General features: G+C 41.4%; 4 protein-coding genes across 5 annotated transcripts; 2 read left to right on the top strand and 2 right to left on the bottom strand.

The window, feature by feature from the left end:
* The first annotated feature begins 18703 nt into the window (after nucleotides 1–18703).
* On the top strand, nucleotides 18704–31696 carry atp2b4 (ATPase plasma membrane Ca2+ transporting 4). Its single transcript, XM_041979892.1, has 7 exons — nucleotides 18704–18905; nucleotides 25106–25303; nucleotides 25674–25907; nucleotides 26513–26638; nucleotides 26935–27078; nucleotides 28495–28514; nucleotides 31529–31696. The coding sequence occupies exons 1-7, from the start codon at nucleotides 18704–18706 to the stop codon at nucleotides 31694–31696; spliced, it is 1092 nt and encodes a 363-aa protein (XP_041835826.1).
* A 1041-nt stretch (nucleotides 31697–32737) lies between these two features.
* On the bottom strand, nucleotides 32738–38007 carry LOC121637205. 2 transcript variants are annotated; one of them, XM_041981207.1, is made up of 6 exons: nucleotides 37597–38007; nucleotides 35706–35834; nucleotides 34827–35020; nucleotides 34192–34339; nucleotides 33850–34054; nucleotides 32738–33201 (listed from the first exon to the last, which is right to left on the bottom strand). In XM_041981207.1, exons 2-6 carry the CDS (start codon nucleotides 35805–35807, stop codon nucleotides 32894–32896), a joined length of 957 nt encoding a protein of 318 aa, XP_041837141.1. In that variant the 5' UTR covers nucleotides 35808–35834; nucleotides 37597–38007; the 3' UTR covers nucleotides 32738–32893. The 2 variants fall into 2 exon arrangements, with proteins under 2 accessions (XP_041837141.1, XP_041837142.1); XM_041981208.1 differs by having other exon boundaries at nucleotides 33063–33197.
* On the top strand, nucleotides 36965–42877 carry LOC121636387. Its single transcript, XM_041979869.1, has 8 exons — nucleotides 36965–37152; nucleotides 38002–38137; nucleotides 39753–39855; nucleotides 40007–40148; nucleotides 40228–40300; nucleotides 40767–40860; nucleotides 41158–41345; nucleotides 42545–42877. Exons 1-8 carry the CDS (start codon nucleotides 37051–37053, stop codon nucleotides 42733–42735), a joined length of 1029 nt encoding a protein of 342 aa, XP_041835803.1. The 5' UTR covers nucleotides 36965–37050; the 3' UTR covers nucleotides 42736–42877.
* A 10878-nt stretch (nucleotides 42878–53755) lies between these two features.
* On the bottom strand, nucleotides 53756–55486 carry LOC121636386 (plasma membrane calcium-transporting ATPase 1-like). Its single transcript, XM_041979868.1, has 3 exons — nucleotides 55453–55486; nucleotides 53924–54186; nucleotides 53756–53836 (listed from the first exon to the last, which is right to left on the bottom strand). Exons 1-3 carry the CDS (start codon nucleotides 55484–55486, stop codon nucleotides 53756–53758), a joined length of 378 nt encoding a protein of 125 aa, XP_041835802.1.
* Nucleotides 55487–55926: the final 440 nt, after the last annotated feature.

Here is a 55926-nt window from a genome sequence, read left to right as displayed (position 1 = left end):
TCACAAGTTGGCAAGGAAATTGCTGTACGGCTTTAGTACTCACCTGCTTTTAACCATTTCTCCTTATCCTCTGACACACAGGGGACATGGGCACACTTCAGATACAAGGGGTCACTATGGGTATGGATGTCCTGGAGGTGGTTTATTACAGACGCACACTCTGCTATTCTTTCTAGTCCAGAGGTGAAGCAGCAATCCAGTATATTTGATTTTTTAACCATTTTTGACCTTCTCACATTGCTTTGCGTTAGCAATGGCTGTATAAATATAAAAAAATATGTTTATCAAATTTCAAACCTCATTCCAAAAGTTAAAGCCAGGCTGAGTAAAACTGGTTGATAGTTACTATAATTATTGACAACAAGAGATACTAATAATACCTACCTTTTTCAAAGTGCCATACATCACAGTACTGAGTTATTTTAGCATCAGTGAGAAATTTTTGGACCGGGTCATGTGGATCAAACTCTACATTCCAACTTGTTGCTGGAGTTCTCTCTGGGTTTAAGGCTCTTTGTGAGACCTTCCTTTTCTAAATTAATACTCACACCAACCTCGTTGTTCTGTTTAACAAAATAAGAGAAGAAAAGGTTCGTGTAAAGAAAGACATTACAGGCTATAATTTTATAAAAAATAATAAAAATATTCAACGCACCACCTACAAGAATTCAATTGAATATTTTCTGTTAACATTGATGAAGCATAACAGAAGGTTAAGACAGATTAATACAATGGAAAGAATAACGGCAGATTATAAATGAGTAAACTATCCCCATAACATTGTTAAAGTTTTCTAAGAATAAGACCTCATCAAAGACGGGTATTTCCTGGTCAGTCACCCCTAACAAAGAGAAAAGAATGGGTTAGATGGTGGGCAATAAAGGGAGGTAACAGGTGAACTTAATCCTGTCATAGTTCACGGTGTTGGCTCTTGGTTCTTGTGTTTGGTTTTTGTCTATGTTTTGGTTTGTGTCATGTTTTGATCTTGGTTTATAGTTCTGGTTTTTGTCATGTTCAGTTTCTGCTATGATCATGGTTTAGGTTTTTGGTTTTATCATATTTAGTTCAGTTTCCTGTGTTGTAGCTTTCCCTCATGTGCTCTGTGTTTTCTCTTGCTGGCTCGTTAGTTCACCTGGTTTGATTACTCATTCACTTCACCTGCTCCTTATTACTCCCTCTGTGTATTTATATCCTATGACTTTTCAGTTGTCTTTGTCAGATCCTTGTGGTTAATTTCTGTAGTGTGGTTTTCTGTTCCTGGGTTTTCTCGAATAAACTTTTGTTACTGGCACCTTACTGCCTTCTGCCTGCATTTAGGTCCTCACCTCTGCTGCATGCATAACAAATCTGGACTTCTCATGATGAAAAAGCAAGTCAGTTAGTTTTACAATTCCCAGATTTAATGAGAAAAGAAATTATAAACATTTTTATTGTTTTAGGCCACATGAAAAATGTTATTTACAACCAAACTGATTTGTTGTTTTACATAAAATAAATTTTCAATATAATTCTCTATATAAAAATATCAAGATGTCTTCCAAAAGTACTTATCCGGGGGGGCTAGTAGTTTTTTATAGTAGTTTTTTATATTGGGGCCAATATGGCAGTAAATTTCTATAGTGCAGCAGAGTTATGATGTCCTCACTAACCTGAACCAGCTGGATGTCGATGACGCTGTTGTTGTTCAGATCCATCAGGGTGTAACTACCATGCTTTGCGATGTGTTCTAAAAAAAACAACAAAGTTCAGTCAGTGAAGTTTGTTTGTGTTTGTTAGACATATAATGCATTGTGTGTGGTTGTTTTTTTTAAAATAACATTTTAGTCAAATTGTATTTTTTTTAAATCTCTTTCTAAATAATTGTGATGGTAGTCAAAGGTAAAATCACCCAAAAAAATAAATTATATAATGTCTGTGTATGCATTTATTTTGTAATTTTTTATTTAGTATGAAAATCTGGTTTGTAAATTATCAGGGGGGTACTCAATGAACGTAGCTAAAGAAAGCCAGGCTGTATTGGGAAAGCCTCACTTGAACTAAAACCATTTCTGAATTAAGGCTCAAGCCATTCCACTAGCATATTTCATCTGCATCTAATTGTGGTTAATCCAAGCGAGGCTTACATAGCCTGGCTATGTGGGAGGTCCTGAGGAACGTAGGAAGCCCAGACGAGTGGATGGTGGAAAAGAGGAGCTGGCAGAAAAAGAGGGCAAGCCGAGAGCTTCATTTTCTCAGCAGCTGAACAAAGAATGCTGATGATATCAGTGACATGCGGTGGGGTTCATGGCTGGTGAGGATTAGTCTGGATTCAGATTTATGATTATAAGAACCGAAGAGCATCTTATTTCACTATTCATCCAACAGCATGCAACTCTGCTCCCTTGAGGTGAGGTAGAGTACTGCCTGTCTCACCTGACTTTTCTCTGCACTTTATTGTACGATCAGCAGGAATATTTCTCTCACACATACATTAAAGACATTACACAGACTGCAGAGAGTCATGGTGTATAACAAATATTTCTGTACGTTCATATTGGATATGCTGAGGAACACAAATGGGCAAACGTCATGCAACCCAGTTTGTATTGCATCACCACTCAGAGGAGGCACAGCTCGCTACTACCTCACCCAGGATTTTATTAATTATTTCATGTACTTTTTTCTTTTTTTTTCTTTTTTATCATGATGCCTCTCGTGGCTCTTGTGTTATAAATCTGTTTACATAAAGAGCTGAATTGTCTCTGTATGTACTGGTACTGCTTAATTTATTAATAATCCAATAATCAATATGCATCATCTTTGTGATTATCATGTGTGTGCTTACGCACACATGCGTGTGACCTGCATTAATTCTGCACTGTTAAATCTCAACAAAGCATTCTTACCAGCCAAAGCGTACCTGCAGCAGGTGGAACTAAAGTACCAGAACATATCTCACAGTGGTCGGTAGTCTTTGACAAAATGTATTTGTTCAAAACACATGTTGAGCTGTAAATATGTTGCACTGTAGCTACCAAGACAACGTCAGAGACCACTGCTACTGGTGGGGGTCCTTACCCTGAAAACCCGTGGGGCTGGTGGTCTGAATGAGCTTTGAATTAAACATGAGCCCTCTGCAGGGACATTAATAAAAGGCCAAGCCATGGTAACCAAAGATGAATTCTGTCTTTGTCTATCTATATCTTTCTCCATCCATCTCTTTAGATTAGCTTTCTCTATCTTGGGCTTTAAATACACTCGGCCTGTATGGACAGGGCTCAGCTGATCCCAGTTCTACTGTTAGCCTACCAGAGGCAGTGGAGGTTGAGCGTTTGTGAAATTGGGGAGGGGGGTTAATAAGGTATTAATTAGTTTTAATGAATATAATGTTCTTTTTCATTTAATTTGTAATGTTCAGTACGTGTATAGTTGCATTTCTTTAATTACATTGGCACTGACAGATTTATTGATTATTCAAGACAGTCAAAGTAGTGATAGGATAAGTGTTTTTTTTTTTTTACTTTTATACCAGAATGAGTGGAAGGAGCGCAGCATTCTACCAGGTGGAACTTTCTTTTGGGAGTCTGTATCAGACCTTTGAGACACAGCAAAGCTAAACTAAGCTTGAACATTAACCTGCCCCCTAGCAGGCTAGTTCTGGTGCATACGTTACCATGGTTACGCAGCGGGCATTCAAATAAGCCACATTCAAGCCACATTAAAGTCAATATTCTTCAAGCAGTTGCAACATTTATAAACCATTCTCAAAGCCGTAGCAGCCAGCATGCAATCAATGTGACAGTGGACGCGAACACTAACAGAGGGGTGGTGAAAATGAAGTGGCTGCAACCAGTCCAATTGTGGCTGCAAGCTGAGTTCTTCAGCTCCAAAGTGGCTGTCAGCATTCTGAATGTGGTGGCATGTTTAATAAAATAATCTGAATGATCCAGCAATGTGTATCTATTATTCTTAATGTATTTGTAGCCATTGTGCAACCGTTGTGACAGTGGACGCAAAACTGGCATAGTGGTGGCAAAAAACGAAAGTGGTCAAAACCAGTCCGGTTGTTGCTGCAAGCTAAATCCTCCAGCTCCAAAGTGTCTGTCAGCATTATGAACGTTGTGGTATGTTTTATAAACCTTTCTGAAAGAAGCAGCAATTATTGTCTATAATTTCCTTAGCGACAGTAGCCTTTATTACATTCATATAAGTTCAATGAGTGTGCCCTGTGAGTTTCAGCAATGGCAAGTGTAAAACATGTCCGCTTGCCATTACTTTACATGTGAGGCCTTTCTTTACAAGTGTGAATCAGGGTTGAGTTTTGCACACAGACACATTAGCTCCACCATTTCAGTGCAGCCTTGTAGAGCATCGTCTCAGTAAACACTGACCTGAGTTTGGGATCTCTAGCCCATTCCCAGGCCGCGCGGGGCCCCAAAAAACTGGCGAATCGGGTCACCTGTCCACTTCCAATACTTTTTGCATTGAATGGGTGTCTTTTTTTGCTGGCATTTCATGCAGGTGCATGTTTTTTGACACCAATTTTCGCAGTGTCACATCATACCAGATACAATGTGGATCTGGATCAGGTATGATGGCGCCTGTGTTTGGCTTTGCCGCTACCGGCAGCATTCTGTCTTGCAAAAATGCCGTACTGCTGTTTTTTGCATTACTGTTATTGCTTAGTTCCACTAATGTTTTTGCTTTTTTAGTTTACAACCGCTTGACACTTTTGCCTGTCAGATCTTATGTGATCAGAAAGAATACCTCATTTCCCTGCGCGGGTGTTCTCCATTCTCTACTTCCGGAGACTGGTTTCTCATCTGGTGTTTCGGGACCACGTAGACTGTAGAGGAGAGGAAAAAGAGCTGGTGTCCAGGTGATGATCAGATGAGATTCAAGGCTCTAATCCACAGCTCCTGCGGCCCTTGACTCGGGCTGACCTCAGCTTTTGACACTGTAGATCATCGTGTCTTGCTGGACAGGCTGAAACACTGGGTTGGGGTTTCAGGATCTGCTCTTAAATGGTTCTCCTCTTATCTCTCTGGGAGATTAGTTTCTGTGGCTGCTGGTGTTCCACAGGGATCTGTTCTGGGACCTTTATTGCTTATTTTATATTTGTTGCCTCTGCAGCACATTATAGGCTCTTTTAAAGATACTTCTTACCATTGTTATGCTATACAATATATGTATTTCTTTTAAACCTCAGGATGTTTTTGAGATTCAGATCTTGCTTGGGTGTTTGGATGCTGTCAGGAGTAGGATAAATGACAGCTTTTTTCCACTTAATGATGCAAAAACTGAAGTCCTTGTTTGTGCCCCTGATAGATTTTTCCCTAGATGAAGTCTTGGCCCTTGCCACATTTATTAAGCCCTCACTTAGGAACCTTGATGTAACTCTTGACCCTGACCCTGTCTTTAGATGCTCATAAAAAATCACTTGTTCGCTCATTTCCTGCAAACAACACACATCAAAGGACTGGGAGCAGAAAAAAGACTCCAGCTTCCATCTGCCTCACAGCCCACCCACATTAAGTGCCTGTTTTTTGAGCCCCTTGGACCCCCGGAACCTGATAGCATGTACCCCCAGTCACGATAGGGCCCATATTTTGAGCCCCCCCATGTGGGGTCCGTTGTCGGAGCTCCCTGGACCCCTTGAACTTGGTCACGTGCACCCCCTGGTGCTCTGGGGACCACCTTCTGGGCCCCCTGCTCCTCCTGAATGTCCTCCTCCCACTCCTCAGCTGAAGGCTCGGGCACCTGGCGGCTCGGGCCGGGACCATCCATGTTCACCACATCCGGGACGCAGGCACAGGCAGCAGCCGGCCAATGGCAGTCTGTCCACCTCTCCTCTACATCTCCGCACTCCCTGGCGTAATGACCCTGCCTGCCGCACTTATGTGTGCAAAATGTGTCCCAGCTGCAGGCACAGCCTGCAAACCCGGAGCTGCCTGTCGTGGACCAACCTGAAAAACTGGACCCCGTCGCAGTGCCGAATTTCGCCGAATATGGCAGGGACTGGACCACATTGGTAAAGCGGACCTTGAGGAACGGCATGCCGTCCGTGATCGCTGTGCCTTGCCACATCCTCCTGATGGCAGACACCAGCTCCACTCCCCAGCCTTTCAGTTTATCCAGTATGTCACCATCAGAAACATAAACGGGCAGATTTAGAAAAGACACCACCAACTCATTATTAAGCAATTTGCAACCCACCACTCTATTATTACCAATCTTAAATCCATCATCAGTTTATTCTTTGTTGCCTCATTGCTCGTTGGTACCTCAAACGCTTTCGGTCCGATCTGCCGACAGACCATCACTAGCTTGGCCGAATGAAAACCACCGAGATGGAGAAAAAAAAAAAAAACCCCCACAGTGAACAAAAAGAAAACCCCAGTTAAGAAGCCCAACCACAATGAACCAAGCAGAAACAAACTCCACATAAACCAGTCCGCTGTGGAGGAAAGCCCACAACACAACAGAGTAAAAGGGAAGACCGCAAATTACAATCAACAAAGACCAAGAAAACCTGAAAACCATAGAAGAGAGACCAGATATCCAACAGCCAAACAAACAAATCAACCACCTCCGCCACCAGTCCAGCAGCTGGGCAGGGGAGTCAAAAGCATGCAAAACACAAATGCTACCAGAGAAACATCGGATCAAACAACCACTAGAAAAGACAAGAGGACAGGGAGAGCAGAGAAAAGAAAAAAAGGCAAAGAAAAACAAAACAAAACACAAAACAAGCAACTCACCACAAAAAATATGCCAGGCATGCATTCTCAGGGTGGATGACCTTTTAAAACATTTGTTTGGTTGGAGTACTCTGCTCAGTTGGTATTAGCCTGAGTCTTATAAAAACATGTTTATCTCCAATTCCTTAAGAAGTCATGGCAAAAACTGAAAAATAACCTAACATTTAAGGAAAATGAATGAGCAGAAGCACCAGAGTCTAGTAAGTGAAAATTAAAAGGTTTACAGCACCTGATATTCCTGGGTGGTCTCCCAACCAAGTACTATGCAGGTCCAACCCTGCCTGGCTTCCGAAATCAGACGAGATCGGGCATGTCTTGGTTATTTTTTCTTTTCTTTTCTTTTATTATGAAAAAGTACAAAAATCACAGCAGCCCGAAGACCACAAACAATAAAACACAAATCAAACATTCACAGCAGGAATGCAACGGGAGAGACCAGTGGCCTCACCATCCCACAGTGATGACTAGAAGTAGAGCTCCAAGAGCCGGCCTAACATAGACAGAAGGGTGTTGCCCGGGAGGAAGATGTCTGGAAACCACTCGCAGTCCGCACGGAACAACGCCTGGAGGCACATAGTGACATATCTTCAAAAAAAACACCACGGCTCCGCGCAGCGCCCCTTATCAGTACGAGATTCCGGGAGACATACCACACATGCCGCGCCACAGCCAGCACAAAATTAACCAGGTGCGTATTACAACCAGGGAGGGTGCAGGACGGAAAGCCGAACAGAAAGGGAGCATCACGCATGACCTCCACCACAGGTACCCCACTCTGCGCGACCAACAGGTGGCGGAGATGGCTGTGGAATGGAGCAAGCAACGGACATGTGAGGAAGAGATGCTCAAGTGTCTCAGGACCCGTCGCGCACCGAGTGCGGTCCAGAGACCACCGAGCCCCATCGATCTGATGCAAGACCACTGACATACAGGAGGCGATGCCAGATCAGAAAGTCTGTGTCCAGACACGCCGGGGGGGACGAACGGGCACGTAATGGACCCACACACCTCCCGGAATGAAATGGGGCAAACCAAATCAACCATCGACAAAGAGCCGTCGGCTCCCTCACGACTGGCTGTAGCAAAGCATGGTAGATCCCTCGTGTGGGGAGCTCCTGCAAAGATTTAGCTGTCCAGCCATCACTCAACTGGAAAGAAGGCACAGGGTCCACGTCCGGCAAAGACCCCGCCTCTCGACGACCCTGATCCTATCCAACGCCCCCTGTTGTCCAGCAACTCAGCCAATGTGCACACCCGCCACAGGAAGCTTTGCTCCACCCGGTCAAATGCCTTCTTGAAGTCCAGGCTTGCAAAGGCCTTGGCCATCAGGATGGTGTCATAAATCGACCGTCCGGGAACACCATATGACTGGCCGGGTTGGACAATCGTGGCCACAACCGCCTTCAGGCGGTTGGCCAACACCTTGGCCAGGATCTTATACTGTGTTCAACAGACTAAAAGGCCAGTAATTGCCGAGAGTCAGACGATGGCCTTTGTTCTTATACAACAGCCTAATGACCTCGGCGCAAAAGGAAGGTGGGATGGCAAGGCTGAAATGCCGGCTGTCAACCCGTCCGCCCCGGGGCTCTTGTTCCGGCCCAGCCCCTCAACCGCTGCCTCGATTTCCGATGCCGTGATCTCCCCGTCCATGGTAGCGCGGTCTGCCGGCGACACCGACCGCAACAAAGGAGCCAGCAATGCCGTGAGATCGGCCAGGCCCCCCTGTGCACCGGCAAACTACTCCGCGAAGTGGACATGAACTAGAGCTCTAATTGGGCTTTAAAACTTAGGCCCGACAAGGCCCGAGCCTGACAGATTTCACCTGAGCCCGACATTTTGATTGACAGCTTTTTAAAAGCCCGAATCCATTTACAGCCCGACATTTTTCAAATGTGCACTGCATGCACGCACACAGCTTTTTTGCCTTTTGTCAATAATGAGTCATTCATAAATTTAAACATATTTTATTCATGACTAACAAAGTTAGTTAGTTAACTCAAAAAAACAAAAGTCCTCCGTTAACATCGTTATATCAACCAGGCAACTGAAAACTGAACTTGTCCCTTCTCTTAACAATCACCAATGCAAATATGAATAGGCCAACAAGCTAATAAAAACAAGTCTTTCTAAACTAATTAAATCCAGATAAATTGTAATTTAAGACGGGTGTTTGGCATTAACATCAAAACAGAAGCTTTGCGGGACTTGCGTCGGCCTTTCTCTCCACAATCCAGCATCAATGAGACAGTTAACAGCATCTAACAAAAGGATAATAGGCAATTAACATTAGTATTTATAGTCTGTCTACATTATGCATTTAAGACTCAATTAATTATTTACTCACCAATATTAAGCTACCTGTTTTTGTGGAGGAAAATGATTGAATCCACTGTGGATGGCTTCAGTGCAGTCCTGCGTTCAGAGATGGTGCGTCCAGCAGCACTGAACAGCCTTTCCCTGCTACTGCTACTGGCCGGGATGCATAGTAATGATCTGGCTAATTTTGCAAGTTTCGGGTAGGAAGGTTTGTTGATCTTCCAGAAGACAATTGAGGCAACAACCGCCTTCGGATGGTTGGCCAACACCTTGGCCAGAATCTTGTAATCCGTATTCAGCAGACTAATAGGCCAGTAGTTGCCCAGAGACTGACGATCGCCTTTATCTTTGTATAGTAACTTGATGACCCTGGCACAAAAGGAGGGTAGGATGTCCAGACCACCAGTGACCCCGCCGAACACCACAAGCAGCAACGGGAGGAGCCAGTCCTGAAACGCCCGATAAAACTCCTCCGTCAACCCGTCTGCGCCGGGACTCTTGTTCCGGCTCAACCCCATCACTGCTTCCCGATTTCCGATGCTGTGATCTCACCGTCCATGGCAGCGCGTTCTGCCGGTGACAGCAACCGTGACAAGTGCCCCAGCACTGCCTCGGTATCGCCACGGCCCTCCCGCGCCCCTGCAAACTACCCCGCAAAGTGGTCATAGACTGCCGCCTGCTCCGAGACCACCCTACTGCCCGAGTCCAAAACCGCATTAATCGCCTGCCTGGCCTGGCGGTGCCACTCGAGGCCGAGAAAATAGGCCACCGAGCACTCACCATCGCGCCTGCCCTGGCCCTGACGAACGCACCCTTGCACCGCTGGCAATCAAGGAGACGCAACTGCTCAGATACTGCGTGCAAACAGCCGCAGTCATGAGCCGGGTCCATCGCCAACCTGTTCTGTTCCTCTTGCAGCCGGGCAAGCAACCGCTGCTCAACCGCGTCATCTCGCCACCGCTTCTCCGCACAGTAGTGGATCGTTTTTAGCCCGACGCGCCTCTTAACCCCCTCCCACCACTCCAATGGGGAGTCCGCGAACTCCACCTCCCCGGCCACACGCTCCAGGAAGGACGACATCATGGACACAAACCGGGTATCCCGCACCAGACTGCCATTAAAACACAAAGGCGGTCTGCCGGCCGTGGCGCGCACCGCGGCTCCACAACAACGTGCACTATATCATGGTCACTAGAACACGTGCATATATATGCAACCTGGAGCACCAGCGGCACTGCACCCCGCCCAGCCAAACAGAGGTCGAACCTCGCCTGCTTCAGGGCACCCAGCACCATGGCCCATAGAATAGGCCGCCCGAAAGGGGTTCAACACCCTCCACACATTGACGACGTTGGCAGCGTTCATGACGTCGAAAAGCCCTGTCCGGCTGACATCATTGCGCCAGACATTGGCCGCCAACATGTCCCGCCGCGTTAACGCCACATTGAAGTCGGCCACCAGTATAGAGTCCCCGTCCAGCCACTGCCGTAAGCCAAGAAAGAACACTCGACGGGCCACCTCGTCGTTGGGCGCGTAGCAGTTGAAGAGGCGCACACGACGTCGGTCCACCAGGAAGTCTAGAATCAACAGACGGCCCCCCGGGTCTCCATGAACCAGTCGCACACCCCCTGTCATTTCAGTAGAAAGAATTGCCACAAACAGACCCTGCGCCCACTGCTGCTGCACCCTCCCCTCCATCCCCACATCCTACCGCGTTTCCTGCAAGCAACATACATCAAAGGACCGGGAGCAGAAGAAAGCACCCAGCTTCCTCCGGCTCCGCAGTCCGCCCACATTAACTCCAATAACATGTTGCAGAGTAGGGAGATGTGCGGACCGCTCCTCAACTCGACTGCTTCCGCCTGTGCAACTTCTGCCGCCTGCCGGGCACCGTGTCGCCAGGCACCGTGTCGCCAGGCACCCGCTTCCGCACTTGCACGAGCTGGAACTCCATGTCGGAGTCGGTGTGAGGGAGGATGTCAGGGGGACCAGACGAGGTCACGAATAATGACGGGCTGTCAGAGGTGGCCGCAGCAGCCGCCCCAGCCCGCCCCAAAGAGGGCTGGACGGACTCAGGTAAGGTCTCCACACCGCTGAAGTCTACCTCTGAGGTCCCCTCCCCCCAGGAAGTAGGAGAGACCCCTCGACAGCGCCTCGACAGCGTCAACCGCCACAACACGAGCAGGTCCCATTTTTCGAGCCCCCCTGGCCGCGTCGCCAGCAGGGCCCATTTTTCGAACCCCTGGACCCGCGGAGCCTGCACGCCATCGTCCGCCAGCCCGATAGGACCCGTTATTGGAGCGCCCCGATGTGGGTCGCCGGCAGGGCCCATCTCCAGAGCCCGCTGGACCCCCGCGGCGTGGTCCTGTACACCCCCGGACGTGCTGGGGCCAGCCCCGTGTGCCCCACACTGCACCTACATGACCGTCTCCGACTCCACAATGGAAGACTCTACCTCCTCCCCCACTTCCGAAATTGCCTGACGACCCGGGGCCAATCCAAGGCCCCCCGACCATCCAAAAGCTTCGCCCCATGCCAGAAAAACTCCAGGGTCCCGGAGGAAACGGGCAAGCAAGCGCACCCACAGTGCATTCTTCTTCGTCTCGATGTCAACCAGACGGAACCCACCCAAGCGGTAGTCGGCCACGACCGTGGCATGTGCCACCATGATACGCCGCGACAGATGTCGGTAGAATCCGATGAAGGGTGGCCAGTACTGCTGCCGGCATGGCATGGACATGCAAGGCATGGATCACCTGTGAGATGACCAGCGCATTGGCCACAACCGCACGCCCCCCAAATGCCCAACGCTCGCATCCGCCACAGGCCCACAACAGCCCTAACCTTGGCGATGACTTGGGTCCACGTACGACCCGCAGCCATGTGCTGCCAAGAGAGACGTATCATCCGCATACTGTAGGAGTCGGACCTGCTGCCCCGATGGGGAAACCGGCCCCCGAATGTTTAAGTCGGCGCCCATCAGTGCTGCCAGCGGCTCCATAGCCAATGTAAACAGCAGGGATGACAGCGGACAGCCCTGCCGGACGGAACGCCGCAGGGGAAAGGCCTCCGTCAACCACCCATTGACCTTTACGCGGCTCGTCGCGGCGCCATACAGTGACTGCACCCACCCGACGAACCGTGGTCCGAGCCCCAGCCGTTCCATGACCTGCCACAGAAAGCCGTGCTCCACCCGGTTGAACGCCTTTTCAAAATCCAGGCACGCAAATACCCCGCCAGACTGGGCCAGGCTCACCAGGGCCTCCTTGGCCACCAGGATTGTGTCGTAGATGGACCTTCCAGGCACCCCGTACGACTGTCCAGGCAAAACAATGGAGGCAACAACCGCCTTCAGCCGGTTGGCCAAAACCTTGGCCAGGATCTTTTAATCAGTGTTCAGCAGACTGATAGGCCGGTAGTTCCAGAGAGACCGACGATCGCCCTTGTTTTTACACAGCAACTTAATGACCCCGCGGTACACTGCGAGCAGCAACGGGAGTAGCCGGTCCCGAAAAGCCCGATAAAACTCCGCCATCAACCTGTCCGCGCCGGGACTCTTGTTCCGGCTCAACCCCACCACCGCCACCCCAATTTCCGATGCCGTGATCTCACCGTCCATGGCAGCGCGGTCTGCCGGTGACAGCGACCTTGACAAGTGCCCCAGCACCGCCTCGGTACCGCCACGGCCCTCCTCCTGGGGCCAGCCCTGTGGGCCCCACACTGCACCTGCACGGAGTAGATGTACATCCATGGTTTGTACAGGTGAGAAACATGGGGGCAGAGTTTTAGACATCCATAGCATTTCTTGATAACCCAAATAGGTTAAATCAAGACTTCTGCTCATAATCAGGAAGTGGTGTCGGGAGTTTGGAGATGATGTTGAGACAAAAAATAATTAAATGTGTTTTTTTGAGAAATACAGAATTTAAACTTATAGATTAGGCCTACTTAAGCTGACTGTAACGTGGCGCCCGCCGTGGCGAACATGTATGTTCGCGTTGCCCTGGAATGCTGACTTCTTCCTTTTGTGTGTGTTTTTGTGTATACTACAGTGCACGGATGTGGTGCAGTGTTTACCTACAACAGACAGGCATTGCTGGAGATTGGCAACTCTCTCAGCACAGAGTTTAGTGGATTTATACCAACAGATCTGCAACTCATCGTGCACTCTCATGACGACCACCACCACCAGGAAAACACTGGAGCAGCGGCCTCAGGTGAGCCAGCTGACCCAAGGAGAACGCTTCATAGACGGCACTGCAAGAGAGGCAAGAGGGGAGAGGTTGATGCTAGGCTGAAAGCCCTTGCTATCTGACCACCAATACCCAGCCTCCTGCTGGATAAAGTGCGGTCTCTGGAAAAGAAACTAGACGAGCTACGTGCCAGGATTACAACACACAACGGGAAACAAGAGAATGCTGCACTCTAATTTTCACCGAAACCTGGCTCTCAGACAACACCCCAGATTCGGCCATTCAACTACAGACACACTCCATTCATAGAGGCGATCGGACAGCAGCCTCGGGGAAGGGAGGAGGTGTGTGCGTGTTTATCAACAACGATGGTGTGAAGACGTACAGACTGTACATCAGCACTGTTCCCCATATGTGGAGTTTTTACTGCTTAAGTGCCGTCCCTTTTATCCACCAAGGGAGTTTACATATGTGTTTATGAGCTCTGGACACCTGGGCACACTGTGGGACTGTGTGGATAACATTGTGCCCACCATACAAGTCAGGAAGTTCCCCAACCAGAAGCCCTGGATAAACTGTCAGGTACGTCATATGCTGCATGCTCGCTCCACTGCATTTAAATCTGGCAATGAGACTAAGCACAAAGCTGCAAAGTACGAAGTGAGGAAGGCCATCAGAGCAGCCAAGAGGCAGTACAGAGAGAAGCTGGATGGCTTCTACTCCACTGCAGAGCCTGGGTGCATGTGGCAGGGTCTACAGGACATCACAGACTACAGGAGCATCTCCAGTACCATCAGCACCACAGATAGTCTGCCTGATGACCTCAACACATTTTACACCTGCTGGACAGCAACACTCAGAGCATGTGGCAACAAGCTGACAGACATTCTCGCCTCCATATTTAACCTCTCCCTCAACTTGAGAACTGTTCCATCCTGCTTTATGACCACTACCATTGTTCCCTTCCCCAAAAAGAGCCCCCCTAGCTGCCTGAATGATTACAGGCCAGTAGCCCTCACTCCGATCATTATGAAGTGCTTGGAGAGAGTGGTGCTGACCCACATTCAGAGCTGCCTACCAGACACACTGGACCCCCTGCAGTATGCCCACAGGTCCACCTCAGACGCTATTGCTGCAGCCCTGCACATCTCTCTCTCACACCTGGAGAATAAAGACTCCTACATCAGGATGCTCTTTACTGACTACAGCTTGCCATTCAGTAAGGTCATCCCCACAAGCCCACCCACAAACTGCGTAGAAGAAATTTGACTTATTATGTCTTATTGCTTCATATATTCACTTCATTAAGGGTTTATTTATCCCATTATTTCTTTCATTATATATTTATTCATTTATTCATTGATTGTTACTATATTACTATGATGGGTTAACTTTTTGGAACTACTCCACTCAAGACTCAAATGTAATATGCAAGTCCCAGTGTGTCTAATACACTGCTTTGCTAACCTTTGTTAAACTGTTTTCTTCATCAGGTCCAGAATTCAGCACCAATCCTCCCTCTGTATAAGGATGTTGTCAGACCTGCGATGACGACCAACACAGAGTAGAAAGCAGTTTGCAGATGCAGAATCTACATCATAGCAGATGCTGACGACCTCCTGCTCCATTTCTCCTCTCTGATGAACCGGACTCGGAGTCACTTCAAGTCCCACACTTGATTCAGGACCTCATCAACCAACCCAGAGGAAGTATTCCAGCCTTTTCCCTCCGAGGACCATGCTCTCACATGTGGAGATGATTCTCACACTAGACTGATCTGCTCCAGTGACAGCAGAAGATCATGGCCAAGGTCTCCAAAAAGCAGAGATCTGATACTTAGTTCACAAAATCTGCCCCCCTCAACCGCATTACTGCATCTAATAATTATTTCCATAACTGTAATGAACAAAAAAAGTGAAAAATGTGAAAGTGAAAATCTGTATTCAATCAGTGGTGTTTGCCACAGATAAAAGTCAAGAAGGCTTGCCATCTGTTGTGCAATCTAAATTTCACATCCTTTGTATGGATTTGTGGCCTTTTTTTTGTAGATCATTGGTATTGGGTAGAATGTATTAGGTAAAATGGGTAGAAGATCAAAAATCAGGCCTGGTTGCCTTTCGACGAGCAGTGATGCAAGCCTTCTTGTCGTCAGCATTCATGCCATCAAGAAGTCTCTGCATGGTATAAAAAAAACATTAGTTATATAAGTGGAGACTAATTTTATTGATTAATGAAAAACAAAGTGTGAAGCCTGTGTCTCCCTATTCTGTAGAGATACATTTTAAATATTACTATAATATATGATGTTAATGACTTGACTGCCAAAGCAAAAAGTGACAAATACTAAGAAGAAAGTGCTATAAGTACATCCATAAATTACACATAAAAACGCATTTACGTTGCATCAAGAAAATGCGTTTTTTTTTTTTTTTTTGTTTTGTTTTTTTAAAATCTGTGATAGTTTGACAAACCACTGAACCATCAAACATGAAGCTTAATCGTGCATTTTACCTGTGTGGCAGCCAATCGGTCACAGCGATACTGTTCAACTCTATCCGAGTGCTCAGCTCTGGAAGCTGCAGCTCTTGTTCCCTGCTCCCTCTCATTCGTCCTCTCGACCGTCCACCGGTCCTGCCTCGGCTCAAACGCTGCAAACTTTGGGACACATCATCCTCTTCACTCTGAAAACACAAGTGCACAGACTGAAATAGCTGTAACAACATTCAAACCTGCAAATTCTGCGTCATGTTATCGTGTCACTCTCTGTTAGTCTAAGTCAGTCTAATATTAGTTGAATATTTGCAGACATATAACGTTATAATTAACCAAGCAACTAGATAGCTTATCACATAGCTTTGCCTCATTTACTAGCATCATTTATTCCATAATGCTACATTGCAAATTTAACATGTACTACTTTGTAAAACAACACAGTAAATTATCATTTTCAGCATGAGGCAGAACTGGTTGTTTTAACAGTTACTTACCAGTTCACTTGGAGTTGAAAAACTGGATGCCATCTCAGCTCCTAAATAAGTCTTGTGGACGGTGGAGAAGAAAGTGGGCTGCTGTGTGAATTGTGGGTGGGAGGGGTGCGGAGTATTGCTCATTACTGCCACTGTGGTGATTTGTGGAGGTGATGGAGTTGTGTTTTTTTATTACTGCCACCTGGTGTTGGAAAGAATCGCCTTGGATATTATAAATTTTGCCTTTAAACATCTGCAGCTCATTCAAAACGCTGCTGCAAGAGTTTTAACCAGGACTAAGAGATCTGAACACATCACACCAGTGTTGAAATCTTTACACTGGCTTCTAGTCAGTCACAGACTAGATTTTAAAACCCTTCAGATTGTTTACAAATCCCAGAATGGTTTAGGCCCAGAATACATCTGTGATATGTTCAGAGAATATAATCCTAGCAGAGCTCTTAGATCCAAAGACTCTGGTCAACTAGTCCAGACCAGAGTCCAGACTAAACATGGAGAAGCAGCATTTAGCTGTTATGCTGCAAACAAGTGGAACAAACTGCCAGAGGAGATTAAATTTTCACCAAATGTAGACATCTTTAAATCCAGGTTAAAAACATTTTTCTCATGCACCTATGCATGAAATCTGCACGTAAACTTTTTAAGTTATCCTGCTTTTAATGATTTAAATGTAATTTATTATTTTATTGTGAATATGTGTTGATGTCTTTTATTTATAAATATTTGTAATGCCTTTGTTTTATGTAAAGCACTTTGAATTGTCCTGTACATGAAATGTGCTATACAAAGAAACTGCCTTACCTAAAGAGAACTTGATTATCACACTGTAATAATCCTAATTACAGTTGTGATTCTCTTAAATCGGTCTACGTTACTTAGGAGACGTTGTTAGTTAGTAACTGAAATCCCAATCGTCCCCATTCTTTTGACTTGCACAGAGAGGTAAGTACACGCAATTGTTTCTCTTAGTGAAATTATTAATATTTTAACTATAAAAACTTGTAAACGTCATCTAACATGTCGTAAGATGTTGTTTAACTGTAACCAAAGTAAAATCAGCCCAAGAACAATCGAAATTTATTACTATTTTAACGGGATGAACACCAACGTGAGCCGGGAGTAAGTGGTTTAGCTTCATCATGCCAGCAGAGATCAACCGTTGGTGTCCCTCGGTGAAATTCTTCATTTACTAACTATAGATACCTGCAGACATAATCAAAGACATCTTAACGTGTTTTTGAACTGTAAATGAAGTAAAATCAGCCCAAATATAATCGAAATGAATTACAGTTATAACCATATAAACAATTTTATTTTAACAGTTTTAAACTGCCCCCCCACCTCGCAAAGGAGTGAGTACAAGTTATTTTTTGAATTGGAAATCCGTTTTTTTTTTTTTTTTCGTTTTTTTCCCAGGATGTTAGTGATCTGAAACTGTGCAATTCACACCACTTGACTGCAGGAAACCTCTGTTAACATGTTAGCTGGAGTCTCCATGTCTCGGTGTCGTGAATTGGTGCTATATCACACACACCAGGTTCACATACTTGTGTAAAACCCTCTGATAAGTTCCTTTAGAAGAAATCATTTTTCTCTGTGTCTTAAATGAATTTTGAAGCACAATTTCACATGCTCCAGTTAAATATCATCTGACATGATTATAGTGCAAACAGCAGAAAAGGCTACAGTTAGTGTGCGACAGTCATAAAATAATAAAAAAAAAATAAAGCTAAAGGGTAAACTAGAAGCACTCAAATAACGCAGACCTCCGTTAAGTTGTAATTTATATTTATTTAATTTTCTTTCTCATTTCCTCATGATTGAGGGCATTATTTTTTGAGTTAGAAGCTCTTATGGTAAAATTATCCCTACAAATGCTGCTGAATACATGACCTAAAGGTTGAAACAAATTTGAAAAAAGTTCTACATTTGAAATATGAACAGTAATAAATTATGAGGAGGATAAAAGTCTTTTTATTTTACGAGGAGCACAGCGGCCCCTAACTTGATATGATAAGCTAGTCTTTGAAGATTTGTTGATCTCTGCAAAAGAACAAATAAAAAACTCAAAACAGCCAGTTCTTTTGTTAATGCAAGTCTGAAAAGGTGGCTTAGACATCTGTATTTATTTGAAAATTTCCAATTAAATCATTTTAATTGTTTTAATCACTTTCCAAATTAACAAAATATTCACAGCATGTTTTTTTTTTTTTTAGACACCTGACCCCAGCATCAGTAGCACTGCTTCTAGCAGTGTGTTTTTGTGTGTGTGCATTTCTATGTCCAGATCACTAATTGCTTAAAAAAAAAAAAAAAAGTAGAGGACAGTCTTTGATGTGCTCTTACATGATCTTCACAGATGAAGAACCAGTGGTTATCTTGAGTGTGCATGTACAGCTTTTCCAGCACTGTTGGTTTAATTATTGTATCTAATCTTAGTTTGATTTGTATGTGCTAGACGACCAACATGGCCAACAGTACAGGGGACCATCCTCCAGGAAATTGGCTTCCTGAAGGTAACCATGACGGGGACTTTGGATTGACCATGGAGGACCTGAGGGCTCTCATAGAGCTACGAAGTGCTGAGGCTGTCAACAAGGTCCGGGATGATTATGGAGAAGTGCAGGGCATATGTCGCCGTCGCCGCCTGAAGACATCACCAGTAGAGGGTAAGATTCACCATTTGTACCAAACCAAACTGTTGTAATTTCTAACAAGACTTAATAATCAAAACCAAATACACAGCCACGCCATAATAAGTCAACTTCAATAATATGACCGGAGGGGTATTGCACGAAACCAAGATAAGGGATTAAGCCGGGATATGTTGGTTATCCTGGCTGAATTTAGCCCTAAGTCAGTTGCATGAAAGCAGCTCAAACTAATCCCGGCCAAGTTACTGTGGTGATTTATCCGCTGCAGCTAGCCTGCACCAGACCAGGCTAACTGCTCAGGCTAAGATTAATCCTAGCGAGTCACCTGCATGTCCAACGTCAATTCTGTGAGGAATTAATGTGTTTTACAGCATGTCCATGGTCTTCCTAAGTATGGCGCGTCATTTTAATCATCCAGTATTAAAATATTACATGTCACTGTACATTTAATCGAAATCTGTTCGTAATCGCAACAGCCTTTTTATATGGATTCGAGTTGTAGTATTATTATTCTATTCTATTCTACAGTCATTTAGCAGATGCTTTTATCCAAAGCGACTTACATTTGAGAGTAAGAACAACACAAGCATGAATTCAAACAAGATGGGACGTCATAATTAAGTGTTAGTCAGACCGCTTTTGAGTCCAGTTGGACCCAGGTGCTGTCGTGTAGTGCTAGTACAGTGCATATAATTTTTTTTTTTGTTTGTTTGTTTTTTTTTTAGTCATTTAATTTAAATACAGGATCACGATTTCATCACACAATATCAACTTGGTCATAAGTGCATGATTTCATCAGGCCAAGTGTTATATTGCTATGCTAATGAAGACTGCTCGTCAAATTGCTGTCAGAGGTTTATGTGTTTTATTGCAGTAATTGAGATTACAAAACACAGCTGATGAGGTTTCAAAGGTGTTTTCAATTTAATCTGTGACGAGGACAATGTAGAATATATAGGTCCAACTCCCCTTCACCTGTTCCCTCTTCATAATGGCTTGCCCTTTTTTGGAGGATGTGCTGGACGAGGAAGCCCGCATCCTCAGAAGAGCATTCAGACGGGAAAGAGTCTTCAGGGACAGGTCAGATCCCCTGGCCTCTGGAGATGACTATTTAATTGAAAGATACAGATTTTCGGGTGATGGACTAAGATATTTATGTAGGCTGCTGAGTCCAAAAATACAGCACCAGACAGCGCGAAGCCATGCCCTCACTGTACCACAGATGATCTGTGTCACATTGAGATGGCTTGCGAGTGGGAGCTTCCTTTATTCTGTTGGGGATGCAGAGAACCTCAATAAAGGAACCATTTGCCGGACAATCAGATGCGTTGGCTGGCGCTGAAATCATTCAGCAATATATTCATCACCTTCCCTGGCCACAGAAGACCCCTCTACATCAAGGAGGAGTTTTACAAGATTGCAGGTAACCTCAATTTTAATGTGCACCCATTAGTTTCTAAGTATATCTGTCACAGTTGGATACTCACTATTTTTTGTTACAGCTTTCCCTAACATCATTGGGGCAGTGGATTGCACACACATAAGAATCAGACGCCCCTCAGGTGAACATGAGGGAGATTACATTAACAGGAAATCCTTCCACAGCATCAATGTTCAGGTAAGAGTGATTTGTGGTTATGACCTACATGAATCTGTTCTGTGCATTTAATGACCTTAATAGGCTACAACTAAATATTTCAGATGATCTGTGATGCTGACTGCCTTGTGAGCAATTTAGAGGCAAAGTGGCCTGGCTCAGTGCATGACTCTAGAGTCTTTCGGGCTAGTCCAATTTATGAGAGACTTTCACAAGGTAGCCCACACATTTGTACTGTAAGCACCTTGGACATTGTGTGTGTAACTCTGTTTTCTAAATTATATTTTGTATTATCAGGTGAATTCTCTGGTGTGCTGCTGGGAGATAAAGGATACGCCTGTGAGTCATTCCTCTTGACTCCCCTTGCAGATCCCCAAACCCCACCACAGCAGGCCTACAACCATGCACACACCAAGACAAGGGCTCGAATAGAGATGACCTTCGGCCTTCTGAAATCTCGGTTTCAGTGCCTGCACCACCTGAGGATTTCCCCGGACAGAGCCTGTGATGTTATTGCTGCATGTGTAGTACTGCATAACATTGCAGGCCTAAGAAAGGAGAGACCCCCCCCCCCCCGAGTGGCTGTTGATGTTGACTGGGAAAATGCTCCCATCTTCCCGGACAACATTAATGGCAGACTTGTCAGGGAGCAATATATTGCAAGTTTCTTCACTTAATTTTTGGATTTAGCCCCTTTATTTAATAAAAGAGCTTTTCCTGTGTGAGCATTTTGTTTAGCACTGGTGGTTCTTTGAAATTCTTTTACATTCATGAAAAGAGGAGAGACACCAATGTTCTAGTTTTTTTTTTTTTTAATTTTTTTTTTTTTTTTTATTAAGCAGTCATTGGTCTTGGTTGCTTGGATCCTACGACAGCAAAAGTAACAAGGATTAAAACACTGTATTGCAGATATGGTTACTGTGTGCACTGAAACACTCACTTCTCTTTCTAGTTTCTGGATTTCCAGGTCCAGTTTTCGTGTCTGGCGTTTAATCTCTAGATCCAGCTCTATTTCTTGGAGCTTTCTCTTTTTGAGTCTGATTTTAACATCTGCCAGCTCTGTCTCTCCAGGTGCTTTGCATAAAGTGTTCTGACAGTTTGTGAGGTCTGTAAAAGAAATGTCAATTAGCACAGCAGGATTTGTGCATAACGTAGATGTACTTTAGCCAATACTCACAATGTTACCAGGCCGCTTAGGAGACTGTGCAGCATCCGGGTCCTGTTACACATTTTCTATTAGCACCACATCACTGACTTCATATCCTTCATGGAATAAATAAGCAGGCCAATCCCATAAAACTGACATGCCTCAAACCTTCTGGACTCCACTGACACAGCCTCCTCATCTGCAGATGTGCATTCTGCAGCTGCAGATGTGCCTTCCCCCTGCCGTATACATGCAGCGAGAGAACTTGGATTAAGATTTCACAGAACATACCAAGCCTGTGATTTGGAGACACTGTACTAACCGGATCATCCTCTGGTGGCTCCAAAAGTGTAATTGTGTTCCCAGACACTGCAAGGTTATCCAAAGTCAGACACTATATTATATTTGATTGTGGTCCATGTGCAGAATTGCAGTACGTGATGTACCTTGTATGAAGCGGACAGTTTCTGTGGCTGGGACAGAGTCAGTTATTGTCCCTCCCTGGATCCCCTCCATCACTGGCCTCCCTTTATTTAAATGGAGTGCCAGTTCCTCTGCTGGAGTCACATCCTGGCTTGGTGGGACGCCCCCTGTGCCAGTTTATAGGCCTTTTTTTTAACTGCTACAATCATACAGACATTGAACATGTCAGCAGACACCTCATCTATTCACCTCATTTGTTCATGGTTATCTACTTTGGAGTCGCTTACCAGCCTGCAAAATGTTCTTATATTTAATTTTTTCTTGCTGCCAGGTCCTTTTATGGCCTGACAGGTTTGTCCTTTATGAAGGACAGAAAGATAAAATAGATAAAAACGTTACATGAGGAAAATAGATTAAATGACACATTGTGGATAATTGTTTGCACCTAATCATACTCTACATTTCCTGAGTAACATGCACCTGCTTGTCACTCTTAAAGTATACAACAGTTAGTGGATTTGAAAAGTAACTCCTTTAATTGTAGCCTAATTATGACAGTTCCAGTGGAGCACTGTTTACTAATTGTACAGTTTTTGACCACTTACCGCATTGAGCCGGTCGGCTATTGTCTGCCAGGCTTTCTCGCGTTCTTTACTTATGGCATTGGTATTGCCTTTTTTCCTTATAATATCCTTAACTTCGTCAGAGAACTCCGTCAGGAGCTGTTGTTCAGCGGCCGTGACGTAGGACGCGCGACTTTTATCCATTTCCCCATCGATGATTCTGTGAGCGATCGCGAGGTCTGCTTCAGTATGCCGTGCACACGCACTTATCCCAACTATCTTCACCTGGCTTAACCTAGCCGCACCTTCTCATCCTGGCTCAGCAAACGTGCAACCAATTAAGCCAGGATAGGCCGCGCAAGCTAGGTCAAGCTGGGCTTGCTTAATCATCCTGGATTTCTTTATTCTGGTTTCGTGCAATACCCCTCAGGTGAAAGGTCAACAACTTCAACCACCATGTTATGGCAATAAAGCAGTTTTGCAGATCTTGTGCTGTTTTTGTTTTCTGGTTGGAAATGGTGCCACCAGAAAACTGCTGAGTTGCTTTTGTTCAGCTTCTTTCGCCCCTGAAAATGATTAAGATGAAACAAATTTTTTTCTTTTTCTGTTTTTTAATTCTAAATTGGTCGTGTGGTTTAAAAAAAGTGCAGGTATGTTTGATGGCATTTGCTCCATGATGGACAGATGCTAGGGCAGGGGTGTCCTCGAGGGCCACAATCCTGCAGGTTTTCGATGTGTCCCTGCTTCAAGACCACCTGACTCAAATTAATGAGTAATTGTGCAAAACTTAATTGGCTGTTGGATCCATTTCATTTGAGTCAGGTGTGCTGAAGCAGGAAACATTGAAACCTGCAGGACAGCGGCACTCGAGGACCAACTTTGGACAGCCCTGTGCTAGGGCATCATTGATTTTGACATTTGTAGAGGCTCACAGAAGGTTCCAGAACGCAAGCATTATGTGTGTGTTTGTCATTCTTTCATTCATTCTACACTTATGATAGATGTTCATTTGCAATACAGTGGTCCCTCATTAATGGTGGGAGTTACGTTCTATAAATAACCCACAATATGCGAAATCCACGAAGTAGTCAGCAGTAGTTACAATTATTATAGATGTTTTAAGGCTGTAAAACCCCTCACTACACACTTTATACACTTTTCTCAGATAGGCATTAACATTTTTACACCTTTCTCTCTTGTTTAAACACCCTCAAAGTCCAATATTACAGAATGAAACTGCAGGACGCGGAACACAATGCACTGTAAAAAAAAAAAAAAAAAAAATATCAGCTTATCAGCTAAATAACACCACACTGTTTGGTTTTAATAACAGAACTCAGTATAAACCGTTTATTGAGCAAATGAGACTTAAAGGACTTCTGCTGTGGCTTCCTATTACATAGAAATCAGATCAAAATAGTTCAATTTGATCTGGTAGGGGTATAATGTTAGGGGGAACACTGATAGTCTTTTTCTGAAGATTAGTTATGGAAATTGGGGGCTGTCTTATAATCAGGGTTTGGAAATGTAAGTGTTTACAACAGCCAGCAATCATTCTGACTTATGCAGCATTTTTGTTTAGGTATGCTAGTGCTACCTAAGCTGCTATCCTTAGTTATCTGTAGTTAGAATTAGTTATCATTAGTTATTCTTAGTTATTAATTAATGCAACTGAACTGCAACATCTCAACACAAATGAAGGCTGCACATTTAAGTCCAAATTTTAACAAAACATGTTATCATACCTTGAATCATGATTGCTCATGCTCTAGCAGGGGTTCTTTTTCAGTACTTTACCCCTTTTGGAATATTTTTTTCCCAGTTTTGTACCCTGGACCGGATCAGGGCAAACCCCTTGTTAAGAAAAAAATTACATGGGAAATACTTCAATAGTAATGTTTTGTTCTTTCATGTCATTTTTTTTTATTATTATGAATTACTCAAAGTTTTCATTACCTGGTGTTGTATTTATCTCATGTACCTCCTGTGTAGTTCATATTACTCTTCCCATTTCTGAATGACAGCTCTAGATAGCCAGGAAAGGTTAATGCTTTCATTGTGCTGGAAGATGTTGATTTAAAAAAATTGTATTATATTACAACATTGTATTATTATCAGCTTGACTTGTTTTCTGTTTTTTGATTTCATTATTTTGTAGAGGGTAGCAAAGATTAGTTACAGTCAAAGGAGGAGCCAGTAGCAGACATCCGAATCAGTCATGGACATTGATAATAGTTATTTAGCTCAGCTAAAGAAAGATAACTTTACAAGAATTTTGTGGCATCTGGTTCTTTGTTATTGACGGTAGGGTTGGGCGATCAAATTTTAATCTCAATTACGATATGGGTTTTCAATGATCATAAAAAATGAAATGATACAAAATTCCCTGTTGCAGTTTTTCAGGTTACTTTGTACTGCTGGGACAGGCTGACGCTGACAGTTTCTTGCTCGGATGGTGACGTTAACGTCTTGTTTGTTTCTGCAGGTCTGCCTGGTAACCCTGTTGATTTAGAGAAACATCGTACAGCATTTGGAATGAACTTCATCCCCCCAAAGAAGCCCAAGATGTTCCTGCAGCTGGTGTGGAAAGCTCTGCAAGACGTCACACTCATTATTCTGGTAATCACTGCAGTCGTCTGGCTTGGCCTGGACGTCTACCATCCACCAGGGGACGGCAATGAAGGTCTGTTCCAGGTTTAAAGACATTTTTCATCTAAATTGGTTTTTCTTTTTATTATTTGCAAGATATCTATTATCTCATTTATTATTATTATTCAGTGTTATGATTTAATGGTGAATAAAGAGATGTTCTGATGTTAGGTTATTTAATCTAATTTTGTGTAAATGTACTTTTTAATTAGCTTTAACTTCCTATTCTAAATATCTAAGAGACTTTGATAATGAAAGATGTGTTAACTCTTCCATTTTAAACGTACAGCTTGTTCTGTTAACCTAAACAATCATTCAGGTAAACAAGGCTTCATATATCATCTGATTTTGTCCAACCACCGCCCCCCCCCCCCCCCCCCCCCCCCCCCCCCCCCCCACCCCAGCATGTGGCCACGTTGCAGGGGAGGCTGGCTGGATCGAGGGAGCAGCTATCCTGTTCGCTGTCATCATTGTGGTCCTGGTCACAGCCTTCAACGATTGGTTCAGAGAAAAGCAGTTCCGTGGGCTTCAGAGCCACATCGAACGGGAAAAAAAGTTCACTGTGATCCGCAAAGGTCAGGTGATCCAGATCCCTGTAGCAGAGATTGTGGTCGGAGACATCGCCGAGATCAAATACGGTACGGAGCACAGACACCAAACACAGGTAGCACATTTCTAAAGATGGGCTATAAACAAGCTGAAAGGAGCTCCTGTTTTCCCCTTTCTGTTCATTTTTCTTTACAGCAGAGAACAATAAAGCAGCTTTTTACCAGGTTTACATCAGTCATGTCCAACTGCTTGGTCACAGTTTGGGTTCTCCATCATGCTGTTAATGACTGATCTTTCCAGATCATTCAGCATGATGGAGATCTTTTCAATTTTGAGATTAGGAGAGAATGTTGGATTTAGGATTGTCTTTATTAAAACAATTAAAACAAAAAAAAAAAACATGCATATCCACAACAGTACGATGGGTCTTAATTAGACCTGGTGGGAAATCTTACCAGTAATTCTGAGGAAGCTGCATCTCTTTTAGCACAGTAACTGCTCTGAATTTAGTTCAAATATCAGATTATTATTTTGACCATCTTTACCAAATAGGGCAGTCGGATTGTCATTGCTTTGGCTTTAATCCATAATCAAGACTTTGAGTCGTTGGTGAAATCTGTTTGTTTCTGTTCTGAGAGATGAATGAAGCTCGAGTCGAGTAGGAGACCCTGTGACCTCTGTCCTCTGTCTGCAGGAGACCTGCTGCCTGCTAATGGGATTCTGATCCAAGGCAACGACCTGAAGATCGATGAGAGTTCTCTGACCAGAGAATCTGTCCAGGTTCGGAAGTCTCTGGAGAAGGACCCAATGTTGCTGGCTGGTAAGTGCCTGAATGTTCAGGCTGTGTTTAGCCTCAAAACTCTGATGTTACAGGTTCAAAACTTTTTTTCTTTTTTTGTATGTTTGTTTTATATATGAAGATGTGTGTGTATATTTAATCACTAAAGATAGGATGTTAATGTTGGTGAAGAACGGTGAAGAATGTAAACACAAACGAGGAATAAAATGAAATGACAAGTGATTTGTCAGTGATATAAAACCAAGAGCGACGACAGTAGTGACATTTAAAAAAAAACCCAAAAAAACAGGTTTCTAACTTTTGAAATATTTGCTTAGGGACCCATGTCATGGAAGGATCTGGCAGGATGGTGGTGTCAGCTGTCGGTCTCAACCCTCAGACTGGCATCATCTTCACCCTGCTCGGCGCCAGCGAGCAGGATGAAGAGAAGACGGTCAAGAAAAGTAAGGCACAAAAGAAAAGCTGTCACACATGTCACACAAACACAAGTCATGTTGAGGGTCATATGAGGGCTGCAAGTCTGAGGTTTGAAATGTTTATCACTCTGACAGTTTGATAGCAAGAAGAAGTTATTTATAGAATAAACTTATTAGTAAATAGTCAAAACTGAATATGAGAGAAACGTATTTGATCAAATTCTCTGAGCAATAATAACACCAAATATCTAGCTCTTAGCTTTATGTTTAGTCTTTTAAGCGTCACAGGATCCATGAGTTCATAATTCAGTTGCAGAGAAGTAGCTCAGGGCTCATGTTGATGTCAGCTCTTTAGAAAATGGTTGAAGTTTGGGGAAAAAAAGTGAAGCTGCATCTCATCTCAACTTAATCTGCCACTATGACCATGAAACGTGACATGAAAACATTTTAGTCGACGATTCACTGCTGCGCTCCCACACAGACCTAAAGGACAGAATAATAAACCAGTCAGAGCATGTCTTGGATTTTCTTCATTGTGGTCTCATTTATTTGTTGTAGTTTGTTCACTGTACTGAGCTACTGATTATATTGATATGACGCTCAATAAATATGCAGACTCTCAGGTTTAAAGTTTGGCCTCCAATCAATGAATCCAAAAACAGCAATTAAGTAAAACTAGAAAAGTCCTTTTGAGGAGAACTGCAACACAAATTTAGACTTAAACTTCACAGAAGAGCATTAAATGTCCACAGTTCTGTCAGGAATCTCCTAACTTTCCAAATTTAACAACTCCCACTTTAGGAACATGTGCACACACACACACACACACAACAGGAACGCTGTCTTTATCACAATCCACACAGTGAACAACCAAGGAGTGTGTGTGTAGTTTAGTTTTTAAGAACAATGGGAAGTTGATGTTTGAGGAACAAACCTAGCTGACCAGCATCTGTCAGACTGTTCTGATTGATCTGCGACAGCTGAACAGGACCAACAGCAGAAACTGTTGGGCATGTCAGAGAATTGGTGCAAAATAATGCTCAGCCTCCAGCTGTTGTAAAAACTCAAACTTACTGACCATCCCATTCACAACAACCCAGTCCAGTCACATATAATCACATCTGGATATGTCAGTCATAACTGTTTAATTTCTTTATTCCCTGAAAGGATGTCGGATGCTGTGTCCCAATTCAGGGTCTGCACACTTCGAAGTGCGCAGACAAAAGTTGTGTCCCAATTCAGGGTCTGCACACTTCGAAGTGCGCAGACTACGTAGGCTACAGAGTGTCCTCCGTGGTCTACACACTTCGAAGTCTGCTTAACGTTCGTGAAATGGTACAGCTTACCTAGTCTACAAGAATTTCCCATAGCAACAACACAGGATGTTGAATCACTTAAACCTCTGAAATTACTCGTAGGAAACGTCAGTAGACCCTGAACACAGAGTGGTAACACCGACAGTAAAAAAAGAAAAAAGAAAAAGAAAAACACGGTTTGAGGCTCAGTTTTCCAGCCGGTACACACTTCATTAACCCCTTAAAAGTCATCGAATATCAAATATTACTGAATTTTAATGTCACCATTTAACAAACATGCTTTAAATGTACTTGATTTTGTAACGTATATACTAAAGTGTAGTTAAAAAAAACATTTTTTTTTTAAATAAAACTTTATTTAAACATAATACGACTCTTCTGATGTTGCTGATTCGCCACCGTCCTGTGCGCAATGAATTGTGGGAGAAAAGAGGCCGTGAAGGATGCATCACCAGCAGCCTTCCTTTGAGGCCAAACGAAGTGTGGATTCAAAGGGTGGATTCGGAGGGTCCTTCCAATTCTGTGAATTGGGACAGTACTTCACGCACTACGATAACGTATGCGGCAAATCCGCACTTGGAAGTGTGCAGACATTGAATTGGGACACACCTTCTTTAGCCTGCATAGTTTGCTCACTTCGAAGTGTGCAGACCCTGAATTGGGACACACCCACAGTCATGTGTCATGGGTGTGTCCTAAGTATGTATGTATGTATGTATGTATGTATATTTTTAACATTCTCTTTCTGGATAACTGAATTCCATTACATTTATATCTCTTATTAAAAATGTTCTTGTTATCTGCATTCTGCCCAGATTTTGATCTGAAGATGAGGAAGATGCAAAGTCAGAAGACTTTTCCATTTATTAGAGTAATGCTTTAACTTCAAAATGTGTTAATTTGCCGTTGTGTTTTTTTTAATTTGTTGTTGTGTTTTTTAATTTGTTATTGTGTTTTTTAATTTGATGTTTTTTAATTTGCCGTTGTATTTTTTAATTTGTTTTGTGTTTTTTAATTTTATGTTTTTTAATTTGTTTTTGTGCTTTTTAATTTGTTATTGTGTTTTTTAATTGGCCGTTGTGTTTTTTTTTATTTGTTGTTGTGTTTTTTAATTTGTGATTGTGTTTTTTAATTTGCCGTTGTGTTTTTAAATTTGTTGTGCTTTTTAATTTGTTGTTGTGCATTTTAATTTGATGTTTTTTAATTTGTTGTGTTTTTTTTTTAATTTGCCGTTGTTTTTTAATTTGTTATTGTGTTTTTTAATTTGCCGTTGTGTTTTTAAATTTGTTGTGCTTTTTAATTTGTTATTGTGTTTTTTATATTGCTGTTGTTTTTTTATTTGTTGTTGTGTTTTTTAATTTGTTATTGTGTTTTTTAATTTGCCGTTGTGTTTTTAAATTTGTTGTTGTACTTTTTAATTTGTTGTGTTTTTTAATTTGCCATTATGTTTTTTAATTTGTCGTAGTGATTTGCACTTCAGGGCCACCGCAGCTAATTCACCTTACCGCAACACGCCTCCCTGTTACACCTCGTTAGTTAGGGTGGTGCATAAACGGTCCGGGTATCAAAGTATAATCCGTTTTTCTGACAAAACCAAAAAACGAAATAACAGAAACAGCGCCCCCTTTTCTTTTTTTCGTTTTAAACCAAAAACGGAAAAACGGTTTTTGCTTTCGGCCCAATAAAACGAAAAAACGAAAAGATCCAAATCAAATAACGGCCGAAATTTGGTTTTTGCAAATTCCTTGTTTCGTTTTTTTGTTTCTTATTCGAGATAGTGACGGCTGGCAGACCGGAAGCGGAAGGAGAGTGTTAACACTTCAGAACAAAAGTAGCGTGCAAACAGCTGGTTGTTTGCCAGAACGAGATGTTTAATCATTATTCTATCTGTGTAGGAGCCATATAAGTCGTCATGGATAGTGATCAATGGTTTTATGGATTGTTTTTTTTGGTTGCCATGGTGATGGGGGGCTCTGGCGCTGGTTTGCCAGAGAGAGGAGAGCTGGTCAGCCGTAGTTTTGTTGACCGCTTCAGTTTGTCCAGTTTGCCACGCACTCATTTGTCAAGTTGAATTACAGTTTGCCTTGTTTAATGTTCCACAACTATGTAGCCTACATTCCATTACGCATGTCATCAATCACACAATAAACCGGATCAAAGCAGCAAATCTGCGTGCCTCAATAACGAAGCTGTTAAGTGCGTTTAACTATTTTAACTTTACATAGACCACAGTAGCCTACAGACCTTCGTTGCTGTATGCTGGCACATTTATTGGCACCTCCCTCTACAACGCGTTGTGTTTTTCTTTCTGATGGATGTTAAGCATCATCTCGCCGTTTCCCACCAACGAACCCCTTTGTTGAAGCTACGAATTCACTCATCATTGCATCAATGAATAAACTCAACAGTGTACGTGTGTGTGTGAGCGCGCGTGTTTATGTGTGACAGCAGGTGTGTAGTGCATCCAGGTGGTGGGCGTGTCCAAACAAGGAGCGGCTGCAGCTTTTGACAGATTACAGCAACAGGCTGAAATCTCCGAATCTAAATGTCTGACAGTTCCTCAAACATTTTCTCTAGTCTCGTCTCCTAACTCGCGCACGCGTCTCGTCATGGGTCGTCAATGAAATAATTTCGTCATTGTTCACGAAAACAACTTTCCAGGATCTGGACCGGATCTGGTTTGCGGGTATCAAAACTACCTGACATCACAGCAAAAGTCGCTGATCTAAAATGACAAATGGATTGCGCCTTACAATACTATACACCTGATTTGCACGTTTGCCTGGAGAGAATCTGCATTATGGACATTTCAGCCAGAACGTGCAATGATGACTGGGATGAGACAGCTCTGCACGCACTATTTGAATACTACTGTAAATGTGCGGCCGCTATTTCTGCGCCTTGATTTAACACTTTTTAAAGGCAGGCGCGAGGCTGCACCCTCTGGGTGAGAGCGGAGGCAGCCATCTGCAGGAGTTCAGAGGTGTATCAGTCAGATGTTTGGTGCAGTCATTTAGTTCATTCTTAAATGTATCAATAATCAACACATCAAAGGGAAACCGTGAATCAACCTGAGTTTATATAAATGAAACTGAATATTCAACGCTTTGATCAGCGGTTATTAAATCAGACATGTATTTTGTCTTTCTATTTTTACTTTTAAACTCTGATGTTTGCAGTGCGCTCCTGACCTGGATGGAGAGCTCACCAAGCGCTCAGCTCTCCCTCCTCTACTTCCTGTGTGCCGTTCCCATCTCCAAGTCGCTCGAGACCAGCTGGTATTGAAAGCTATGTACCCCAACTTTGATCCCTTGCACCGGGACATAAATGACCAGCGTTACTCCTGATTCAGCGCTGTCATGGTTTACCTCACTGTATGGTCACAGAAGACGCACCTCATGATGTCAGACCATGTTGGCACAACACAGCAACTGCTTATCCATGTCCTGATTAACTAGCGACTTTTTTGGCTGTGCGGAGATACTTTCATCTATGGATTTTCAATTTTCCAATATTTCTCTTCCAATAATACCTCCATCTCCATCTTGCTAGTTGTGACCTTGGCGCAAGCAATCTTAGCGAATCACCCACAAACCCTGGCAAACTATTACTGTTATTTTTATCCCTCTAATTACAGCAATGTGAGGTTTTTACAATCAGTGGCTGTATCACTCTTCATGAGAGGTGTCCTTACTCTACAAGCAGAGCCTACTTTCACTGGAAGTACAGAATAACAGTGAGAACTGGGCTAAATTAGTACTGTTCTTTCCTCCTTTGTCTATATCTTGGCACACAGATGTTAACCTTTTAAATGCGTATTACTCCAGTGCTGCACAAGATCACATCATCTGAAAATAATACAACCAGTTCAGTTCAGTTGTTACTTATTAGGCAGAGGTCTGGTAGAAAAGGTTGCTGTACCATTAGGGCAGCATTCTTCTCTGCTGCTTTGATTACACTCTGAAACCTCTTCCTGTTGTCCTCAGTGCAGGCCCCGTGCTGTGATAGTTAAACCAGCAGGCTCTCAATACTAGAGTGGTAGAAGGTCTTCAGCAGTTCGGTGTCCATACCGTTCTTCCTGAGGACCCTCCTGGAAGGACACTGTGATGTTGGTCCTCCTCACTGTCGGGCCCATGTCTGGACCGCTGGAAATTACAGTAAAATACACCCTGACATACATTTAAGAGTGGATATGTTAGACCGTGTAATGTAAGGTTGTATTTTGCTAATTTGAAAACAGCCAAAAGCTTGCAAGTGGAATATCATTGTCTTGGTTTTAATGTGCTGAAACAAAACAACTGTATGCATGTCTGTGTGGTGTGTGAATAACTAATGGAACTAACACCTCCAAATGCACAATTCAGGAAACAAATAAGTACTCAGTAAACAAGAGTGCAAACACAATGTCATTTATTCCGACCACATAACACATCTCAACAGAACTATTTAACTAACTTAAACAAGTAACAACAAGAACCATATATAACCATTAACGCAAACAATGACCAAATATGGACAAAAGAAAATTAAACACATATTTCCCTCTAGACTTGTTGTCTCCGCAAAACAGAGATCAGCTCCATTACAGCTTCCTGGAAGGGGCGATGCTGTTGGTTCACGGCACTGTTAAACAGACTCCCCAAGTCTGGGTATGCAATGTTGAACTGCTGTTCTGCATTTTGCTGGTCTTCCAGAGACTGAAAGGGATTGGTGCCAAATATTGACTCTCTGGTCAGGTTTGCCCCCCTCTCCTGCAGGTAGAGATCAGCAGCCTCTGCTGAACCTGGCAGATGTTGTTCTGACAGCTTCACCTGACATCCACCTTCAGCCAGGACATTTGGAATCCCTCTTCCTTATGAAAGACAATGTTGAATCAGTGTACAGTATGTTTCTCTTGGTATTGAGACACACTCTGCTGTACTGTACTGTAACAAACTGTCCCCATCCCAGTATCAGTAATGCTAAAGTCTACTGACATTACACAGAAATAAACTGTTTGTGTCCATGTATGTCTGATTTGGCCTGACAGGCAACTGTAACACCAACAGTAAAGTGTTGTCAGGTGCTTAACTTATGTAATATCAAATTCATGTGAATGTGTCATCAAGAAGGAAATCATTATGTGCTGATTTGCAGCCAAAAAACAATAAATGAGCTAGTTTGTCAGTTCTTATGTAAATCTAATGATTATATTTTTAAAATCCTTTAAAATCCTTTAATTTGTGTTGAGTTATGATGAAAAAATTAAACTTATTATCAAATTAAGTCTATAAAACAAAATGTGTAATAATTGAGGGACTCTTTTAAAATGCTTTTAAGATGAGCTGTATTTACACATCGTTTACGGTAACATTTTGAACTTGAAAATGTTCAGTGGGAACAGAGAAAGCAGCAGGCAATACCAGGTGCTGCTGAGGGGGAAGTTATTCTCATAACAACCTCCCAGGTATGGGAACTTATTTTTGTGTCGCGGTGACAACTCATAAAATTGAAGAAATACCTGAAACTGTGTGAGAATTCCAAGCATCAATAAAGCGTTGGATTCCGATCCTGGCTACCTGACAGGTCAGGTTTGACACACAGTATCGGACTGTGCTGTCGTCCATATCAATAAGCTCTTGGTCCACCAGGTGAACCAGGGCTGCCTTCAGTGGATAGGTGACCCTGTTGTTCACCTCTGGCCACACACGTTCGATCCTGTGGTTCTGTGAAAATGTAGAGCAGAAGGGAATTCAAAAACATCAATAAGTTCTGTTCTGTTCAATTCTGTTGTGAAAAATACATACCCATACACACATATTTCATGTTGAGAAAAATTATATTTTGAAAAGCTTTTAAATACCCTTGTTGATGCTGTCTGCTGGCATGGTTCCCTGTCTTGCCGAAACCTGTACCCTGACAGTTTTTCCTGGATATAGAGTGAGAGATAGAATTCTCCTCCGTGATCCACCCTCAGCTGATCCCAAAGGCCATAGGTCACAACAGCATTCCTTTTCAATCAATGAAAAGAGAAATAAAAGCTCAAAAAAACGTAACCATTTCATTCAAATTGCACACCCTATCACAAATTAATGACATATTTTATATTTGAATGGACTCATCAGTTGGCTGTGGATAATTACAATGTATAATTTTATATTTACTACTACCCAAATACATTCAAAAATTTTTTCTCATCCCTTAATCATGTCATGCTGCATTAGAAAAATTAATAATAATAATACTACAAAACATATAATAAAAAGCCAACAGGGTAAAGACTTTTCATTTTTATTGCTATGAGCTGCACATTGTTTTGATCAGTCCAGTCCAAGCTGGCTCTTATTCTTTCCTATACAACTGTAAGCCAAAACACTATCAAACTTTCTTCAACTTAAACTTCACTTGAAGGGCAGTTGTTAAAAACTTTCATCAGTAAAACATTTTTCATCAGAAATCACACAGCTTTGTACATATATAATCCACATATCAACTCACCTGTACACTTCATCATATATAACAAGATTGTTTTTTACAGGCATGATGGAGTAGGCCACAATCTTGCTGCTATAGCCATCTATGGCCACCACATATGTCACCCCATACATGGCCATCTTTTCATTTTGGTCCATGTGAAGCTTTTGACCAAAATATGCCGCTTGATACGGCATGGGATTGAGATTCCTCAAGCCCTAGAGAAAAGATTGACAATGGTTTCAATGTAACTGAAAGGGATATTTGACTTAAAAGATAGAAATGGGGCAATAAACTGTTTGTAGGCAAGCTGTAAATGGATAAAATTTCATATCTCACAAAAATTGAGCCATTTATTGAAAAGCACTAACATCAACTAGAAGAACATGTTTTTGGGATTGTATGCGTTTAACTGATTCGGGATTGCGCGTCAACTGAATCGTCCTCGGTCAGAAGGAAAAGGCAAACTCCATCAGTACAGTTCAGCCAGATTTACTGAAGGTTCAGGAGGTGCAGATGATTTGTTTCCTGCATAGATGTATTTGTATGGTTGTTGGTGTGTGTGGTTTGTCAAGTACGAACGCACACGGAACTCAGACACACAGGATTAATGCAGCATATAACACAAATGGCAATTTCTGCGGTGTAGCTGCTAGGCTGCTAGGCTCATGCGGTCAGGCCAAAAATGAAACTTAAAACAATTACGACACAACAGAACTACAAGAGGCCTGGTGCATTCCGAGTAAAGTAGTCCCAGTAGGGCACAGACTTTTAAAAACATGAGAAAGGGAAATCCAGACCTTTTCACTGGCTGATTTATTGTCACACATGTGAAATGCATTTGCATTTACCGTTGAACTTAAAATAGGCTACAACACAAAGAAGTTTTAAGTGCATACTCACTTGGCAACGAGTCTCGTGGTAAGGAGGCTGAACAGCCTTCAGTGCAGCTGCAACTCTCATTTCTGAGGCATGGATGCCTTTGCTATGGAGGTATCCCTTCATCAACCTCCGACCATAAGTCGGCCCTGTCTAAAAAAGAATAAAAGGTATTAAACACAAACACACACACAAGCTGAGGTTTGGACACATAAAATGTTATAGTATCATAAAGATACATTGGCTGTGGTTAGACCAGTAGTAGACTGGACGATTATGGAAAAAATAATAATCACAATTCTTCTGATTGATATTGAAATCACGATTAATGTACACGATTATTTATTGATTTTAATAAGTGTTTATTGAACCACCAAAGCTCAACCTCAAATATAACTTTTTAAAGAAACAACTGCAAATAAATTTGAAATAAGTAAAGGAGTAAAATAATATATTAAAATAATAATGGTAATAAAAAAATGAATAGCCAGTCTATATGTGTTCCTGTTATACATGTGACATTAATGATTTTTCTTCGATTACAGTGTTTTTATAATTGTTAGAAGGCATGATTGTAATCATGATTAAAATTCGATTAATTGTCCAGCCCTAACATGTTACTGGGCTTCTAGCGGAGCAAGTTTTTCTCGGCATGCGTACAGGTGCTTTTTTCAGCAGAACACGGGTGACAAATCCGTTCATTGTGTAGTGCCACTGTGGCCAAGAGCTGGCCACCCAGCACCAATATGCAGTTATTTGTGTTGCCATCATGATCTGAAGAGTAATGCATGACAAAAATGTCAGTCTTCAAATCAGGCTATCCCGTTTGTGAATAGGCAGTTTACAACCATTAAATTAAATATGATGCTATCAATTGCTGTTTATGTAGGCCTACTACAGGCAGCGCCGCTGCTCTACCTGGCAGTGAGCAATGTTCAAACTTATTATCATATGAAGGCCGTTTACCTCTTGAATTGCATCCACAACTGCGCCCTCCAACTGACACTTTGACACCAGTCTATTTTTTTTTAGGTTCCGACTTGCGCAGAATTTCTTTATACTCGGGACCGACGCGCCTTTCTCCAAACCCATTGAAACCAACGTATTGGAAATTTCATTGTAAGTTTTGCCATTTGACATCATAGTTTTGATTAAATCTAGGTGTGCATCAAGAGCCATCTCTGTGTGAGTATACGCGGGAGCAACTTCGAATTTGAGCGGGTGAATGTGCGTGATACGTAGGCCTATTAAGGACTACTAATACCCGTTTGACATGTCACAAATTTGAGCGGGCAAAGCATTCGTTTCTGCAAGGCAGACGGTGTGAAACGAATAGCATTGCTCTTAATTCCTCTCTCTGGTTCTGGATATGGATATGGATCTCGGAAGAGTGACTTTGTGGCGTGGGACCCGCAGTGTTAATGTTCGGCACATGGACCTGACACTGGACAACATTTCCCGGATTTTTAAGGTAATTCTTATTTTTCTCATTACAGTTGCTGTAATTACATGATGGTGTTTAACAATAACGTGGTAGAGTTATGTTCAATCAGAGGGAAACTTTTAATGTTCTAACTAAAACTCTTCCATAACAACAGTTAATATGCTCCATTTATGGCTTTGTGTCTGCAGTTTTTGGCTTTGTAACAAAATGTGAGGGAAAATAAAGTTTGGTTGTTGTGGTGGGATGGCACATGGCGGATGCAATCCAAAACTTTATATGTTTGCTCTGGCATTAGATATTCAGGTAAAACTCTAAAACTACATTTAAACAGCAGATATTAGTTTTCCACATGTTATCATTCTTTCATTCATTTCTTTTTCCGAAACAGCACAAATAAGATCATTCCAGCTCAGACCCAGCAAGGTCTCTTTGTCATCCTAAATCAGATTCTTACCTGATGTTTTCAATTACCTCATACTGTGATCTTGTCTCATTTCATCCCACTTTTATACAGTATATCTGTGGTGGGAGAGGAAGGAGGTCTGGATAATAGCTAGAGGGCACTGGATCTAAAAAGTTTGAGAAGCACTGATATAAACCATGTCAGAAAAAAACAAAATCTGCAACACATTAAATTAAAGACTAATAACAGGACAGAACATTGGATGGAAGCATTACAGACCAATGTTATGTGATACCAGCCATAGTTCATGACAATATGCCAACTTGGAAAATATAACATTAAGATCTGGCTGGACAGTGACATGTTGTTCTTTTAGGAATGAAGGAGAAGAAAACAAAGTTTGAAGTGGGACTGTGTGGATGCATAACAGTGTATCAAACTTTTGAAAGTCATTGTCTTCCATTCTCCCTTAGCTGATCCCATCCACAATTTATCTAATAAAGGACGGTGGTGATGTCCTACTGCCCAGCACCACAGGCTACATCGATGATGATGACTTACATCGATGTGAGGTCTGTGGGGATGAGGAGCGGTCTGAAGCGGTTCCTGGTAAGGCCAAAGCATATGATTATTGTAACTGATTTATCTGCTATTATCTGTTATTGATGCGCCTTGAGATGACTTTGTTATGAATTGTCGCTATACAAATTAATTGAATTGTAATTGATTCATTATTGGTTCTGTGTTTCTAAAATGGGTGAGAAATGGTAGGCTACTTTTTCTACTACAGTTAAGATAGCATTGACAATTGTTTGGTCCACATCTAAATTGTACATTATATTTACAATCTTAGAGGAACAAAGACAACCTGTGTGAAGTTGGGCCCCCATCCTCAATAAAACTTGATGAAAATAGTCTCAATAGTACGCAGTTTTGTGCTGCATTTGCGCTGGTTTGTGTTGAAAAAGTGATTGTTGGTGCTGCTTTAGATTTCGAGATATTTAACACTCTTTGAAAAGTGAATTTGAGGTCATGCAGCTTCCCATTTTCCAACTGAGCCTAAAGTGGTCTCATTCGTTTGTGCTGGATTATGCTGAAAAATTATCATTTGTGCTGGTTCAGTTTTTTCCAGTATTGCATAAACTCATATAACTTTCTCTCTGTGGGCTGCCCTTGACACTTTGACGTGTGTTTGATGTAGCATGATTGTGACATCGACCACTCGTGATCACAACTGCAGTTGCATTAATGTTTTTATTACTGACAGTCCCATTTATATAAACCGTGTACTTATTTTAAGTTTGTGATTGTAATGGCCATTTGATATCAATGCATTATCAGTGTTCGCCTTAGATACCACTCGTAAACTCGTGATTTTACATCAGCAGGTGAAGTGCAATGAAAAATGCAAATTTTTGCAGTACTTTGGAAAGAGACCATTTTAAGTTCATGTTGACTACAATGGGAGGCTGCAAGCCCTCAGGTGGGCCCGGTATTTTTGCAGGAAGGAAACTACAAAAACACACGAGCTGCAGTCTGCAGGAGGTAGGTTCTGGTATGAGAAAGAGGCAGCTCCCAGCAAGCCAACACACCCAGCGCTCATTTTGGGAGAAACTCCCTCTGCTGGCAAATTACAGCTATTACACTTACAATTTCATATTTAATTTAAGTAGGCGTTTATAGAGATGGGATCATCCGTAATAAAAACACAAATTAAATTGTAACTGTGATCACGAGTGGTTGGTGTCACAGTCATAGCAATGTTACATCAAAACACATATCACAGTGTCAATAGTAAACTTGCAATACCATAAATTCTAAAACAAGACAAACGCTAATTTTTTTCAGCATAAACTAGTGCAAATGCTGCACAAACAATAGAAACTATATTTTATTGAGGATGGGGGGCAAACTTCATGCAGGTACAGACACCATATTCATCTCCAGGAAGCTAGAGGAGTTAAAAAAAAAACATGCTTGATCATCAAACCAGCTCCTACTTTTTGCTGAAGCACACGTGCTTGCTGGCTTGCACTGTTGTTTTGGATGTTTTTAAAGGTTTTTGTGGGTTTTTCACTGTTTGTGTTTTAAGCCTTAGCCTATGGAAGTTTGTCCAGAAAATAGCTTTTATTCCCTTGGTCAGCCTCTTGGTAACTCGTGAGTTGGTTTTGATAGTCACCTAACATCATAAATCTCATGAAAAAAAAAAGATTAATTGTCACAGTTCCTCCTGCAAGACAGCCAGCCTTCACCTTTATGACAAGACCATCTACATCCACCGGACATGCTGGGCCCCCTACCCCACGTCCTGCCAAACTTTTCACCAGGTATGAGACCAAATAACCTTCTTTGTCATGGTTTATTAACAGAAAATAAACAAGAAATGGTGATTAAAAACTCTCATGCATAACATGCACAAAAGTTCTAATCATCGCCAAATCTTATGTACCTCTCCCCTCTTTGTCTTTGCATTGGAAGGAATATATTACTTGGAAGGGTGGAAAGAGGCAGCCTGACGATAGATGGTGCCTCACTCATTGTGGAGTTCAGCCTGGCTGATGCCACAATTCCAGCAATGTCTGAAAAAGTGAGGAGGGAGCTGAGGAGCGATATGGACATTGTTCTATGCGATGGACATGGGAACAAGTTAGTGGAGTCTAGTGGGACTAATGGTATGTTAAGTTGTTTACCTTTGGCAGAATGCCTTGTTCACTCGATCCTTTGATGAAATTAAATGTTTTATTCAGGCAAGCTTCAACTCTTTTTCAAGAGGTAAGTGATGTAACCTCATCTGTTGGGTGATACCAATCACCTGTTAGAGCAAATATCTTATTCTTATTCCATAAGCGTCAAATACCACTCATAATTACTAAACAGTAATCAGTAACATAGACTAATCGCAATAGTGTATTTTGTGTTGCTAACATTGCTTTGTTTTGTAACAAACTTTAACTTCTGAATGTTACTCTACTTCTTTTCCTTGCTTATAAATCATTGACATGGGGTGGGGTCAAGGTTCAAGCTCTTCTGTGAATTTGCTGACATCTGTCTGCCACAGGACAGCCCATTAAAGCCATAAGTTCAGAAAGCCTCATGCTTATTCATACATGGAAAGTCTTAAACTAAAACTTATTTTATTGACAAAACAACATTTAACATGCTTATTAAACTGGTAAAGAAACACCAGTAGACATTATCCTCCTTCAGCAAAATAATCAGCGTTGTATCTTTGCTTCAGGCCTAGCCTTCTGGAGACAAAATGCCAGGAAGGTTGTTGCTGTCCCACAACTGGACTTTGAGGAGCTGCAAAGGAGGAAGAAGAGGAGGAGTGGGTAAGAAGTGTTTTTAAATATGATTTTTCATGCTCAATGGAGATAGATATATGGATGACAGTGTTACAATGTTATTTTTTTATTTTTCTTTTATATTTTTCATTCTTTAAATATATATGGTAAAATATGTTATCCTTTTAACTAGCTAACAACTATTTAAATTGCAAGGCCAAGCAAGTAATCTAAGTACTAAGCTGCTTGCTTATCTACTCATGACTAACTACAGTGTCAACAAGTTAAAATTGGAGAACCGCAGGGACCTTTTCTCATTTGCAAATTTGTTTTGCCTTCCACCAGTGTCACAGAGGAGAGCCACATCACAAACATGGAGGAGCTGGTCCTGGCAGCAGAACAGCTGCCAGCAATCACCAAAGCCCTCCAAGACCTCGGACAATTTGCCAGGGCCAATAAAGTTAGCACAATAGCCTTGACGGATGAGGAGGTGGCATCAGTCAAGGCCACATTCAAATGCGTCATATGCAGAGGTGTGTAAGGTAACACATATAAGGCATAGTTAAGCATTTAATAATCCCTAAGTTGTATGAGTTGGTTAATTTCCTTCAATTATCATTGTGTGTTGAGAAGCTCACATCGCTGCCCCACAAATTAAAAAACAAAAAACACTGATAATCATAGGGAATGTACCTACTAATCTATTTAGGGGTAGACCGAATGCAGTTTTCTGGCCGATCACAGATCTTTAAAAAATTTGATCTACCGATACCGATTTTTGCCGATTCCGATTTTTCACCACATAATGCTGCCAAATTGAAGACATGTTTTTCCGGTGGACCTTTGTTAACCCTTTGGACTCCAGGGGGCATTTTTGGGGGGATTTATCGTCCGGTACGTCTTGTGTTATTGCTGATAAAAAAGTTATCTTTAAAAATATAACTTGCAACTATAATACAAATGTCAAAATTGTCCCATTTGCTCACTGTTTCTCATGCCATTCTTAGAGGCAGTTTTTATCTGCTATGAGCTCCATCAAATATTTTACCCTTTGCAGTGTATTTTTCTAATATACAATGAAAAAAAGTTGCACAAAAACAAGTAACAAGGGTAATAGTAGCATAAATTACAGCACTGTGTAAAATTCCATACTATTCCATTGATATATTAGTCCTTAGACGTCAATTATTGCGTTCATAACAAAGTTTCATTCATGGAGACGACTCACAGACAGAGGAGTGAAGCATCTCGACAACTAAAGATCTTTGACACAGCACGTCACCGCAAGAAGCTTTACAATTGGATCTTTCAGCTCATGTGATACAACTCGATAATACGATTTGACACTGAGATTCCAACACAAACACCTTAGCTTAGCTTGGCTTCTCTACGTCCTGAAGAAATACCGGAGCTATCGGCTCAAATCTTGAACTTTTCTTTACAGAGAAGAAGACAGTAAGATCGGTTTCACATGTACTGATCCGCCGATAACCAATCCCCCAAAATTAATGAAATCGGGGACATCCCTAAATCTATTGTTTATAATTATGGGGATAGGTTAATTTCGACAGAGAGCCTCCATTCTCACTCCTAATCTGTCAGGTCATGTAATTAATTATGTCAGCTATTCCGGACCTCCGGCATATTTCCTCTTTAAGTGAATAAACTGACATGAAGCTGCTAATCATGAACAACTAATTGTTCTTACAAACAATTTTCATGCATCTTGCAGATCCAATGAGGAACCCTGTGGCAAGCTCATGCTGCCGTGGCCTGATAGGTTGCCAGGTGTGCATTGATCAATGGGTGGCCCATGAACCCAGCTGCCCAAAGTGCCGGGATGCAGACTTTGTTACAAAAATGTTTGAAATGACAGGCATGGAGGAGACTGTTCAGTTACTCAAAGACACTATTCGTGATTGATTTTTTTAATTTTCTTTTGTCCATATTTGGTCATTGTTTGCGTTAATGGTTATATATGGTTCTTGTTGTTACTTGTTTAAGTTAGTTAAATAGTTCTGTTGAGATGTGTTATGTGGTCGGAATAAATGACATTGTGTTTGCACTCTTGTTTACTGAGTACTTATTTGTTTCCTGAATTGTGCATTTGGAGGTGTTAGTTCCATTAGTTATTCACACACCACACAGACATGCATACAGTTGTTTTGTTTCAGCACATTAAAACCAAGACAATGATATTCCACTTGCAAGCTTTTGGCTGTTTTCAAATTAGCAAAATACAACCTTACATTACACGGTCTAACATATCCACTCTTAAATGTATGTCAGGGTGTATTTTACTGTAATTTCCAGCGGTCCAGACATGGGCCCGACAGTGAGGAGGACCAACATCACAGTGTCCTTCCAGGAGGGTCCTCAGGAAGAACGGTATGGACACCGAACTGCTGAAGACCTTCTACCACTCTAGTATTGAGAGCCTGCTGGTTTAACTATCACAGCACGGGGCCTGCACTGAGGACAACAGGAAGAGGTTTCAGAGTGTAATCAAAGCAGCAGAGAAGAATGCTGCCCTAATGGTACAGCAACCTTTTCTACCAGACCTCTGCCTAATAAGTAACAACTGAACTGAACTGGTTGTATTATTTTCAGATGATGTGATCTTGTGCAGCACTGGAGTAATACGCATTTAAAAGGTTAACATCTGTGTGCCAAGATATAGACAAAGGAGGAAAGAACAGTACTAATTTAGCCCAGTTCTCACTGTTATTCTGTACTTCCAGTGAAAGTAGGCTCTGCTTGTAGAGTAAGGACACCTCTCATGAAGAGTGATACAGCCACTGATTGTAAAAACCTCACATTGCTGTAATTAGAGGGATAAAAATAACAGTAATAGTTTGCCAGGGTTTGTGGGTGATTCGCTAAGATTGCTTGCGCCAAGGTCACAACTAGCAAGATGGAGATGGAGGTATTATTGGAAGAGAAATATTGGAAAATTGAAAATCCATAGATGAAAGTATCTCCGCACAGCCAAAAAAGTCGCTAGTTAATCAGGACATGGATAAGCAGTTGCTGTGTTGTGCCAACATGGTCTGACATCATGAGGTGCGTCTTCTGTGACCATACAGTGAGGTAAACCATGACAGCGCTGAATCAGGAGTAACGCTGGTCATTTATGTCCCGGTGCAAGGGATCAAAGTTGGGGTACATAGCTTTCAATACCAGCTGGTCTCGAGCGACTTGGAGATGGGAACGGCACACAGGAAGTAGAGGAGGGAGAGCTGAGCGCTTGGTGAGCTCTCCATCCAGGTCAGGAGCGCACTGCAAACATCAGAGTTTAAAAGTAAAAATAGAAAGACAAAATACATGTCTGATTTAATAACCGCTGATCAAAGCGTTGAATATTCAGTTTCATTTATATAAACTCAGGTTGATTCACGGTTTCCCTTTGATGTGTTGATTATTGATACATTTAAGAATGAACTAAATGACTGCACCAAACATCTGACTGATACACCTCTGAACTCCTGCAGATGGCTGCCTCCGCTCTCACCCAGAGGGTGCAGCCTCGCGCCTGCCTTTAAAAAGTGTTAAATCAAGGCGCAGAAATAGCGGCCGCACATTTACAGTAGTATTCAAATAGTGCGTGCAGAGCTGTCTCATCCCAGTCATCATTGCACGTTCTGGCTGAAATGTCCATAATGCAGATTCTCTCCAGGCAAACGTGCAAATCAGGTGTATAGTATTGTAAGGCGCAATCCATTTGTCATTTTAGATCAGCGACTTTTGCTGTGATGTCAGGTAGTTTTGATACCCGCAAACCAGATCCGGTCCAGATCCTGGAAAGTTGTTTTCGTGAACAATGACGAAATTATTTCATTGACGACCCATGACGAGACGCGTGCGCGAGTTAGGAGACGAGACTAGAGAAAATGTTTGAGGAACTGTCAGACATTTAGATTCGGAGATTTCAGCCTGTTGCTGTAATCTGTCAAAAGCTGCAGCCGCTCCTTGTTTGGACACGCCCACCACCTGGATGCACTACACACCTGCTGTCACACATAAACACGCGCGCTCACACACACACGTACACTGTTGAGTTTATTCATTGATGCAATGATGAGTGAATTCGTAGCTTCAACAAAGGGGTTCGTTGGTGGGAAACGGCGAGATGATGCTTAACATCCATCAGAAAGAAAAACACAACGCGTTGTAGAGGGAGGTGCCAATAAATGTGCCAGCATACAGCAACGAAGGTCTGTAGGCTACTGTGGTCTATGTAAAGTTAAAATAGTTAAACGCACTTAACAGCTTCGTTATTGAGGCACGCAGATTTGCTGCTTTGATCCGGTTTATTGTGTGATTGATGACATGCGTAATGGAATGTAGGCTACATAGTTGTGGAACATTAAACAAGGCAAACTGTAATTCAACTTGACAAATGAGTGCGTGGCAAACTGGACAAACTGAAGCGGTCAACAAAACTACGGCTGACCAGCTCTCCTCTCTCTGGCAAACCAGCGCCAGAGCCCCCCATCACCATGGCAACCAAAAAAAACAATCCATAAAACCATTGATCACTATCCATGACGACTTATATGGCTCCTACACAGATAGAATAATGATTAAACATCTCGTTCTGGCAAACAACCAGCTGTTTGCACGCTACTTTTGTTCTGAAGTGTTAACACTCTCCTTCCGCTTCCGGTCTGCCAGCCGTCACTATCTCGAATAAGAAACAAAAAAACGAAACAAGGAATTTGCAAAAACCAAATTTCGGCCGTTATTTGATTTGGATCTTTTCGTTTTTTCGTTTTATTGGGCCGAAAGCAAAAACCGTTTTTCCGTTTTTGGTTTAAAACGAAAAAAAGAAAAGGGGGCGCTGTTTCTGTTATTTCGTTTTTTGGTTTTGTCAGAAAAACGGATTATACTTTGATACCCGGACCATAAACAAACCCAGTTAACCAAAACTCAAAAACAAAAACACAATATGAATGCTAGCAGAATTACACCATGACGCATTGCTCTTAGGAATTTAAAGTCTTTCTCTAACGACTCCGAAGAGAATGTGAAATGGTACGTCATACAATCGACAATAACTAATTCCACATGTTGGTCTTGTTGAGACACGAGTGATTTCAATTTTACCTTGTAAACTTTCGCTTTAGATCATCCAAAACCATTTTGCAAAATTTGTTGAATTTGTTCATTGCTGGTGTGATGGTTTGTTTTAGTTCTGCCAACACCTTCATATCCAACTGAGAACCCAAGAAAAAATGTGTTCTACAATTTCTGTTTTTGTATGATTTCCTGTCTACTTGGGCCTAAAAAAAACACCTTACAAATTTTATTTTTTAAAATATATTTTTTATTTTAATTTCACAGCATGTCCACTGTAGAGGACAACAGGACAACATTCATGTAAATATGAAACTGAATTTAGAAAAGGAGAAGAAAGGAGCAAGTGGACAGCTACTCTTGATTTTAGTGCCCAGTGGATGATTTTATCTTGTGGCAATATGGTGGTGACTCATCCTCATGTTTGCTCTGCCTGAGTCAAAGAAACTGAAGCAAAGATACTTTTTTGTTATTTCCAAACAACATAAATAAATGGAGTTCCAAACATAATGAGATTCACTGCATCAATATTTCATGTCTCGTTAAAACAGTCTGTCAGGTAGCCATGTTTCTTTTTTCTTTCTAGCTGAGAAGAAGACTAGAAGCATGTTACTCAGCAGCATAATTTCAGCCGAATGTGTTTTCACATTTCTCTTGCTGATTAGAGGATGTGACTAATGAACAGAAGAAATGCAACCGTATTGAAAGTAATTCATGTTAATGCCAGGAGAGCTTGGAGCCTGAGAAGTTGTGTGACTGTGGACAGGCTGTAAAGGACATAAGAGTCGGGAGATTTTCCTGCACACTGCAGAAAGACCAGTCAAGTTCTGCACTTTGCATTGATTTTTCTGTGCTGAGTTATAAAACAGTTAAGAATAAAGGAAGCATCGACACTGAAGCTGTTTTTAATCATGTTGATGGTTTTGTTGTAAAATTAGCTTTAGCTATTCCATATAAACGGATCTGTTGATAGTAAAATGAATCAGCATTAAATAGAATTTAATTATTAAAATCAGTTATTGATTACAATTAAAAAACTGAATTTAAACGGAAATAAAAATCCAATTGTATTGAATTACACAAATAGTTCTACTTAATAAAATAAAGTAAATGTGAAAACTGAAGTTAAGTTCAATTTAATTAAATTATATGAAATTAATCTCAATTTAATAAATAAATACTGCCATTCAGTTTGATAAAATTAAATCAAATGTATTAAAATTTAATTTAATGGGGGCGGCATGGCTCAGTGGGTAGAGTGGTCGTCCTGCAACCCAAGGGTTGCCGGTTTGAGCCCGGCCCGGAGAGCTCATGTCGAGGTGTCCCTGGGCAAGACACCGAACCCCTAATTGCTCCTGATGGGTCATGGTTGAGAGCCTTGCATGGTAGCTTCCGCCATCAGTGTGTGAATGAATGGGTGAATGTGACGTACATGTAAAGCGATTTGGATAAAAGCGCTATATAAGTACAGGCCATTTACCATTTAATTCAATCAGACACAAATGAACAAATTCTAATATAACAGAATGATATGATGTAATTAAATTCAAAAAGTCACATTAAACAAAATAAAATTTAACATTAATCAATTAAAATAAGATAATGTGTAAAAAATGAATAACTCAGGTCTCAGGAGGTTAATTATTTGCTGTGAAAATCGTATTTGCTTATCTTGTCTTTGTGTTTCGAAAGAATCACAACTGTCCAGAATTTTTAAATTAATAGCCCTAACGAACTGACAGAGGTCTGAAGGAGCTCAGGAGCTGCGCAAGTCTCTGGTGATCCTTCTCGGGTAGATTCTGGCAGGTCACTGGACAGGTAGGATCACCACTATGAGTCTTGTTTAAATGGTTTTACTGGTCAAAGTTACAGAAACAAAACAAAATGAAAAAAAAAGTAAAGAAACAAACACATGTGTGCTGCATGGTGGTGTGGTGGTTAGCACCGCAGCCTCACAGCAAGAAGGTTGCTGGTTCAAGCCTCGGCTGGGGGGTGGGGGTTGAACCTGGGGGGCAGTGGCCTTTCTGTGTGGAGTTTGCATGTTCTTCCTGTGTATGCATGGGTTCTCTCCAACTTTCTCCCACTGTCCAAAGACATGCATGTTAGGTTAATTGGACACTAAATTCTCCCTAGGAGTGTGTGTGAATGGTTGTTTGGCCCAATATGTGTTGGCCCTGCGATGGACTGGTGACCTGTCCAGGTGTACCCTGTCTCTCACCTGTTAATGCCTTTGTTATTTTCTGTGAGTTCTTCAAAAAAATCAACCAATTGTGTCAATCTTACTTTGTTACACCAGGTTGAGCCCCCATCCCTAGTGGAGGAGTGTGAGAGAGAGGAGATGGAAGAACAGGAGAGAGAAAGCCGGGGCATAGACTACTTTACTCACCCTTTTTTTTTTTTTTTTTTTTTTTTTCCTTTATTTTATTCAAGTTTAAAGCATGACAGACAATCAGAACATTGAAATAGGCCCTGGTTGACAAAAAAATACAAAAATAAAATTATGAAGACCTTTTACATTAAAATAATACCATTGGATACAAAAGACAAAATAAGACTGCACTAATTAGAAAAAAAAAAAAAACATAAATACTAGGCACTTGTTACTCGGGGGTAATTGAAGCTGTCTGTAGATAAGAAAGCGTGCGTTCACTTTTTTTGTTTGACATCAATTTCAAGGTATCAATGTAAATTTTAAACTCATTCATGAAAACATTAAAGTTTGGGAGGGATCTGGAAAATTTACATTTGTGAATATGAAATTTGCCTATTAAAATCATAAGGTTTAGTATGAAGCTAATTGCTTTGTCACTATGACTGAATTTTGAGATAATGTCTATGGGACTAATTGTTATATGTTGTTTAGTCTTACTGTAGATAAATTTTTCCATATCCCTCCAAATAACAGATGATGTTGAGCAAATGCAAAACAGATGTAAAATGGTCTCTGGCTCATCACTACAAAAAGTGCACTTTTCATCAACCTCAGCAAACCTAGAAATAAGTGTGTTGCATGGGTAAATATTATGTAAAATTTTAAAATGAATCTCTCTAATCTTATTTGAAATACAGAATTGAGTAGGACATAACCACGCCTTGCGCCAATTTATATCAACCAACAGTGAGTCCCAAAAAAACTTTCCTCTGGGCAAAATCTTATTACGTCTTTGAAATACCTTCCTTAAATGTTTGTTTGTACATTTTTTATCCATTATGTCAATCCCATCAATTTTTAACGAGGGTTTTTGAATCTTTATGTTTTGATAATTTAGGTGACCTTTGATTAATTCAATCATACCAGTGGGGACAGCTTTAATAATAGAAGCAAACTCTCTGTACTTGACTGGAAAGGCTTTAACTTTCAAGAAGTTTTCATAACTGTAAAGATTTCCGTTATCATCAAAAAGAGATGTCACAAATACTATATCATTTTCAAACCAGTTCTCATTATATATGCTTTTGTTGTTAATAGTAATATGACCATTGTTCCAAAGCAGTTCCTTGTGTGGAGAAAAATTATGAACATAGCATAGTTTCCAAGAAAGTAAAGCCTGTTGATGAAATTTGGAGAGTTTTAGTGGTAATTTAGAAACAGTGAAGTTGCAGCCCAATAGAAATTTTAAACCTCCTACTTTTTTAAATATATTGTGTGGAATAAAATTCCATAGTGACTCTGGCAGTTCCAAACATTTTTTAAGCCATTTAACTTTGAAGATGGAGTTTAGATGAAAAAAGTCTAAAATTTCCAAACCACCTTCTGCCCTCTCTAAACTCAAAATATTTTTCTTGAGATGGTGATGTCTATTTTTCCAAATAAACTTAACAAATAAGGAATTAATTTCTTTACAGAGCACATCATTAAAAAAAAGTGACAGAGCAGGATAAACAAACCTTGATACACCCTCAGCTTTTGATAATAAGACTCTTCCAAAAATAGAAAGGTCCCTCTGCAGCCACATATTAAGAATTAATTTGGTCTTCTTAACTTTTGGGAGAAAGTTAAGTTGTTGTCTAAGCTCCATGTCTTTTGTAATGTGAATTCCTAGATATTTAACAGTTTGCTTAACAGGAATATTGAACATAAGTCTTTCATCAGTCTCATATAAACACAAAATTTCACTTTTATTTATATTGAGCTTCAGACCTGAGGCTTCTGAAAATTGGCTAGTTGCTAGTAGTGCAGGTTCTATCTGTGATTTATCCTTTAGAAATAAAACCGTGTCATCGGCCAGCTGTGAAATCCTGACTTCTCTATTGAAAATTACTAAGCCTTGTATATTCGGACTATATGAGATATTCAAAAACAAAAGCTCAGCGACAACCAGAAACAAGAAACATGAAGCAGGGCAACCTTGGCGTACACCTCTTGAGACAGAGAATCTTTGGGACATTTTGGGATACAGAATAACTGAGCTATTTATGTCTTTATAAAACATGGCAATATTACTAATAAATTTGTCACCAAAACCAAAGATTTGCAGTGTTCGTATGATAAAGGCATGTTCAATTGAATCAAACGCCTTGTAAAAGTCGAGAAAAATCATTAATGCTTTGGAGTTTATATAATTAGAATAATCCATTAGATCCAATATTAATCTAATATTAGAACTAATATGGCGCTTGGCCATGAAGCCAGTTTGATTTTCACTAATTATTTCATCTAAATTTCTTTTTAGCCTTGTAGCATAAACATGTGCTAAAATTTTATAGTCTATATTTGGAAGTGACACAGGTCTCCAGTTATCTATCAATAGGGGGTCTTTTTCTGGCTTGGGAATCAAAGTTATCAATCCATGCTTCATGGTTGTTGTCATTTCTTGTCTGTCTATGCATTCATTGTACATTGATAAAAGATGTTTTTTGATTAAGTCCCAAAAATAAAGATAAAACTCCACAGTAAGGCCATCACTTCCTGGTGATTTTTTCAGTTTCATTAAGTGTACAGCATTAGTAATTTCAGAACATGAAAGTTTAGCTTCGCATTCCTGTTTGAAATTTTCTGAAATCAAGGGAGTAAAGTTTCTTATGTATTCCATAAAAGTGTCACACTTTATTTGACTAAATTGAGAAGTATATAGTTTACTATAGAATGATGTAATATAGTTAGAAATATTTTGAGGGTCAGAACTTATGATACCATCTATTTTCAGTGATGCAATATTGTTTCTTTTTCTATTTCTTTTTTCAAGCGCAAAAAAATAACTGGAGTTCTTCTCTCCTTCTTCTAACCATTTTGCACGAGATCTGATGAAAGCACCTTTAGTTAAATCGATGTACATTCTATCAAGCTGATCACTGAGACTTTTTAACGTTACCAGTTCTTCTTTAGATAAATCATGTCTGGAGCTTAGCACCTGCAACTGACTCATTAAGGCATTCATTTTTTCTGTTTTCTGTTTCTTTATCTCTTTGCTGCGCCGAATTGCAATTTCTCTGGTTTTAAATTTAAAGAATTCCCATCTTTGAATTGGATTCATTTCTTTTCTATCAAATATATCTTTAGCGAGTAATTCAATACTTTCTTTAAAATGTTTATCATCTAATATATTATTATTTAATTTCCAGTAGCCTCTAATATTTGCTGTTTCTTTAGTTCCTCTCAACCTGAGACATATCAATTTATGATCAGATAAAGGGGCATGAGAGTGAAATACCTCTGTAACAAACTGTAAACTTTGTGATGAAATTAACCAAAAGTCAAGTCTTGACCACAAACTTTTGTCCGAGTTAGACCAAGTGTGGTCTTTGACATTGGGGTTCATAAATCTCCACACATCTGTTAACACAAAATGATCACTTAAAAATGAAGTGGGCTTGAAGCTCGATAATGATGCAGATCTAGGAGGATTCCGGTCTATACAGTCATCTGGAGCATCATTAAAATCCCCACCTAAAATAATAGTAGCATCCTTGTATTTTGCTTTTAAGGTATCCAGGGTTAAGGAGAGTTCAGAAAATAGGTCCTTTGCACGAGCTGCTTTGTTAGGTCCTTAAACATTGCAAAAAATAAGCTGGAGGTTGTCAATTTTTAAAACTAAAATGATCCACCTGCCTACATTTGAAACTGCAGACTCCAGTACACAACCATTAAATTTATTTAGCAATACTGCAACTCCAGCTGAAGAATTAGAGCCATGAGAAAAAAATATTGTATCCCCCCATTGCGATTTCCAGAATTTTTCATCATCGATATTCGAATGAGTTTCCTGCAAGAAAATGATGTCAGTGTTGTGACTTCTGCAAAGTAAAAACACTGCCTTTCTTTTTACGCTATCACGCAAACCCCTTACATTCATAGAACACAAATTCAGTGCCTCAAAAATAAAACAATCCATATTTTCTATGGTGTCTGATGTCTGGAAAGTTTAACTTTAACTGTCAAAGAATAAACAATAAAACTGATACTCACAAACCTTAGACCTCAACAATAAGTACCATTTACCTCGTTCATGAATTTTAAACCATTTAACATTTTTAACTGTTAGGCTCATTTAATACCGCTGTGTTTAATTTGACAAAAAACTCAGAGAATGAGAAGACTAAGGGGAGACTTTTTTCCCGTCGATGTAAGCTTCAGAACCACGGAAACCAGCACGTTTCCCTTGTTTTCTTGCTGCTTCCACAAGAGGCCATAGCCTGTTTCTTTCCAGCCTGTCAGCGTGCGTCAAATCCTCCTTGAGCATCAGCTTTTTCTCTTTCAAGATTTCGCTTTCCCGAGAGACCCTCCAGATTTTATTTCTGAAATTTCTCATGGTGAATTGGACGATGATGGGGCGATTTGCGTTGTTGCGGGGCACTCCTACCCTGTGCACGGTGTCGACAAGAAAGCCGATCTTCTCCTGATCCTCCGGTACGAGCGCCGCAAACAGCTTCATGATGTCGGCTCGGATGTTTTCCCCAGCCGTCTCCTTCATCCCGTACAGCCGCAAATTCCAGCGCCTGCTGTATCGCTCTGCGTCGTCACTTCTCTGCTGTAGTTTTGAGGTTTGCTCTGATAACTTTTTCACTTGCTTTTCATTTTGTTGGACAAGGATTTCCACCCCTTTCAGTTGGTCACACACTGCGGTAATGGCGTCGGTGTTTCCAGACAGCTTTTGCTCAAGAGTGATGAAGCGGTTGGTTAAATCCATCACTGCTTTCAGAATGTCATCGTTTGAAGTGCCTTCAGTTTCATTTTTGGATCGTAATTTTTTCGAGTCCGGGCTCTTTGTTGGCGTTATTGGTAATGGCGTAAACAGACCCTCAAAGTTGCAAGCCTCTTGTTCAATTAAAGAAGTACCTTCTTTGCTTTTAGCTGTTCTTTTTGCCATGCTGATTTATGCTAGCTCGGCTAATTGCGGGGCAGTCTGTTGCTTTTCCCTCCTCTTTTTTGTTAACTCAATCCTCTTTTTGTCAACTTACAGTTTCTTTTCTTCTCTGCAATGGATCAGCGGTAGTTATTGCTCGGTTTAACTTTTCATTTTTGTCGTGGTACAGCTTATTGTGTCGGAGCTCTTCAAAATCCAACCACACTAGGCGCCATCTTGAGTCACCCTCCTACTTTACTCACCCTGAGCCGCCATGTTACAGGCGTTCTGACATCACCACCCACAGCAGAACACCGGCAGGGCAGTTGAGGAGGCTATTCTGCCATATTTATATATTTGTTCCAATGTAAAGACATTTTATTTGGTCATTTTAGTTCTTTTGAATACTTGTCTAACCATATACTGTTCTTATTATTATTATTTTTGTGTGTGTGTTCTTTTTTATCTGACCTGCGTGCTTCTGCTACTGCACATGTACTGTTGCAACAAAACAATTTCCCCACTGAGGGACGAATAAAGGTTTCTTAATGTTATTTATTATTATTGTTAGTTTAGTAATTAATTTAAAAGCAGTTTCTTTTTCCCTCCAGAGCCTCCTGAGTTACCATAGCAACTGTCATCTTCTTAAAGATAATATTGGTAACCTGATATCAGAAAAACAAGAGTTAGTGATAAAGTGAAAGTTGAGGTATTGATGGTTTGGGAGTTATGGTGCACTGTGGAAGTCGTACCTGCGTCTGGATGCGGTTCAGACCTCTGACCCAGAGGATCTGGCCTCTCCTCAGCTCCATCTCTGCATGGTCAAGCTCATCTGTGTCCTCCGTCAGCACCTCCTTGTTGATCTCCTCCTCAGTGATGCCATGTCCAGCCTCCTTCAGGAACGTTAGACGGTGAGTTGGGATGGCCGAAATCAGCTGAGGGAGAGAGAAAACAGATGTGGACAGATCAGCATTCAGTCCAGCTGAGAAACAGCAGTGAGACGTCACGGCAACCACTGCTGACCAAGACTCAAGACAACTTCATTGATCCCAAAAGGGCAATTCATTTGTAGCTCCCCCACAACCATTACAGTGACTTGTCCAGAGAGAATTAGTCTACATGTGCTTACTGTTCCTCATGAAAATCTGGGCATGTCTGCAGCTACTCCCTCCATGTTTTAACTACTTTAACTTTTGTTTGTTCTTTTTCCAATTTGAAAATAACTTTAAAAATTGAGCAGGGATGAAAACATGTGGTCTGTGCAGAGGCTGAAGCTGCATCTTCTCATTATATTTCTAATTTTAGAAGAGCCGCCAGAACGTCCTCCTAAGGAGCTGCAAACCTCCAGTTCAGACATGACTTCATTACAGCAGCAGGTTTAATTTAGTATTTTACATGACTGTTACAGCACCACAGCTATCCAAATGTCCTGGGTGTTTCTGCTCATACGTTCATTAGTTTGATAGTTTCTATGAAGTTTCATATGGACTGCATTTATATGTATGTGTAGACCATTAATGAGCATCACACTAATGACTAGTGTCCATTTTTCAACCTATAACTGTACACCTGATGTAAATGATTACAAGTGTGTTTATAGCTGTGTTTTATATGGTTAAAAACAGGTATAATCAACATGGAAACCCTTGTAGGACTTTCATTTATGAGCTCCACACAATCTGGATGGAATCTCATTTCAACAACTCGTCTGTTTCTGTGGAACTTCAGATTCTAACTCCTGCATCCCCTCAAACAGAAGGTGGGGAAAATTAAAAACAAACAAACAAATCTGCCCCGATACAGGTTAGAGTCAGAGATTATTTTAATCTGTGTGAATTGAGTCAGCCAGTCTTCTATCTTTGACAACCAACCCTTTTTAAATAAAGCTGACAATTCAATTCAAACCAAAATTTGGGTCCAGCAGCTGTAAGCACGAGTTCATGTGTGTAAAAAGTTGCTTTAATGATGTAGGGATATTTTATTTCTAATGTTTCTCAAACAAGAAGGTTTTAGCCACTAAATCAACACTCCAGTTCATTTTGTCAACAAAGTATTTGTTTTCTAACAAATTCAAAATATCTATGCAACAAATAACGCCATCAACATGAGCAACACCTGAAACAAAACAACACAACGTGTGATCTACTACACTACACTACACACACTACAACATACTGGGTATCGAATGAAACTAGAAAAGCTGCACTTTCAGATGATAACAAGCATAATCTTATCTTAGCTGACCACCACGTGTCAGTCTCAAAACAAACGCAAAGCCAACCTTCGCATTTCACAGCCAGCGCATCAGACTGCATGTTTATCACACAACACTCCACCAAACCCCCAAACTCTTCTTACCAAAAGCAATATATTTTATTTCCTTATTGTTTCGTGGTCATTTTCAGTCTATCCACGCTGTTCTTCAACCAAAATTCACAGCGTACTTGACCACAGTAGTGAAACTGCGTCATGCGCACAAAGCTGAACTTAGCCTCCGATTCGCTAGTTAAGGGAAATTTTAAGGGAACCTTAAGTCAGAACGCAAGTGACTGTATTTCTCTATTAACTCTGCGTTTTACTGATACTCAATGTCGTCAAACCTGTCTTAGATTATTCTACAGAGTCTCCAGAATCTGAAAAATATAATTTGTGATTTGTGAAACCTTTCTCTGATTTGTGAAAATGCAATAAAGGCAGATTTCACTCTTTTTTTTTTTGCCGTTTTTACACACTATACCTGGTCCAGATGTTATAG

This window comes from Melanotaenia boesemani, chromosome 3, assembly GCF_017639745.1.
Source record: "Melanotaenia boesemani isolate fMelBoe1 chromosome 3, fMelBoe1.pri, whole genome shotgun sequence".
NCBI lineage: Eukaryota > Metazoa > Chordata > Actinopteri > Atheriniformes > Melanotaeniidae > Melanotaenia > Melanotaenia boesemani.
Note: the sequence above shows the minus strand (reverse complement) of the source record. Positions and strands in the feature narration are given on the sequence as shown.

Bases quoted from the DNA above. Each gene is read 5' to 3' on its own strand.
- LOC121636387 (XM_041979869.1), top strand. From the start codon at position 37,051: ATGGATATGGATCTCGGAAGAGTGACTTTGTGGCGTGGGACCCGCAGT. The intron at 39,856-40,006 runs GTATGAGACCAA...TTGCATTGGAAG, and splicing joins CCTGCCAAACTTTTCACCAG to GAATATATTACTTGGAAGGG. The intron at 40,861-41,157 runs GTAAGAAGTGTT...GCCTTCCACCAG, and splicing joins AGGAAGAAGAGGAGGAGTGG to TGTCACAGAGGAGAGCCACA.
- LOC121636386 (XM_041979868.1), bottom strand. From the start codon at position 55,486: ATGCAGTCTGATGCGCTGGCTGTGAAATGCGAAG. The intron at 54,187-55,452 runs GTTGGCTTTGCG...CTTGGTCAGCAG, and splicing joins GCTGGCTGTGAAATGCGAAG to TGGTTGCCGTGACGTCTCAC. The intron at 53,837-53,923 runs GTACGACTTCCA...TTCTGATATCAG, and splicing joins TGAACCGCATCCAGACGCAG to GTTACCAATATTATCTTTAA.
- atp2b4 (XM_041979892.1), top strand. From the start codon at position 18,704: ATGGCCAACAGTACAGGGGACCATCCTCCAGGAAATTGGCTTCCTGAA. The intron at 25,304-25,673 runs GTCTGTTCCAGG...CCCCCACCCCAG, and splicing joins ACCAGGGGACGGCAATGAAG to CATGTGGCCACGTTGCAGGG. The intron at 26,639-26,934 runs GTAAGTGCCTGA...ATATTTGCTTAG, and splicing joins GGACCCAATGTTGCTGGCTG to GGACCCATGTCATGGAAGGA.
- LOC121637205 (XM_041981207.1), bottom strand. From the start codon at position 35,807: ATGAAGGGATACCTCCATAGCAAAGGCATCCATGCCTCAGAAATGAGA. The intron at 35,021-35,705 runs GTGAGTATGCAC...TCTTTTCTCTAG, and splicing joins ACCACGAGACTCGTTGCCAA to GGCTTGAGGAATCTCAATCC. The intron at 34,340-34,826 runs GTGAGTTGATAT...TTGATTGAAAAG, and splicing joins ATATATGATGAAGTGTACAG to GAATGCTGTTGTGACCTATG.